The sequence below is a fragment of the Vigna angularis genome, chromosome 1, assembly GCF_016808095.1.
Source record: "Vigna angularis cultivar LongXiaoDou No.4 chromosome 1, ASM1680809v1, whole genome shotgun sequence".
NCBI lineage: Eukaryota > Viridiplantae > Streptophyta > Magnoliopsida > Fabales > Fabaceae > Vigna > Vigna angularis.
The window spans coordinates 29,548,288-29,619,928 of record NC_068970.1 but is presented as its reverse complement, the minus strand read 5'-3'; the positions used below and the strand labels follow the sequence as shown (position 1 = coordinate 29,619,928).

General features: G+C 33.2%; 6 protein-coding genes across 12 annotated transcripts; 1 reads left to right on the top strand and 5 right to left on the bottom strand.

Moving 5' to 3' along the window:
- Positions 1-7,626: 7,626 nt before the first annotated feature.
- Positions 7,627-21,753, bottom strand: LOC108346250 (uncharacterized). 2 transcript variants are annotated; one of them, XM_017585287.2, is made up of 7 exons: positions 21,735-21,753; positions 19,789-19,880; positions 19,202-19,426; positions 18,929-19,105; positions 18,605-18,829; positions 18,381-18,509; positions 7,627-8,039 (listed from the first exon to the last, which is right to left on the bottom strand). In XM_017585287.2, the coding sequence occupies exons 3-7, from the start codon at positions 19,412-19,414 to the stop codon at positions 7,806-7,808; spliced, it is 978 nt and encodes a 325-aa protein (XP_017440776.1). In that variant the 5' UTR covers positions 19,415-19,426; positions 19,789-19,880; positions 21,735-21,753; the 3' UTR covers positions 7,627-7,805. The 2 variants fall into 2 exon arrangements, with proteins under 2 accessions (XP_017440776.1, XP_017440783.1); XM_017585294.2 differs by lacking the exon at positions 21,735-21,753 and having other exon boundaries at positions 19,745-20,038.
- A 7,050-nt stretch (positions 21,754-28,803) lies between these two features.
- LOC108327722 (TMV resistance protein N) lies at positions 28,804-36,403 on the top strand. Of its 2 annotated transcripts, XR_008249024.1 has the most exons (5): positions 28,804-29,555; positions 29,925-31,017; positions 31,115-31,411; positions 31,489-33,697; positions 35,919-36,403. XR_008249024.1 is itself a non-coding variant. In XM_017561417.2 (4 exons), exons 1-4 carry the CDS (start codon positions 28,966-28,968, stop codon positions 33,541-33,543), a joined length of 4,035 nt encoding a protein of 1,344 aa, XP_017416906.2. In that variant the 5' UTR covers positions 28,804-28,965; the 3' UTR covers positions 33,544-33,956. The 2 variants fall into 2 exon arrangements, 1 of the variants encoding a protein (XP_017416906.2); XM_017561417.2 differs by lacking the exon at positions 35,919-36,403 and having other exon boundaries at positions 31,489-33,956.
- A 39-nt stretch (positions 36,404-36,442) lies between these two features.
- LOC108323810 (uncharacterized protein At4g19900) lies at positions 36,443-40,206 on the bottom strand. Its single transcript, XM_017556571.2, has 5 exons — positions 38,848-40,206; positions 38,610-38,759; positions 38,234-38,368; positions 37,063-37,257; positions 36,443-36,892 (listed from the first exon to the last, which is right to left on the bottom strand). The coding sequence occupies exons 1-5, from the start codon at positions 40,014-40,016 to the stop codon at positions 36,706-36,708; spliced, it is 1,836 nt and encodes a 611-aa protein (XP_017412060.1). The 5' UTR covers positions 40,017-40,206; the 3' UTR covers positions 36,443-36,705.
- A 4,779-nt stretch (positions 40,207-44,985) lies between these two features.
- Positions 44,986-49,678, bottom strand: LOC108323782 (uncharacterized). Its single transcript, XM_052869338.1, has 6 exons — positions 49,099-49,678; positions 48,832-49,027; positions 47,026-47,204; positions 46,583-46,830; positions 46,069-46,241; positions 44,986-45,562 (listed from the first exon to the last, which is right to left on the bottom strand). The coding sequence occupies exons 1-6, from the start codon at positions 49,614-49,616 to the stop codon at positions 45,395-45,397; spliced, it is 1,482 nt and encodes a 493-aa protein (XP_052725298.1). The 5' UTR covers positions 49,617-49,678; the 3' UTR covers positions 44,986-45,394.
- Positions 49,679-57,309: 7,631 nt separating this feature from the next.
- Positions 57,310-62,015, bottom strand: LOC108323353 (uncharacterized). 4 transcript variants are annotated; one of them, XM_017555791.2, is made up of 4 exons: positions 61,896-62,015; positions 61,003-61,341; positions 60,737-60,853; positions 57,310-60,653 (listed from the first exon to the last, which is right to left on the bottom strand). In XM_017555791.2, the coding sequence occupies exons 2-4, from the start codon at positions 61,285-61,287 to the stop codon at positions 57,753-57,755; spliced, it is 3,303 nt and encodes a 1,100-aa protein (XP_017411280.1). In that variant the 5' UTR covers positions 61,288-61,341; positions 61,896-62,015; the 3' UTR covers positions 57,310-57,752. The 4 variants fall into 4 exon arrangements, with proteins under 4 accessions (XP_017411280.1, XP_017411285.1, XP_017411273.1 ...); XM_017555796.2 differs by having other exon boundaries at positions 61,003-61,312; XM_017555784.2 differs by having other exon boundaries at positions 61,003-62,015.
- A 3,530-nt stretch (positions 62,016-65,545) lies between these two features.
- LOC108333309 (uncharacterized) lies at positions 65,546-68,511 on the bottom strand. 2 transcript variants are annotated; one of them, XM_017568719.2, is made up of 7 exons: positions 68,240-68,507; positions 68,096-68,156; positions 67,908-68,002; positions 67,791-67,824; positions 67,172-67,226; positions 67,044-67,086; positions 65,546-65,785 (listed from the first exon to the last, which is right to left on the bottom strand). In XM_017568719.2, exons 1-7 carry the CDS (start codon positions 68,381-68,383, stop codon positions 65,714-65,716), a joined length of 504 nt encoding a protein of 167 aa, XP_017424208.1. In that variant the 5' UTR covers positions 68,384-68,507; the 3' UTR covers positions 65,546-65,713. The 2 variants fall into 2 exon arrangements, with proteins under 2 accessions (XP_017424208.1, XP_052722748.1); XM_052866788.1 differs by having other exon boundaries at positions 65,546-67,086; positions 68,240-68,511.
- Between the last annotated feature and the right edge of the window lie 3,130 nt (positions 68,512-71,641).

Sequence of the window (71,641 nt, the reverse complement as noted above, 5' to 3'; positions counted from 1 at the left end):
CTGTTAGCATGAAAGGAACCAATTATAAGGTACCCTCTTAGGTGATGGAATCACTTTTTTCTCATGAATAGTGACAATAGAGATCTTCTGATATGCACCATAACCAATATGATTTAGTGAGCTTGTGAGAGCAACAAAACCACTTACACCTTGCAACTAAGACATTTCAAATTTCTACATCATAACAACACCTTTCTTTTGCTGAGAAGCCAAAGGTGCTTTCCCTTTTAACTTTTGTTCTTTTACTTTCAATTCCATTGTATAAGAAAGCCTTTAAGTGAAGTGAATTTGGAGAATTGTTAGTGTTCTTCCTTTCACTTACAACATATCCCTAAGTTGCTTTTTACTGTTGAAGTGTCATCACCTACTTGTTTTTGTAGAAAAAGATTGGCCAAGTTTCTCAACTAAGAGGGTGATGAATTGGTTTCCCTTATAGAAAAATTGTTCTTTAAAAATATTTTCAAAATATTTTGATCTTTCTTCGAATGCAATTAATAAAGGGAATAACAATGCAAGAGTAAAGGGAAAGAGAAATTAACACAATGATGTATATTGGTTCGGCCAAGCCTACATCTAGTGTTCTTTCAATCAACCTTAAATTGAAAGGAAATCCACTATAATGATTGAGTTCTTACAAGCAAGATACAAAGACAACTTTCTCAATGTACTCTCCTCACAACTCCAAATCACTTATAGCAAACACACCGAGAAAGAACAATTTGATTCTTCATCACAGTTATGCTTTCTTGAACTGTTCTTGCTAGTAGTCTTGAGGGTAATTGAATGTTTCTACTCACTTTCTTCTTCCTCCCTCAATCTTCTAGTTCAAGCTCATATTCCCTAAGCTTTCCAAACAGTGTGACCATTTTCCTTGTCATAAGATCCCTTGATTATGAAATTGCAGTAACCTTTGGCTGCCAACTTCTGTTCAAGCTTTGCAGAATCTTGATGTTTATTTCCTCCTTGTCAAATGTCTTACTAAGAGCCACAAGATGATTTACAATGTGCGTGTTCTGGACTTCATAGATGTTTTCTCCAGGATTTATCTGAAACATTTCATACTCTTAAACTAAGGAGTTCTTTCTGGTTCTTCTCACTTCATGTGTTCCTTCATGAGTAACCTCTAGGACATCCCACATTTCCTTTGCCGAAGTACAATTTGATATCTTGAAGAATTCATCCATGGTTAATGTTGATGAAATGACGTTCTTGACCTTCACCTCATAATGAGGTCTTCTACTCTCGTCCAGATTCCACTCTGTGAAGTGTTTTTTTACCAGTTTTCCCATCAACCACTTTCATAGTCTCATATGGACCATTTACAACTACATCCCATACACCTTTATCAGCTGATTCCAATAAAATTTTCATTCGAATTTTCCAAAAAGGATAATTTTCTCCTGCAAACAGAGGTGATCTATTTGTGGAAGCACCTTCACCACATGTTTCAGAAACAGAGGCCATCAAGATCAATTTAATCAATTATACTGAAAACCTAATCAATTAAAGTTCGAGTAACTTTCAAAAAACCAGCTCTGGTGCCAATTGTAGAAAAAGATTGACCAAGTTTCTCAACCAAGAGGGGGGATGAATTGGTTTCCCTTACAGAAAAAGTGTTCTTAAAATTCTTTTTCAAAATCTTTTGATCTTTCTTGGAATGCAATTAATAAAGAATGAATAACAATGCAAGAGTAAAGGGAAAGAGAAATTCATGCAATGATGTATACTGGTTTGGCCAAACCTACATGTAGTCTTCTTTCAATCAACCTTTGATTGAAAGGAAATCCATTATAATGATTGAGTTCTTACAAGCAAGATACAGAGACAACCTTGTCAATGTACTCTCCTCACAACTCCAAATCACTTATAGCAATCACACCCAGAAAGAACAATCCTTTTTCTGTACACCTATAGAGAATCCTCTCTCTAAGTCATAAGAACTCCTCTAAGTCATAAGAACTCCTCTAAGTTTTTCTTCCTGGCCAACAACAACAAGGAATCAACAATCACTCTTGATTGCAAATGAATCTGATCTGGTACAGATAATTTGATGTGCAGATGATCAATATGTGAAGCTCTATCACTTCTTCAAGAATCCTTGATGATTTCTTCCAAATGAAGTATTCTTGATTGTTGGAGAAACAAAACACTCATACAATAATAACTCAACAAACAATATCAGATATGAAAGTTATGAATCATTAAAGTTGTTGAAAACAAAAAGCAATGCATCTATTTATAGATATATCAGTACAGACGCATTTTAATCGATTAGCTAAATAATGTAATCGATTAAGCAATTCCTTTTGCTATAGCAGGTTTACATTTTTTAGCATTTAACATATTAAGCATAACACATAATCGATTAAGCAATTAATACAAGTCATAACATTTAAAAATATGACCGTTAAGACAATTATGGGTATTCTTGAAAGAGGTTTTCAAACAATACGCATTTTAACTAATTAAAGAAATAACCTAATCAGTTAAGTATCATACTTAAGCAAATATTGAAAACTTTTTCATTCAAATCACATCAATGCACTCAGTAAACATGTGTAGGCATAACCACGAGCTTAGATTATACTCATTATCTAATCAGTTAAAACTTGTTGTTTTGCCACACTTAAGCATGTACTGATATATGATGAATCTAACAAATTATGCAAACTGTGTAATCGATTAATTCATACAGATACATAATGTGTGAAGAGTTTTCAACATAAATTCATTTGAAAATAATGAATGCATGTCATAGATAATTCAAACACATATACAAATATAAACAATCAACAATTTTGCCATGTGCAAGAAACTATAAAACATTTATGTTGTCATCATAAAAAACTCATATATGAGATATGAGTTTAGCTTTCCATAGCTCCCCATATCAACAGTTTTGTAGGAAGCCTTAAAGCTTTGCATAAACGTTATTAAATAACCTTTATAGTGTTGTTGCATTGTAGTTTTCTACTAAGATTAACGTTGTTAAATAAACGTTAAAATGTTACCTCTTTCCTAGTTTCAGTTTATTGCCACAAAACGTTAATATGGACCGAAGTTTGATAAATTCTAAACGAACAACTGAAGAATATGAGAGATGAGTAGAACAATTTATTAAATTTGCTACGAGGAATGTTCCAGATAATAATGGAAGATTTTATTGTTCATGTGTTAATTGCTTGAATGAGCAGAGACTACGCATTGCAGTAATACGAGAGCATGTTTTATGTGATGAGTTCCTAAAGAGTTACACCAAGTGGACATGACATAATGAATTAGTAAAAGTGCCAATAGCCCATTGTCTGAAAATGTAGGACTTTCTAAGAAGACAAACATTATTACACCTTCACAACCACAATTGTCTCCTCTATAACAACTTGGTGCAGCGATAGTAACAATATGAAATAAAATTATTGAAATAGATATGTCTCGTGAACTCACATGCAAAGATTGTTACCACCACTTTATTTATATGTCATTAGTGTATATATATATATATATATATATATATATATATATATATATATATATATATATATATATATATATATATATATATATATATATATATATATATATATATATATATATATATATATATATATATATATCGTTAAAGTCAGAAATCTTTTAAATTGAGAAAAATAATAAAAAGATATAGAATAATTTGTTACATAATAAAGAGGAAGGATGTTGGAAAATGTTTTATCGGATCCCATGTTGAAGACCAATTGTTCATGTTTAAAGTGTAATGATTTCAAGTCAGAATTCAAATCCCATTTCTATGTCAGAATTGCATTGTATTTATAGAAAAATTCTAAAAACTCTTGAGACTAAAAATATGAAGTACTAGGAGAGAACTTTTTTAGGTTAAAAACTAGAGTACTATAACATAAATCCCTCACACTAAAAACTTAGAGTACTATAAAAGAAATTATTTTTTTACTCTAATAAATATTTAATCTTTTAATAAGTGAATATCTTTTAAAAAACAATTTGACGTTTCTACATTAGTATAAATTAACTCATACACAATGTATAATTTGATTACTAATAAGACATCTACATATTTATATTTACATTTACATGTTACAGAAATTATACATATAACCAAAAATTGGTGCTGAATTTTGTTGTGTACAGAGATTTATAGAATCAAGAGCATTATATTATTGTAAAATAAAATTAGTGTATAATTTATCCATCAGAAGAACTGAGGCTGTGAGGAATCCCATCATTTTCATCTTTCAGGTACCACACATTTATTAATGGTCATATTTGCACTATAAATTACCACATACGTGTTCAGACCAGAAGCCTTACACATATAGCTACCTAGTCAATCACTAATAATAGCCACAATGTTTCACATATTTTCTTCACCATTTTCTTCCATATGAATAAAAATTTACTCAAAAATACTTGTGTATATTATAGAGATGTGAAAATTGGTGTCACGTGATGGGCAAAATTAAGTTTAGTTAATCCAATATTTTTTCTAATTTAGATTAACACAATGCAACTTTTGTCTCTTGCATTTCCTTTTTATTATTAGTACTTTTGTCTAAATTTTAGTTGAAACTATATGAACGATCTCTTATTTTATTTTTTTAATTTTGATGTAGTTTCCTTTTTTATTGTTAAAAAGAGTCAATGTGGTTTTTCACATAAAATTAGTATTAACATAGAAAGTGATGTATATTACATATGATATTGTATAAATCTAACTATCAAATAGTCATTTGTTATTAGGTAAACGATGTCAACACTAATTTACCAGAAAATATCTTATTGATATTTTTAACAAAAATGAAAACTATATTAAAAAAAAAAGATAACAAAAAAAATGTTATTAATTTTTTTTTATTTCCTTCTTAAAAAGGTTGGAACACTTAAGTGTGTGCATGTTTAATATGTTGAAAGTTGAATTAAATATACCTTAAATGATTTTATCTCATTACATCTTAATTAGTGTTTGATTCTTTTCATAATAGGTTTTTCAATTTTCTATACTTAGAATTGTTTATTACATGAGTTTGGTTTGACTTCCCATATTTTTTTTTATCTTTCTTGCTTTATTATTAATAATTTTTTATGGATGTAGATGATTGTTGTGCTTAAATATGTTAGTTTAGTTGAGATGTCAAACTATAAAATAATGTTTAGCACGAACTTATATATATAAAAAAAATCTTTCATCTCACACCTGAATTTGTTTACCTTCCTTAACTAACCAATTTGACTTCTTCTATACGGTTGTTAGTTCTAGATACGTTAAGTTGAATTAAAATGTTTATAGGTGGAATAAAATGCATGAAACAAATGTATTATCTTCTTTGTAGAATGCCCCTTGTATTGCAAGTTGACTTCATTAATGATATTTAAGCTTAAATGTGTGTGAAATGCTTCTTAATCAGAACATTGATAAAAGGAGAAACAAGAGGAATTGCATTAAGTATGCTTTAATGAAAAAATCTATATGAAATTATCATAAAGAAATAGACTCAGAGATGCTATTAGATGAAAACTTTTATATGATTTATATGAAAATGTTGCTTAACATATACAACTATGTTTTTTATACAATGATAGTTAGATTCACTTCCTTTGTGTTTATGAAATGAAGATTTTCACAAGACAAATGATGTTCTCTAAACATAATAGAAAACTAATATTTATATGATATCATAAAAGAATATTTTCCTGAATTGATCTCACTGACATGAAATAAATACAATAATATTAAAAAACTAGTTAGATCACAAATAATAATATAAAGCATATATTTAGGAAACTAATTATAAACTAAATATATGCTTATCAAAAATACAACAACAAAATATATTTACATATATTTTAACAATTTATATCATTCAAAACTTTATTAGGATTTGATCAGGTTAAATCTAACAAATATTTATTTGTGTTTTATAGTTGTTGAAGACAACCCACAGAGTTATATTTTGATATTTCTATATCTAATAACCCAAATTGACATTCATAAACACTCATAATAATAAAAAAATTAATTAGAAAAAATATATATATTTAATTGACTATTATTAGTTTTTTATAATGAAATTATTGTAATTTAATAACATGAAAACGTTGGTTAATATTAAAAATGACTGGATTAACAATTTTTTCTAACAAATTATTGGAACCAACACAAATATGCATAACTAAAATATAAATCAATTTTAGTGTAGCACTTAAATATATGTCACTTTTTATTTCACTCCTTCATAAAGACACTACCTTTTGTTTTTAATATTTATAAGTAAGGTATTCATGTTTTTGTCCCAACAAAAGTTTTACTTTTCATTTTATTTTTTGAAAAGAAAGTCATTGTTTTAATCGCTAAATAATCACTTTTTTAAATATCTGGTGAGTTCTTACATATATTGGCATACACTTGCGATGATAGCAATAATATTGAGTTTATAACTATGTATAATAAAAAAAATTCATTCGTCAACGATGAATAATAATCGAAGACATTCCTTGAAGAATTGGAAAACTCTACTATCCAGTGAATTATGATAATAAGATTAATCCAATTGCTAAAAATGATGTTTCATCTTTCATATCATTTTCTTTATTTTTCTCCACATCTTCTTTTCGTGTTCCAGGACATCATTTATCACATATTTAAACTATTTTTTTTTTCTCTAAACAGGTTAAGAATTTTTATAAACCCTACCCCTTTTGGAACAACTTTATGGAGACTTCATTTAAGGGATTTATAATCACGCTTTACAATCTTGTAACAATAGCTTAATTCTCACTTTGCTGGCCTAAATATCTTTTACATAAAAGTGAAAATATTTTTTATTTTAATTTAGAGTTTAAGAAGTGAAGAATGAGATATTATGATATTTGATATTGTATTGTATTTTTGCTTTATATATATAATGTATATAAATAAAATAAATTACAAACTTCTTTATACAATATGTCTTTATATTTCGTGAAGCTAAAATTCCCATACTATCATGACTTTAGAGTCTATTAGATTTGAAGTATGCTAATACACTGTTACAAATTATGTCAGAACAGAGCAAACTCATAAACTACAAATTTTCACTCAGTAACAAAAAAATTATACAACTTTTTCAGTACAGAAAAGGACAGAAGAAAAATAAGACGAGCGATACAAGGAAGAGAGAAGAGAGTTCCTAACAGCTTAATGCCACTCTTTTCTCTCCCTCTTTCTATGTTTCCATCACATGACCCACATTTTCTCTATTCTCTGTTATCTCTATTATTTGTAAAAAACAAAATTGTACAATTTAATTGCAGATATATAATATCTGATGTCAGCTGATAATAATAACTAAAACAAGAACTAGTTGATCATATGATACTCTTTCCAGGTGAATTTCTGTTCTTCAAGTTCTTTCCTAAAGGTTTCTATCACTGTACCTTAGTTTCTCTCACTTTTATCATTTTCTTTTAGATCCAAAGCAGTCTGACCCTACATGAGATCCAACAAGCTAAGTTGTCGAGCTCAAATTTCAACACTAAATACAGGTGATCTTTCCAAGCCATTTAATAATAAGACAGTAATACGAATTGTGGGATGTGTCTGGCTACAATTCAAACAGTTTTGACACAAATCAATGAAGCTCGATCACAGAAGAATTCTAACATTAGAGGTATACTCACACACACAGACCTGTCTCAGTTTATTTTGAAATTACGTTTTTCAACAAAGCATCGTTGTTTCTGCACTTTTTCAACAAAGCTTGGAAAATACAGGAAAATTCTATAAAAATCTTACAATTATACAAAACAACCACCTATGCAGAAAACCTTTCTCTGTCATGAGGAGCAGAATAATCAATATTTGGCCCAACAGGAACAATACCAAATGGATTGATAGAAGGATGACTTCCATAGTAATGTAACTTGATATGTTGCATGTTCACAGTGCTACTAATGCCAGGAATTTGGAAAATGTCTTTAGTGTAATTGAAAAGATTTGGGTATTCGTGCAGCAGCTTCTTGTTGCACTTGAAGTGAACTGCATAAACCTACAATTATAAGAGAGTTCAATTACTTGAAGAGAGAAGTTTGTATTTTTCTCATCATCTATAGCCACTATAAAACAATGAACTAACTGAGATGATTTGTTTTCATTGGTCTGATTCAGAGTAAAGTACTACACAAAAAGCAGGAAAATCAGACTACTCTGAACTATAGAAAATTTATTTCTTCTCTTTATGTTTACATTTGGAAGACGACACTCAGCCACAACTATGTAACATTCCAAGCCCGGGTTAGAAAATTAAGTTTTTAATCTCACGATAGAAATGCAATAAGACTGAAAGGACAAACTCCATATTTATTCAAGAAAAATGGTCATGAAACACAGACTCGCTAACTTGGGCCTACCAGCGATTTGATTTAATTTTGAGTTCTAAAAGGAGGCTTTGCTCATTTGGACGCAAGCTAGGGGTGAAAATCTCAATATTGTCAAATGGCAAAAGCTTTATTTTGGAATATTAGGGGCATTGGGAATAAGAAGTCCTAAGTGGCTCTCAAAAAGATTTGTTCATCTCACTACCAAGTTTTCTGTTTCTTGCTGAACCCTTTGTCAGCACTGATAATTTGAGGTCAACTATTGGAGATATTTGAATTTTTCAGTTGTATACTCAAAATAATAGGGAAATTTCAAATATATGGCGTTTTACTAATAATGTTAAGTTGCTGAGCTGTTTTGGTCAATTTGTGTTGACCCTTTCTTTTGCAGTTAAAGTCACTTATCATATTGCTATCATCTATGCATCTACATATTAATCAAGCGTAGATCCTTGTGGCATGATTTATCTATTCTTATGAGTTCTAATCCTGGTCCTTGATCTTTTATCGGTGATTCAATGTGGTTCGAGGTAGTCATGAGCATAGAGGTTCCAATTTTGTGGCTAGGCTTCCTGTTAAAGAATTTGAAGCTTGGGTAGATGGGAATCATCTGCATCATTTTCCCAGAAGCGTTGGTTCTGCTAGGATTGGCAAACACCTTGATGGAGAGCCTGCTGCAATTCGGATTGGATTGCTTCCTGGAATAGTATTTCTTGTAATACTTTAACTAAATATTTTTCTGATCACTTTCCTATTCTTTTTCAGTCAGAATAAAACAAAAGGAATTCTTTGCCTCTTAAAGATTGATCTATGTGGCTGCTACAGCTGATTGTGAGTTGGTTTCTGATGCTTGGAATACTTCCTGGTTTGGCCGTCTCCCATATATGTGTTGAATCAAAAGATGATAAAAGTTAAGAGAAGGCTTCTTGATAGCAGAAATGTCTTTGGCAATGTGACTCACACAGTCACTAATGCTATGAATAATCTGGCTAGGTTTCAAACAAATTTGGATTCTCATGCTAAAAATGATGACTTAATTTTACAGAAAAAAAAAATGCTTTGATTGCTTTAGAAAGAGTTTGACATCCAACATGAAATGTGGAGGGAAAAGGCTAGATATACTTGGCATATCGAGGATGAAAAAAACACTACCCTTTTTCATCGGTCTGCCAAGATTAATCAAGCAATGAAACATACCTCTTCTTTGACAAAACGAGGATAGAGATATCAGTGACAACAACGACTTGGAGGATCATGTTGTTAGTTACTTTTTTGCTATCTTTTTTGGTGATAATGAATATAGTAATAATAATTCAATGAATTGCAAGTTTTAAGTTAAGTGAGATCGGAGAGGGAGAAAAAGATCACAGACTCGTAGGATCTTAGTGATTTTGACTACCATGCTTGATACACCTATGGTTGATTCTTTGAACATCCCTATTGTTCTGCATAACCAGTTGTCAGATAAGGTTTCTGATTTCATACATAATGGTCAGAGGTATGACTTGGATTTCATATGTTCTAGATATCCAGTTCCGGCTAGAGATATTGTCTTTCCAGTAGAGCGTACTCCAGATAGAAGGTATTGGAATGGTTCTTCTGATGTTATACTCACCATGAAGCATGCTTTTGAGCTGGTTTCTGGTCAATCCAATCCTTGGGTTCTGGCTATAAGCTTTGAGATCAGTTCATCCCTCCCTGAAAATCCTTTCTTATTCGGAGGCTTGCTACAAATTGTAACATACTTAAATGTAGTTTGTCTATAGTTTCACGATGCTATCATTGTTTTCATCACACTGAAACTGTTGCTGACTTTTTCTTTTAATGTTATTTCGCAGCGAAATTTCTCATTGGCTTAGTTCTTGCCAACAGTGTCAAATTGACCATCTCAGTCTTCATTCTGTGTAGCAAAGAATCGATGGCTCCTGGAGTAAAGCTGCTATCTTTTTTGTAATTGAATCCATTTGGTATAGCAGTAATTCCATTTGTTTGGATAACCATAAGGTCTTTTATTCAAGCCTGAAGAATCAAGTTTTTTCTAATGTGAACTGGGTTCGTGATCTATGCTCTTATTCTATGAGGTATAACATTAAAGAGTTCAATATTCTCAAGGCTTTTAGTATCTTTATTAAGTTGGGTATTGCTCCTTCTGTCATTCCTGCTTTTTATTTTTCTCCTCCTTGTCATTTGTTGAAGTTCAATATTGAAGGTGCTTCTGATGGGGTTTGTTCCGCGATAAATTTGTTACTTTTGTCGGATCTTTTACTGGTTATCTTGGTGTGAAAGCAGCTACATATGCAGAAATTTTTAGTGCTATTCGTGCTGCTGAAGTAGCAGTTGAGAACCAACAGGAAAGTGATTCTATGTTGGTGGTAAAAGTTTTCTTCAACCAACATAAAGTTACTTTGTATCTTCGTAACTGTTAGAAGAATATGTTGTATAAGCTTAAGAGTGAGATTCCTTTCTGTCTCAACATACAATTCCTTGGTCTCTCACATATATTGGGAGGTAGACTATTGAATTGATAAACTTGCTTCTTTTATGGTTAAACGTAGATGTACTAGGTGGTGGAATCGTTTTATTAAGCTTAATTTCTATAGGAACAAATGGAATCTACCTAGTTATAGTTTTGTTTTGTGAATGGGTTTTGGGAATCCCCCACTTGATTTGTATTTGTTATTATAAAATTTGAATATGCTGCAAATGATTGATATAACTTGGGTTGTCAACATAGTTGGGACTGCAAGTTATGTAAGGATGCTTTTTCATACCTTCTTTGCTTCAGAAAAGAATTGAAAATGCATTGCACACACGAGAAGAAAAGTTGAATGAAGAGAAAATAACAATCTGAAGGGTGCTCTCCAAGTTCGAACAGCAGGTTCAGGAAGAAGGAAGAGCAACAATAAGAAGAGTGACAAAGCTAACAATGACAAGAAAAACAAAAATAGGGACGAGATTTATCAATAATGACCATACTAAAGATGAACCGCTTATGAGTCAATATTTTATTGACTTCACTTAACTTATTGTATTACATTTAATTAGGGAATTGTGCTTGAATGTCTATTATTTCTCCAGTTTTGCTAATTGTGCTTAATTTGACCAGAAATTCTTATTTTAATTAATTTTGTTAGATGTGTGCGAGTCTTGTCAGTTAGGAAAGCATACTCGTAGTTCCTTTCCTCGTAGTGTCTCACAACGGGCATCGTCCCCTTTTTCATTGGTTCATTCTGACATTTGGGGACCTAGTCGTGTTAAGTCCAATTTAGGTTTTCAGTATTTTGTTACTTTTATTGATGACTACTCAAGATGTACTTGGTTGTTTTTAATGAAGAATCGTTCTGAGTTGTTTCCTATTTTCCAATTATTTTTCAATGAAATAAAAACACAGTTTGGGGTTTCTATTCGAACTCTACGTAGTGATAATGGTCGTGAATACCTTTCTCAATCGTTTACACATTTTATGGCTTCTCATGGTATTCTTCACCAAACCTCATGTGCTTATACCCCTCAACAAAATGGGGTGGCTGAGCGCAAGAATAGACACCTTATTGAGACAACTCGTACTCTTCTAATTCATGGTCAAGTACCCTCACGTTTTTGGGGTGACGCCGTTCTCACGGCATGTTATCTTATAAACCGCATGCCATCTTCCGTCTTAGATAACAAAATCCCTCATTCTATCTTGTTTCCTCAAGATCCTCTACATCCTTTACCTCTTAGAGTTTTTGGGTCTACTTGTTTTGTTCATGATTTTAGTCCTGGTCTTGATAAGTTATCTCCTAGGTCTCACAAATGTGTCTTCTTAGGATTTCCACGGTCACAAAAGGGCTATAAGTGTTTTTCCCCTTCCCTCAATCGTCATTTTATCTCTGCTGATGTTACTTTTGATGAATCTTCTTTCTACTTTTCACATCTATCTTCGAGTTTTGAACCTCCACCTGTTACTGTTGATATTCCTATTTTCTGTGATTCTCCTAGTGATGCTCCACCCATTTTGTCTCCTCCTTCTTTGGACTCTCATTCACCACAGGATCGTCCTTCACCACCACCCCTTCAGGTGTATAGTCGTCGCAATCGTCTCCCTCATGACTCACTTCCAGTGCCGGTTCCTGTGTCTCCTCCGGCTCCAGCAAATGAGTCTGACCTGCCCATTGCCCTTCGTAAAGGTATACGCTCTACCCGTAACACTTCTCCCCATTATACTGTTCTTAGTTACCACAGATTGTCACCATCTTTTTATACATGTCTCTCATCCATTTCTTCTGTGTCCATTCCCCACTCTGTGGGTGACGCCTTAACTCATCCTGGCTGGCGTCAAGCTATGCTGGATGAATTAAGTGCTTTACAGAAAAGTGGAACTTGGGAGCTTGTCCAATTACCATCTGGAAAGTCTGTTGTTGGTTGCAGGTGGGTGTATGCTATCAAGGTTGGTCCTGATGGCACTATTGATCGTCTCAAAGCTCGATTGGTTGCCAAAGGCTACACACAGATTTTTGGTTTGGATTATGGTGATACCTTTTCTCCAGTGGCAAAAATGACCTCTGTTCGCCTATTCATTGCCATGGCCGCTCTTCGCCAATGGCCTCTTCACCAACTTGATGTCAAAAATGCTTTCCTTAATGGTGATTTGCATGAAGAAATTTATATGGAGCAACCGCCTGGCTTTGTTGCTCAGGGGGAGTCATCTGGATTGGTATGTCGTCTTCGCAAATCCTTATATGGCTTAAAACAATCTCCTCGGGCCTGGTTTGGTAAATTTAGCTGTGTTGTTCAACAATTTGGTATGTCTCGCAGTGAAGCGGATCATTCAGTGTTCTATCGCCACTCAAATGCTGGATGTATCTACTTAATAGTGTATGTCGATGATATTGTTCTCACAGGAAGTGACTATCTTGGCATCTCTAAGATGAAACAACACCTTTGCCATCATTTTCAAACCAAAGATCTTGGCAAACTCCGGTATTTTTTGGGTATTGAAGTAGCACAATCCAACACCGGTATTGTCATATCTCAGAGGAAGTATGCGTTAGACATCTTGGAGGAAACAGGGTTAATGAACTCTAAATCTGTTGAGACACCTATGGATCCTAACATCAAACTCCTACCAAATCAGGGGGAGCCTTTCTCAGATCCTGAACGGTACAGAAGACTAGTTGGCAAATTAAACTATCTTACTGTTACACGTCCTGACATTTCCTTCGCAGTTAGCGTTGTGAGTCAATTCCTAAACTCCCCATGTGAAGACCATTGGGATGCGGTTGTTCGCATACTGAAGTATATTAAAGGATCACCTGGAAAAGGTTTGCTATATGGTCCTAACAACGATACAAAAATCGTTTGTTATTCAGATGCTGACTGGGCTGGTTCCCCGTCTGATAGGAGATCTACTTCTGGATATTGTGTCTCTGTTGGTGGCAACCTAATATCATGGAAAAGTAAGAAGCAAAGTGTTGTGGCAAGGTCCAGCGCAGAAGCAGAATATAGAGCTATGGCATCAGCTACTTGCGAGCTTGTGTGGCTTAAACAATTACTCAGTGAATTGAAATTTGGAGATGTCACTCAAATGACACTTATATGTGATAATCAAGCTGCTCTCCATATCAGCTCTAACCCTGTCTTTCATGAGAGAACCAAGCACATTGAAGTTGATTGTCACTTTATTCGAGAAAAGATCATATCCGGAGACATCAAGACTGAGTTTGTTAACTCAAGCAACCAGTTGGCAGACATATTCACTAAGTCCTTACGAGGACCTAGAATTGATTATCTTTGTAACAAGCTTGGAACATATGATTTATATACTCCAGCTTGAGGGGGAGTGTTAGATGTTAAGGATTTATTTTCTGTTAGTTGGGCTTAGCCCATTCTGTATTAAGGGCATTGGCCCTTATGTTTCACTATAAATAAAACTACCCTTAGTGTATTCAAAACACAAGGGGATATTTTCTCCTAATCCTCTCCATTTCTCACAAATTTAAATTATCTGAGGCTAACTATTTTTATTATTAATTGTAGGGAAATTTTTGGAAGTATATTTTGGGATATTAAAGGGTTGCCACATCATTCTCTACTCGCCACATCAGCATTTTATTTTAATTTAAATTGTAATTTTGTTTTTTAGGGCCTTTTGGACTGATTTGCACATTTTGGGCCATTTTTGACAATTTAGGAGAGGCCCAAAAGTGGGGGCGGATTTGGCATCCTAGGATTTAGTGCCTAGTAGCCCCCACACACACAAGAGAGCTCATTCATTTTGTAATTTTTGTCTTCCAAACTTGTGGACAGAGAAGAGAGCTCCAATGAGGTTTTTATTTCGTTTTTATGTATTTAACTCATTCTCTTTGCAATTTTAGAGTTCAATTTGTTTATGCACTTAAGTTTGTGTCTTTAATTTGCGTTTACTGTTTAGTTAATTTCAATAACAACTGTCCACATAACCCTCCACTATGTGTTTGATCTAATTCCTGAACCACATTTGGTCCTTGAGAGACAACCTAGGGGTCATTCTCCTAGTATATACTACATTTAATTGCGAATTAATTTGATTCGGGTGTGGCCTTGATCAAATTTGACCCCATTGCCGGGAACCAACAGTTCAATTTTGGGTCTGTGTTAGTGTGTGTTGTGTTTTATCTTGTGTTGTGAGTGTGCTGTTTTGTTTTGTTTATGTGTGTGTCTTGTGTTTTGTGGTTGTTTTAAGTCAATATTTGGAGAACTGGACATTGTTTGCTATGTTTTCACAGAAAACGTGATGATCACGATGAGCGCGTTAATAATGAATAGTGCGTGAATAGTGCCCGATTTCCCTATTATAATTGACGATTTTTGTTTTGGTAGCTAGGAATGTCATTTTTCTTTGAAATTCTTTTGTGCACTTCTTATGGTCCATATTTTGATGGAAAAATCATAGAAGCAGTTTTAGTATTCCCGGTTTGGAGTTACAATTTTTTGTGAAAACAGTAAGTGTCAAAACTTCAAACTGCGATAACTTTTGCGATAACTTTTGCTCACGAAGTTAGAATTGGATGAATTTTCTTTTGATTTTGCATAGAAAAAGTTTCTGGATCCATTGACGACCGCCTCGTTGACGGCCGATTCTCAGATTTTCAAAAAGCGGCCTTTTTCTATTTATTTTTGATATTTCAAGTTTATTTTTCCATCCTTCCAAACTTTCTTAAATTCGTAAAAATAGTTATCCTTTGAATTTTGCTTTGCCAACTGTTTTGCTATCATTTCATGGTTGTAGGGGGTTGCTCACAATATTTCAACTCATTCTGATAAGTTTTGCATATACTTGCAGTTCTACCCCCTATGTTTGCTTATGTTGACTAAGTTAACTTTTGCTAATAAAGTTGACTTAGTGTATGACTAGGGGCAATCCTGGCCAACTAATACTCTTTGATCCTGAAATTGATAGGACTTTTCATAGGTTAGCTAGGCATTCTAGGAATTTGTCTTTAGAGTCAGACCCACCATTTGAGTCCATACCATTAGAGTCTCAGCATTCTACTTCTGCATCTACTATTCCATACTTTGTGCATATTGCATCTGTTGCATCTAATTCTGATTTTGTTATTTTTCATAACGAGAACAATATGGCACAACCTCTACATCGCGAGAGGACTCTTAGGGAAATGGCTGCACCTAGTTTCACTAATGAAAGCTTGTGCATCCAATATCATGGTGAGGACGTGCCATATGTTCTCAAAACTGGACTGATCCATTTGTTGCCCAAGTTTCATGGCCTTGCAGGTGAATGCCCACATAAGCATCTTAAGGAGTTCCACATTGTTTGTTCAACGATGAAGCCTCATGATGTTCTTGAAGATTACACCTTCTTGAAGGCATTCCCTCCTTCATTAGAAGGCGTGACAAATGATTGATTGTATTATCTTACGCCTAGATCCATCACAAGCTGGGATAATCTTAAGCGACTGTTTTTGGAGAAATTTTTCCCAACATCCTGGACTACAGCTATAAGAAAAGACATTTATGGGATTAGGCCTCGGTGGAGAGAGCTTGTATGAGTACTAGGAAAGATTTAAAAAACTATGTGCAAGCTGCCTCACCATCAGATATCCGAGCAACTCCTTCTCTAGTATTTTTATGAAGGCTTGAACAACATGGAGAGAAGTATGATTGACGCTGCCAATGGTGGAGCACTTGGTGACATGACACCTGCTGAAACCAAACATTTGATTGAGAAGATGACTTCTAACTCCCAAGAGTTCAGTGCGAGAAATGATGTTCTTGTTGCTAGGGGAGTTCATGATGTAGCTACTCATTCTTCATCATCTACAGATAAGAATTAGGAGAGCAAGCTTGATGCTCTTGTGAGTTTGGTGACACAGCTGGTAAGCAATCAGAGACCAGCACCTCCATCTGCATCTATTGCACGACTGTGTGTTATATGTCCTTCGAGTGATCATTATACAGATGCATGTCCTTTGCAGCAACCTATTGGCCAAGATGCTCCTTAAGCCTATGCTGCAAACATTTACAACAACAGGCAGCCACAACAGCTGTTGCAATTACGGTTTTGCTCTTCATTTTTCGTCTCCATTGTTGTTCTCGTTTTGTCCCTTTGCATTCTCGTTTTCAATTTACGTTTTCGGGTGCCCCCATTAATTACGTTTTCTGTTTTTGTTTCTGGTGCGTTTTCTATTTGCAATTTGAAATACGTTTTGTAGCTGTTGTTTGAGTTACGTTTTAGTGGTGCATTCCCTGTTCCAGCATTAATTTAGTTTTGCATTGCTGTTTGAACTTAGTGTAATGGAAGCCTAGTTCTATTGGGTTGGCGATTAGGGAGATTGCATAGCTTCTATGAGGTTATTGCTGCATCATTGTTTCCGCTGTTATAGCCCTGCACATTGTTGAATCTATTTGTGCTGCAATTAAGACATGCTTAGTGCTCTAAATTATGCCTAATCTTCGCTTAGTTGATTAGGGTCATGGTTGCTTAATTGATTAGGGTCATGGTTGCTTAATTGATTAGGGTCATGGTTGCTTAATCCGTGATAGTGCATAGTTGATTGAATGTGTGTTTTATGAAAACTGTTTAATCCTCCACTTTGTTGGATTAATGAATGTTGGATTAGGAATGAGAAGAGTTGTTAATTATAGTTAACTTGGGATTGGACCTTTGCAATCAAACTAACACTAACTTGTCTTTAATCTATGTCTTTAATTTGTGTTTACTATTTAGTTAATTTCAATAACAACTGTCCACATAACCCCCCCTACATGTTCGATCTAATTCCTGAACCACATTTGGTCCTTGAGAGACGACCTAGGAGTCATTCTCTTAGTATATACTGCATTTAATTGCTCATTAATTTGATTCGGATACGGCCTCGATCAACCACACACAAAGAAATTGTTCGTGGAGGCTGAGTGTGGAAAATGTGGTAAACTTGGAAGCATAGAGCACTTAATAGTTCCAAGTGATTCATGGCTGATTTACATTTGCTGCACAAAACACATGACCAATAACCAGAAGCTCTTCACAGTGATAAGAAAACTATTGTTTCCAAACAGAAAATTGGAACTAGTATTTAATTTAATGCAAGGAAAAATGGACTCTGGCTGTAGAAAGCTTGACAATTTCGAAGGGTCATAGGTTAAATTAGACAAACTTAATACAAAGAAGAGTATGTAAGAGAAAATGATATAGAAATCAAGCAATTTGGATCATAAATGCTAGCAAATATAAATATGAAGCAAAATGAGCCAACACAGACTCATGCAGATAATAAGTTGCAACTGGAATAACAAATGATCCTGTTTTTCATGCAAATACTGCATTTCATGATCAATTTGTATCGCTTAAAAGAACAAAGGGTGTGGAAATTAAATTTTATTGCTAGACCGAGGACCAAGTTAATTTGCTTCTTTTCTCTAATTTGTATTTGCTCTAGTTCTTGTGTTATACTTTGCACAGTACAAGTAACAACAGGAAAACACATGATATTTCCAAATGTCTAAAATAAATATGCACACGTACACTTTACCTCATCAAATCTGATAAGAGTGACAAACAATCGAATGTCTGCTTCAGTGAGTGTGTAGCCACATATATAGCGTTGCTTACTTAATAGATTCTCACATTTGTCCAGAGCTTCAAACAATTGTCTTGAAGCCTGCAGAAAGAAAACACCAGATAAACATTGGCAGTAAGTGCAAACATTAAAGAACCAACAGTTGCTAGAAAAAAAGGTTAAAAATAGCTTCGTACCTCATTGTGTGGTTCTTGCTTCTTTGCAAAACCACACTTGTAAACACCATTATTTATACTATCGTATATCCACTCATTGGTTTCATCAATAAGGGCTTTTAAATCAGCGGGATACAAGTCAACAGAGGGGTTTTCTGCAATATTGTTGAATTCAGTATTAAACATGCGGATTATCTCTGAGCTCTCGTTGTTAACAATTGTCTTGAGTTTCTTATCCCACAACACCTATGCAGATCAAAATTCATCAGTTGGTAAAAAAAAAGTTTACCCAGCAAAGCAAATCATAAAAAACATGAAAGAAGACAGAGTATAGTATCTCCATACAGGAACTGTGTACTTTCCAGTGTAGTTAGCACTTGCAATTTCATAAAGCTCCCTAATACTCTTTGCTCCATTCAACCTATCAGGTTCAGCTCCAGGGACCTCTGTTTCTGAATCAGGAAAAACCCACCCCTTATACTCATCTGATTCTTTAGTTCTTTCAAATATGGGTTTGACTGACTGATCATTGAACACGCAGGAAATGAAATCGCATAATGAACTAAGAATGTATTCTTTCCAGTTGAAAAACACTCAGCACGAAGGCTACTAACTAACCGAGAAACTGATGGCTTTGTTAAGTCCTTTGATATTCAAGTAAGCAAGGCACCTGGAAGCCCAAGGGCAAGCATATGATACATAGAGATGATACCTCCCTGATTCCGGTGGAAATGGCGAATTCGGGTCACTTGAAATCCAGTTTCTGAAAGTGGAAGCAGATCTCACAAATGCTCCGGTGTCTGATATCTCATCCATCGAAGATTGTGCCATCCCAACAAGAAGCTAACAGAAGATATTTTACGAACCAATCACAAACAGCAATAAATCTCCAGTGAAGAATAGAGCAAAACAAAATTTAGTTCAACAAGAAATTCGTTGTAATCCATGCATCGAGCCACACAGAAATACGTAAAGGATTCGAAATTCACAAATAAGCATACACCGTAGTAGTAACGATTATCTTACAATTATAATTCTTCAACAAACTAATTTGGTAATCCTGTGTAAGAAAATTCTTGGCAGAGAAAAGAAAGAACAGATAGTTTTCATAAGAATCAACAGTTTAGACATAGAAGAATTCGCAGCATGGCTATTGCATACCTAAAATGAAGAGAGCAAACGAGAGATTGGTTGATGAAACGCACCTTGTAGTGGTAGTAGTTGTAACAAAAGTCAGAGAAGGGAAAGGCGCTTCTGAAGCGTGGCGGTGATCTTAGACAACTTTCAATAATAGCTACTGCATTGTAAAACTCATCTTAAAACATTGTATATTACTATTCTACACGAGTGCGCAGAAACTCAAAACAACATAAAAAAAATCAATTCAAATGATTAAACTATAAAAGTATCCACGAAGCAACGTTTTTTGTTTTTGTTTTTTCCTTTGGTTCAAAGCAACCTAGCACGCTGGACATTACACTGATACCTAAAGTTCAATAAGCTTTTTAAGCCAAACACACACACAATTTTACATTAAAAAAATGTCTGATGCAATTAAAAGTTAAATATGTAGAAGTAATAATGAAAAAAGAATTATATAATTAGAAAAGTTTTAATGTCTCCACTTTTAGCAACTTATAATCGATAAAATAAGATATTATAAAGTTGATTAAACAAATTAAATTATCTCAAAACAAATGATATTAATACTGTTATCTAAAAGAAATAATTATACTAATAAAATATATATAACTCCGTTGAAAATTACTCGTTGATTATGAAAAATATTATGTAGTATCATCATTCTTCATCATAGATGTTTCAACGGGTATCCTTCATATACTTACTCTAATAAGATGATCATGGTAAAATAAAAAACACAAAAAAAACATCAAAAGAAAACAAAAGAGTAAACTAATGTGCAAAAAGGATTTCCTAAGACAATTAAATTATATCATATATAAGTAAAAACATTTATAAAATACAATAACTCATATAAACACACAAAAACAGTTTAGATTCAATTATCTGGATACATGTTTTGATATATGACTTCAGTAGGTGTGCACTCGTAGTAGTATTTATACTCTACAGAGTCATAAACACAAAATTTATCACCCTACTACTCACGAGATTAATCTTTTCAAGCTAAGATCAAAAGTTGAGGCCAAAGACCTCCTACCATTCTCTCCCCCATCTCATTCATCTCTATATGAGTTGAATGACTAATAATATATCAAGATACATCGTTTCTAAATTTCCATATGTCAAAACATAACTAAACAACTTCATCACATCGAATTTCTCCTTGAAATTCTCTCAATAATCATACCACACATAAACATACCAAAGATCCTCATATACATACATTCAATTACTATAATAACAAGAAAAATCAATTATTATACAAATCAATACCAAACAACCAAAAAGAAGAAGCCAAAACAATTATATAAAATGTAAACAATTATATAAAATATAGCTCAAGGTGGTGCTCAACGCAAAACCTCTCGCACAAAGGTGGTGCTCAGCAATAGTTTTGACACCCAACACCAAACATTTAGCAAAACGTGCTTAGCGCTTAACATCATTCTTCTTGCAATATGTCGTGCTTAATGATATCATCTTGCCACTCAGCATATTGGAACTAAAATTGCTTCAGATTTGTAGTGCAAGATGGCGCTTAGTTCCTATCATCGCTCAACGCCAAAGCAATCACAAAAATGGTTGTTTAGTGGTGAAAAAGGGTGCTCAGCAGTCTAGAACAAAAATGCTTTTACACTCATACAACCAGGCTTGCACTTCACACAACATAAGTATTGCTCAATGTCATATCATATTTGAGCCAACTCCATCTATGATTTGGGGAACTAGAGACTTGTTCAAATGATCAAATTGGTATTCCTGACTTAGTGTCTGGTTCAAAATCAGTTTTCAATGTCACAGTGCATACCAACTTGCTCAAATGGTCAAATCCTCAACTTAAAACCAATTCAGACAAATATAAGCAACACACAACAATATGACACACACATATTACTCAAGAATTCAACCAATAATATCAGCAGTTCTATCAATCTCAGACAAAACAAATATGTAAACACAATCATAGCATCAAAAAATTAAAAATAAAGTAATTAGCTTCCCTTACCTAGAAGATGACCAAACAACTATAGAAATCCTACAACAACTCCAAAAGCAGAGGACATCAATCTGCTCATATACGAACACAGAACACAATCAGGGTATACTGTTAGAACCACTAATCAATGTAGTCTTATAAAAGACTCATACCCTATATGCAACCCAAGATAGTTTGCATGCGAAGAAAAATAAAGCAAGCCAAATGGAGGAGTAGAAAACCAACTTACTCTATTTGAGAAACTAATCGAATGGAAGTGGAGAGCTCACATCAAGGATTACTTAGGCGATTTTCGATCTTCAAATAGATGAATAGGCGGTTAAAAAACTTAGAGAAAGGATAAAGAACTCTAAATAAAGAAAGTTTTGAGAGATAATGTAATTTAAGATAATAGAACTCGTTTATAACAAAACTATTTATATTAAAACATTCTAATATTAAAATAATCGAATCACTGGTACGACTGTCGCGGTCATACAAATTTAATGTGCATAGAAAGAATGCAGTATAGCTAGGATGTGACTTCTAGGTCGTCTCACAAGGACCAAATTTGGTTCAGTTTCGGATCAAACACGAAGGGGGGGTGTTATGAAAATTTGGTTTTTGGTACGGAAAAATTAAATTAAAACTAGAAATAAAGCAGAAATAAAAACACTGAAATAAATTTTAAAGACTGTAAAAACTGAATGGTAAAAGACGGTAAAAATAGAAAACATAAAATTCATCAAGATTTGAAATTAAAACACGAGAAAATTAAACATATAGAAAACGTAAAACATTAAACGCAAAAATAAAAGCATCAGTAAAAACATACCATAAAAAATAAAACTAAAATGGTAAAAACGAAATTAAAATAGTAAAACAATTTTAAAACAGTAAAAACGAAATTGCTACAGTGAAAACGAAAATACAGTAACATAAAACAGTGAAATTAAATCTGGACAAAAAACTTAAAAATACAGAAAACGAAAATACAGAAAAACACAAAATACAGAGAATAGTAAAACAGTAAAAACAGTACAACAGTAAAAATAGTAAAACAGTAAAAATGAAAATACAGTAACATGAATTAGTAAAAATAAATCTGGAATAGTAAAAATGAAAATACAGAAAAACATAAAATACAGAAAAAGATAAATACAGAAAATAGTAAAAACAGTGAAACATTAAAAACAAAATATGAAATTACAGCAGTAAACAATAACAGTAAAAGCATTGAATACAGAATTTCCAAATCAGTAAAACAAAAAATACATAAAACAGTAAATACAGAAAAACAGTAAATTTCAAAAACAGTAAAAATAAAATTTAAATTACCACAGTAAAATACAGAGAAAATAAAATCACAGGAAAATGATCAACATGCAAAAGAAATAAAAACAACAACAAAGATTACAAGAATCCAAGTACAGCAGAAATAAAATTACAGCAGTAAATAGAAACAGTAAAACAGTTATGAAAATTTAACAACAAGAAATTAAATAAGTGCATTGGATTAAAATTATAGAAGAGTTTATTACAACAAAAGAAGAGTAAAACTAGATTAGAAATTCAACATTACAGCAAGGAAGAAGAATCATGCATCAACCGTAACCTTCCATTGTGCTAGTGCATCCCTTTGTTCCAGCCCCTACTGCAGCTTATTCTTCTGCTGAAAAACCTCTTCCACGGCCTCCTACTATCAGCTGCTAAACTTCTCTCTGACTTCTACTCTACACCACGACACCCTTGGTTCTTTGCACATCAAACCCTTTTATTTTGGTCGTAAGTGGAATGTGTTCCCCTCCTCTTTCTCGTGTGCACACTACTTCCAAAAATAATATTTCACTTGCTTGTTTCTAAGTGGAACTTCTTCCAGCCGTCCACCATGCACTCACTTAATGGAAATAATAACAACTCACGGGCCCTCATGCACACCAACTTACGTGACTTTCTTTTATTCCTATCTAACACCACTTCTTTTTGTCTTTTTCTCATTAACCAATTAGCTATTCTCTTCTGATACTGCAACTCTTAGCTTGCTGTCGTGAGTCCTCTCCATCCTGGATGTGTTTGTATAAGTGTGGAGGCTGCTGGCAAGCAACCAAGCTGTTGTACGTGCTCTCTGCTTGAAGCCAAGCTTGAACCAGATGCTGCCAACTCTGCTGGATGAAACCGAGAGCTCCATGTCCGTGTGAAGGTTTCCATGTGCTGCTGCTCCATTCACGTGAACTCCTCTCCATTTTCTATCCAGCTGCCAAGGGTTCTGGTGTTGCTGCAGCTGTCCGAGAACACCACTCCATCTTCCGCTGGTTGCTACTCCCAAGCTGCTGCCTCTGCTGATGCAGGCCGTGAGCTTCATCTCCTCTTGTGCACCTTCTTCTTTGTTGGACAATGGTGAAGCTAAGTGGGAGCTGTTGCTGGACACTTTGCTGCCATGTGCTCCTTGTGTAGGTATCTCATGGGTTGCACCTAAGCAAAGAAAGAAAATTAGTTCCCATGGAGAAAACCGTGAGCCAAAACCGTGAAGTGTGCACTTCTTTTCCACCAGTTCTTCAATCAAAACTATCAAGAGGGCCCTCCACTAAATGATGTTTCAGCCGTGAGTTTCCATTTCCTTTGGATGGTGCACTTTGTTGGACCAGTAAAAGCCATTCTCTCCAAGATCCTTATGTGTCAATTTCCAGTGGATAGTGGCCGTGAGCTTTCAAAAGAAAAATGCACATCAATAGTTTCTTAGATGAAGAAGTAAATAGGTGCAATCCGGGGAATGTTGGACCACGTGTTTAAAGAAAAATTAAGTGCATAAAATCTTGGGCTGCACATTAAAAATAAACCTCCACTTTTGATCTAATTTCCATTTAACCTTAAAATGTCCCAAATTGTATTTCCAAAATTTTCCTTGCAAAATAATTAGTTCAGATAATTCAAATTAGTTAAAATAAGAATTTCTGATCAATTTAAGCACAATTAGAAAAAACAGGAAAATACCGAACGTTTAAGTACAATTCCCCGACTAATTCTAGCACAATAAGCTAAGTGTAGTGAATAAAATATTGACTCATCAATCACACTATTTTTAAACTATTATCACTTTTAATATATGTAAATTTCTAAATCTTAAAAAAAAATTATCATCAATACATGACTTATGTGACATTTTTTCATCATTTTACTATTTTTATGGACATTTTTGCTTATGTTGGTAAGTGAAAAAAAAAACTTTCTCTAGTTTTGCAATAGATACTCACATTTCTTAAACTTTTAAGAGAAAAACAATTGTCATGCATGGCTTATGAGACATCTTTTCATCATTTTACTATTTTTATGGACATTTTTGCTTAGGTTGGCGAGTGAAAAAAAAAAACTCTCTAGTTTTGCAATAGATACTCACATTTCTTAAACTTTTAAGAAAACAACAATTGTATTTCTTATAATTTTTTTTAAAATATTTATCTTTCTTATAGATTTTTTTAAAATTATTTTATTTAAATATGAAATAATAATTAAAAACTTTAATAAAAGTTACGAAACTGGAATAATTAAAGTTTTGTAGAATAATGATTACATATTTTTTGTTATAAAAGATCAACACATTTAATTATTATATTAACAATATCTAAAATAATTGCATTGTCACTCAGTTATAAATTTGCGTATCAAAACTGTATTTGTGAGAAAATATTGTTAATATAAAAATAAATAAACACTTATTAAATATCGTATTAAAATTTTCAACTTCATGCAATATTGATGATTTTAATACATATATAAACATGTATACAAATATAAGTAAAACATAAATGCGATAAAAAATAAGAAATGTTAAACACTTAATCATTTTTCTAAGAGCATTTAGAAAAACTTTACAAACAAAAGCAATAAGACAAACTTATTTTTATATTGGTTTACTCTAAACTAAGTTATGTCTAGTTTTCCTTTAAGCACACTTAAGGGATTCCACCAATCTTTCAAAATATTATAATGAGTTTGATTACTTTTGATTTTACAAACTAACTCAACTAGTCAGACGAGTTTCACCACTTTTGATACTTCACTAGTTCAACTAACTAAGTCGTTTAACTCCATTGAGTTAAACAACAAATTCTTTTAATTCACTTTTGAATATACAAACACAACAAAGGTGTTTTTACAAAACAAGTACATATTATAACTCTCATAGAGAGGATAAATTTTCAATGCAAAGAAATTTGAAGATTTGTAATAAAATTTTACTTTTCAAAGAATATGTTAGACGATGAAGGTTTGAGAGAAAATGATACCGTAAATTCAAAGCATTATTCTTCTTATCTTCTCTTCAATCCTCTTTATATAGTCTTCTTCGAAAGTGATCTATTACTTATATGCATTGACTTTCTTGTAGGTAGGTAACCTTTGGTACGAAGTCAAGATGCTATGTGCTTTTGCATATAGCTTGTAAAGCACTTGAATAAACATTCGTACAATGTCTGTCTATCTCTTAACGTTCCTTTGATCCAATGTAAAACTTTTGAAAAAAACTTTGTACTTTTGTGATTAGCACAAATAAAGAGAACACAATACAACATACAAAAGAGTATTATTCGTAGATGCATTTGATACATTAAAAGTTATTAAGTGTTTAGACAAGGTAGTTAATTGTACTTATCGTTTAAACAATTTCTACTTTTAGAGTAATGTTGAGCGTTTAAGATAAAATTTATATAATTATAGCGTTTAGCAAACTTATCTTATACGATTCATTTTATTAGACGTTATTTCTTTAAACATGATTCATTAAACTTCAAAGCAGGAGTTGCTAAATAATCTTGTCTTATTAGAATCTTGTCTTAATACTTAAGACAAAGACTGGTTTAATCTTTAAGAATTATAATTTTTTATTCAAAATGGAAAAGTAAATATTTATTTTAAAATTAGAGATGAGATCATTTAGGAGAGTTAAGTTGCAAATTTTCTAGTATTATCAATTGATGACAAACCCATTTGTTCTTAAAATTTTCGATGTATAAAACAATGAAAATAAAATATCTTTTTATTAGACCGGTCATCATCTTTTTAACACTCAAGAACAAGAACATGGTTTAACATGTTTATCTTATACGGTTCATTTTATTAGACGTTATTTCTTTAAACATGGTTTATTAAACTTTAAACATGATTTATTAAACTTCAAAACACGAGTTGCTAGGCGGTCTTGTCTTATTAGATACTCTTGTTTTAATACTTAAGAAACAAAACTGGTTTAATCTTTAAGAATTATAATTTTTTTTTTACTCAAACACAGTGAAAAAAGTAAATATTTATTTTAAAATTTGAGATGAGATCGTTTAATATAACATAAAGAGAGAGAGTTAAGTTGCAAATTATCTATTTTATTATAGTTACCTTAAAAGTATTATCAATTATTGATTGATGACAAACTCATTTGTTCTCATGATTTCCTATGTATAGAACACTATTAATCTCGTTTTGTGAGGAAATAGTATGTAAATTCTAACAAATATTTGTGAAAAGTGATTCGGCGTATACGAATATGCTTACATAAAATTCAACATGTTTTCTTTAGAAAATCATATTTAATTAACAGTTGTGCATTATTTAGCATGTAAACTAACCCTAATCCAGTTTCATGTTGGAAGACTTCTAAAAGTCTAGTTGCGCGTTAGAGACTAACATCCTTCTCGTAAACGCGTTTTCTACGAGAAATTTGTATATAGTAAGACAGGGACGTGTTCATAATCTTAATTTGGATTTCATACAGAGCTCAATTAACTATTTTTTATAAATTGAAAAATATAAGTATACATCAAGTAAAAAATGACTGAAACTTCAAATATTGTTCTAAGGTCCACAATTAGAATCAATTACAAACTATGATCATCCCCAACCTCTTGACCCATAGACTGGGGTAAATCATATATCAGCCAATAATAATACTAATAATTCAAGATAATGAAACTAACAAAGTAAATATTTGAGAAACAAAACTCTATATCAAATTTCTAAATATAAAAATAAAAGTTTAGATTTAACCAAGTTTCAATTCTGTTTATAAATTTTTTAATTTTCAATTGAATCTATTATTTTTTTTTCTATTGAATATTCAAAAATTGTATAATTTTTAATGGAATATATGTCGTTTAGGTTTTTTTCGTTAAATTAGTGATGTGGTTTGTCATTCTTCTTATAATATTTACTTGTTTTCACATATAAATATATGTAAAATTTTATAATTAAATATAAAATGTTCACTGTAAAAACCACGACTTAACTTTTATTTCATTGGAAATGTATTGGATTACAAAATCATTAGGATCGGTAATGACTTCCATGTCATCGTATAAAACAACCAATAGACTATCTTAGTCACCACAATTAATGTGACAATCTTTGTTATCCAACATTTTCTCAATAAAGGTAATAAAAATCATTAGTAATTTTTCATTAACAGCAAAATCATTTTATATTAACCACAAAAACTCACATTTATTAATAAAGACAAATAAACAAAATGATAAAGTAACAAAAGTCATTCATTTTACATTAAGTAATTTGACGTAATATCATTTTATATTACTCACAAAATGTCAAATTTATTTTAACCCTTAAAGACAAATAAAATAACAACATTATACAACAATCGCGTCATCCAATTAGCTGAAAAATTAAATAGTAAGAATCAATTAAAAATATAAACATTTTAACTACTCAATAATTTAAAACATTAATAAAAAAATAATTAAGAATATGTAAATTTACAAAGAACTTAAAATTTAATTAAGCCAGATATTTATAACTGTAAGAAAAGTAGTTCAATGAAGTTACACGATAAGGCAAAAGACTTAAGAGAATAAATCAACTAAACAAAAAGACAAGTCAATGAAGTTTTTATAAATATTTTGTCTTTATACAATGTTTGAAGATTTTTTTTCAGATTTAATTAAATATAAATATTAGAGCGTTTCCAATAATAACAATACAACAGGCAGAGTGGAAAATTGGGACTCGGAAAGTGTAGTTTTGTTTCCAAATTGAAATGCTATGGTTGACCTTGACCTAATGGATCTCTTCCATTTTCTGTTAACTGTTTGTAATTTATCAAAATGATGTTTTCTTTTACCATGGACAATGCGGTTTCATAAAACAAAACTCATGCAAAGATCACAAAGACAAGAAGTTAATTGTTGGAAGATAACAACCACAAAACAAGTGCACATAGCAACCTTACCTTGTTCAAACAACGGTCAAAGTTAGTAGCAGTATGCTAGGTAGAGATAGCAAAAGTAGCAGCAGACTTAGACAATCATCATGCTCATGTCCACCCAGAATGGTTAAAATTTCAGCTGAGCCTTCATCATCTTCTTCTTCTTCTTCTTCTTCTTTCTCTTCTACAGCACGGCTTAAAAGACACGATGTTTTCATCAGTTTTAGAGGTGAGGACACGCGCAACAGCTTCACAAGCCATCTCTATGCAGCCTTTCAGCACAAGAACATCCAAGCCTTCATAGATAACAGGTTTCACAAAGGGGATATGATCTCTTCCTCTATTTTTGAAGCCATCAAACACTCCAACGTTTCTCTTGTTGTTCTCTCCAAGTACTATGCTTCCTCCACGTGGTGTTTGCGTGAACTCGCCAAAATACTTCAACTCAGGAAACGTGGAGAACACATTGTGATACCTGTTTTCTATAAGATTGACCCTTCCCATGTAAGGAAGCAGACAGGAACTTACGGAATGGCGTTTCAAAAATATAAAGAAGATGTCAAACAAAACATGGCCATGTTGCAGAAATGGAAAGCTGCTCTCACTGAAGTGGCAGATATAGTTGGGTGGGAATCAAAGAATTTTAGGTAACATATATACTTTTTCTTTTAGAAATCTCCCCTTTTGTTTTCTTTCTTGAAACACAGTGATTGATTAAGTTTATATTTAGAGTTACTATGCTAACCAGATAAATCAATAATGTAGGAGTTTGGACAAATAGTGGGGGAGAGTTTTTCAGTAACAGTAACACAGTCCTTCAATTTTTCAAACGGTAGTATAGAATTTCTCAGATCATAAGTCAAATCAATGTTATGTGAAGATGAATTACATTTTTTCAATTCTAAACATACTGTAAAGCACTTGTTTAACGTAAGTAACTATGTGATTACATTTTGTTTCATGTTGTGATGCACATTTCACCTTATATATGTAAATATTCTTTCTCTGCATATTAGGACGGAGAATGAACTCATTCAGGAAATTGTCAAAGACGTTATGCAAAAACTAAACCATATGTATCCCACTGAAGTAAAAACACTTGTTGGAATTGATCAAAATCTTGCTCCTATTGAATCATTATTAAGACTAAGGTCAAAAGAAGTTCGCATAATTGGAATTTGGGGAATGGGTGGACTAGGTAAGACAACCATTGCGAGAGCTTTATTTGACAAATTATCATCTCAATTTGAAGCTAGTTGCTTCTTGGCAAATGTAATGGCAGAACATGAAAAGCAAGGACTTGATTATTTGCGCAATAAACTTCTTTCTGAGATATTAGAAGATGTGAATCCCCGTATAAGCACTTCCAAAGTGAGATCTACGTTTGTTATGAAGAGGCTTAGACAGAAAAAGGTTTTGATAGTACTTGATGATGTGGACGATCCAAAGAAACTCGAAGATCTTGCTGCACAACATGATTGCTTGGGATCTGGGAGTAGGGTCATTGTCACTACAAGAGACAAGCATGTCCTTAGCAAAGGGGTAGATGCAATCTATGAGGTTAAGGGATTGTCCCTTGATCATGCTGTTAGGCTTTTTAGTTTAAAGGCCTTCGGGAAAACTTATCCTGAAAGGGGCTTTGAAATGCTGTCTAAACAGGCAGTTGATCATGCAAATGGAAATCCATTGGCTTTAAAAGTTTTAGGTTCAGTTCTCCATTCCAGAAATGAGCAGCAATGGGACAATGCTATGAGAAAATTCAAGAAGGTTCCTAATGCTGAAATTCAGAATGTCTTGAGATGGAGTTATGATGGATTAGATTATGAACAAAAGAACATGTTCCTGGACATTGCATGCTTTTTCCGAGGAGAAAATAAAGAAAATGTTATAAGGTTGCTCGACATTTGTGGTTTCTATGCATATATTGGTATAAAAATCCTTCTAGAAAAAGGTCTTATTACTTTTTCTGATGATGGTGACGTGTGTATGCATGAATTGATACAGGAAATGGGTTGGGAAATTGTTCATCAGGAATCTATCAAAGATCCTGGAAGTCGCAGCCGACTGTGGGATCTTAAAGAAGTCTATGATGTGTTGAAAAATAACAGGGTAAGAAAGATAAACTGACTTACCCTTTTGAAAATGATGCAGATCTGTTTAGGTGTGATACTTTTTATTACCTAACATTGTAACATTTGTTTATCAGGGAACTGAAGCAGTTGAAGGCATAATCTTAGATGTGTCTCAAATAAGAGTCCTGCTGCTGAGCTGTGAGACTTTCTCAAGGATGATAAATATGAGATTTCTCAAATTCTATATGGGGAAGGGTAGAAAATGCAATTTGCATCTTCCTTCAGGTCTCCAATCCTTGCCTAATAAATTAATGTACCTACAATGGGATGGATACCCTTCCAAGTCTCTGCCATCAACTTTTTGTCCTGAGAACCTTGTTGTGCTTTCCATGATGGAAAGCCACGTTGAGAAACTTTGGGATGGAACCAAGGTAATTTATTTCACTTTTCAACCGGTCAAGTTGCATGATTGTGCTACTAAAGAACTTTTTACTCTTTGCTGCTGCAGTGTCTTCCAAGCTTGAAAGAGATGAACCTCCATGCCAGCAAAAAGTTAACTAATCTCCCAGATTTATCTCAGGCACCAAATCTTGAAACTATAGATGTTTCTAATTGCACAAGTCTGCTTCATGTTCCCTTATCCATCCAATATGTCAAGAAGCTTCTTCTGTTTAACTTGGAATCCTGCAAGAGTCTCAAGAGTCTTCCAAGAAACATTCACTTAGCTTCTCTTGAAATGTTCATTCTCAGACGCTGTTCTAGTCTTGATGAGTTTTCATTGACTTCGGAGAACATGACACGCCTAGACTTGAGAGAAACAAAAATAGCAGATTTCCCAGAGTCTGTTTGGCAGCATCTGAACAAGCTTGTTTACTTGAATCTGGAATCCTGCAACAAACTCAAGAGTCTTACAAGCAAGATTCACTTAAAATCTCTTCAAAGACTCAATCTGAGAGATTGTTCAATTCTCGAAGAGTTTTCTGTGACTTCGGAGAGCATGGAATACTTGAATTTGAGAGGCACGTCAATAAGAGAATTGCCAACATCAGTTTGGCGCAATAACAAGCTTTATACTTTGGTTCTTCATTCCTGTAAAAAACTGGTGAACTTTCCTGAAAGACCAAAAGTTGAGGATTTACCTCTCGTATCCTCCTCTGAAAGGCCAAATATGGATGAACTATGGACTTTGTCATCCTTAGCAGATTTATCACTAAAAGGAAGCACTGTTGAGAATTTACCTGCAAGCATCAAAGATCTTCCTAGTCTAAAAAAACTTACCTTGACTGAGTGCAAGAAACTGCGGTCATTACCAAGCCTTCCACCATCCTTGGAAGACTTATCCTTAGATGAAAGTAATATTGTGTGCTTACCTGTAAGTATCAAAGATCTTTCTCATTTGAGAAAACTTGCCCTAATTAACCACAAGAAGCTTTTGACTCCACAGGATCTTCCACCATCTTTGAAAGCTCCATTACTCACTGAAAGTAAAGTTGATCCACACCTTGTGAGCATGAAAGGTCTTTCTCAACTACAGATGTTTCCTCAGGTTAAGTGGAAAATGTTTCATTCTCTACCAGAGCTTCCACCATTCTTGGAAGAATTTTCACTAAGTGAAAGCAATATTAAGTTCATACCTGAAAGCATTAAAAATCTTTCACATATGAGGAAACTAGCCTTCACAAAGTGCACGAGGCTGCAGTATTTACCAGAGCTTCCACCAAATTTGGAAGATTTGTTTGTAAGTGGATGTGACATTGAAAGCTTGCCAACAAGCATCAGAGATCTAGTTCACTTGCGAAAGATCACCTTAATTGAGTGCAAGAAGCTCAAGGCTCTACCAGAGCTTCCACAGTGCCTGCAATCATTGTGTGCAGCTGACTGCACATCACTTAAGATTATTCGAAGTACAAAGAATATCTTAATAGAAGATAGGTATACATTCTATTGGAATTGCATAAACTTAGACCAAAAGTCGCGCAACAACATCATTGCAGATGCACCCTTTGAGGCAGCTTTTACTTCTTTGAAAGAAAGAACACCTCTTGGTCCTCTTATTTCTATTTGTTTGCCAGGAACTGAAATCCCAGACTGGTTCAGCCACCAATCAACAAATTCTTCACTGGACATGGAAATTCCTCTTGAGTGGTTCGTTGACTCGATGTTCTTAGGATTTGCTCTGTGCCTTGTAATTGGTGGTTTCCAACGGAACAGTAATGAAGGGTATGATCCAGATATCAATTGTTATCACTTTGTAAAATCTGCCTCCTACTCTGACCCCAGTGTTCCCTTTCTTGGACATTGCACAACTGTAATGCAGGTCCCAAGAGGTTTTAATTCAGATCATATATTTATATGCTACTATCCCTCTTTTAATGCCTCCATATTACAAGATTTCAAGGATTTAAGCTTGTACTATGATGCCAATGACTTAAGACTCAGAGTAATCTTTAAATTCAAGGGTCCATCTCAAAGGTTGGACATTGTTAAGAAGTGCGGGGTCAGACCTCTTTTGATCGCAAATACTGAAAGGCTTCACATAGAAAGTGAACTGCAACCTGAATAGAAGGGAGTATCAAAGTGTAACTAGGATTGTCAAGAGATATATTAACTGAGATGAGAAAGAACCAGGGGAATAACCTGAAGCGAACCAAAGCAAAGGTTTTATTTAAATCCAGTGGTCGCTGAGCTGAGAAAAAGAGTACATCTTGAAACCATAGGTAGGTAACTCTAAAATCTGCTGGAAACCTTGTTTTTCATGCATCCATTAGTATCTTAAAGTTTCAATTTGATACCATTGCAGCTCCTGATATGAGGGAAAAAAAAAATAAAAAAGTACCACTTAAAACCTTTTTCTATTTGTTATCACCATTCATAATGTGTCACAAATGAATGAATGATATTGTGAATGATGATGGCCTGATAACTGTTAGGTTAAACTTAAATCTAATAAGATTAAATGAGTTATTCATTTGTTTAGGAGTTTTGTTATTTTAAAGTGCAAGAGTCGGATGTAATGGTTATTAGACAATAATAGAAAATAAATAGTGTCGTAGAGTTTATGATTTTGTAGATGAAAAGTCAATATGTGATTCTATACATTGTAAGCATATGATAAACACATAGTGTAGAAAAGCATCATAAGCATATTCATAAATATGTAAGTGTCATTTTCTAACAAATTGACATTAGAGCTGAGAGAGCTTAAGTGTAGGAGTGAGAAAAAGATAGTGAGAGATGGTCAACTTAGCAAATAGTGTGTATTTGCCTCAATTGACAAAGAAAGTCAACTTTGGCAATTTAAGTGTGAAGATGAGAGCTTTTCTAAGATCCCAAGACGTGTAGGCTGTTGTTGCGAATGACTACGAAGAGCTCACGGAAGATGTAGAGCAAACAGTGGCCCAAGTTGTCGCATTAAGAAAATCACGAGTAAATGATCAATCAGCCTTGTACATATTGTACCGAGTTATTGATGAATCTGGCTTTAAGAAGATAGTGAATGCTAAATCTTCAAGAGAAGCGTGACAGATTCTTGAGAAAGTTTACAAAGGTGATAATAGTGTAAAACAAGTTAGACTTCAAACTCTCATGGGCGAGTTTGAGAGTCTGAGAATGGAGAGTAGAGAAAGAGTGGTTGAGTATATATCTCGAGTGGAGGCGGTAGCGAATCAACTCGGAAGAAATAGGGAGGAGGTGTCTGTCAGTTGTATTATGGAGAAGATCCTAAGGTCATTGACTAAGGACTTCGAGAATATTGTGTGTTCAATTAAAGAGTCCAAGGACTTGACCATGCTCTCAGTTGAAGAGCTTGTTGGGTCTTTGGAGGCACACGAGCAGTAGAGGAGAACGTTGTTTGAGCCACTTGATCAGGTACTTCAGACAACACTTGATCTGAAGGGAGGAGCTCGGAACACTCGAGCTTGAGATGGTCCTGGAGGAAGAGGTCGTGGACAAGGAGGTTGTGGCCAAAGTGATGGTGGAAGTGATTATGAAGATGATAAGGAGCAAACCGGTAAGCAAAACTGGTGTGGCCGTGGAAAAAGGAGACACCGAGGAGGTTGTTCAAGTAAGTCTAATGTTGAATGCTATAAATGTGACAAGCATGACAAATGAGTGCAGATCGGTCAAATGTTATTGTTATGGTAAGATGGTCACATAGAAAAATATTGTCGAGATGAAAGAAAGGAGGAGACAAATCTCCTTACTGAGAAAGCTGATGAAAAAATTGGAATTCTCTGGATGCCAAGAAGCCCGAAGAGGTCGGCCAAGCAATTGGGGAGCCCGAAAATTGAAGGAAGGAGCCTAACAGCTGAAGGCATTAGCCTGGCAAGTGAGAAGAGGAGTTCGACAAATGTGATTAAGAGGTTGGCAAGAGAAAATAGGAGTTCAACAAGTGGAAACAAGAGTTCGTTAATCGGTGATGGAAGCACGAAATAGTGTCTACATAACTCGATGTTAGATGAGTTTAGCTCAATTGATCATAAGATAAAGGTCAATCGATGTTTAGAAGTTTTGTCAGTTTTAGAGAACAATGATCGATAGATTAATGTAATGGTTATTAGATAATAACAAAAAATAAAAAATGTCTTAATGGTAGAGTTTGACTTTGTAAATGAAAAATCAATATTTGAGTCTATAAATTATAGGTGTCTGATTGACATGGAGTGTAAAAAAACACCATAAACATATTCAGAAATATATATATATATATATATATATATATATATATATATATATATATATATATATATATATAAATAAGTGAATAGTTTTCTAACAATAACATGAAAAAAAAATAAAAGAACTACCCATTTTTGACTAGTTAATTATTTTAAAAAAATATATATTTTCTAACAAAAAAGCCCTTGGAAATGTCAAGTAATTATTATTTTAAGTTTCCATATGCCAAATGTAAAGCTGAATTAACAGGTAATTTTTCAGGAGAACTTTATCCACGTGTCTCAATTCTTGCAGAGGTCCAAAACAGTTAGTCTGTTACAAAGTAATGTCGTCAGATGTACAAGGATATTCTGGCGTTCCTAATGAGGAAAATACATTTTCTATTTCCTTTTATATGGATGAAATCTTCAGTGCGTTCTACGTTACAGCAATGAGTAATCTGACATTTTGAAGGTGCATAGATAAATATGAAGGACTATGCTGAACCCATAATCATCGTTTTGGCGCAAATTAACCTGTGATGAAATTTCAAACTTAAAGACCTAATAATTCATTCAAGTAACGTTAACCATTACTCGATCGATTTAATGACTCAATAGTGTTAAATAATGCTAATTGGACATTTTATTATCAAACAAATTTCACTATACTCTCGCTTAAAAAATTTGCCCATTCTCTTTTTTATGTAGAACTCACGTGAAATCACCTAATGATAGAGTTTCTCTTCAAACAAGTAATAGCTAAAGATAGTTCCAATGTCTTGAATCGTAAAGCGCAATATCACATCAAGAAATTAATAATTTATTAAAAAATTAAGAAATGATAAATAACATGTTCTCACAGCCTATAAACTCAGATACTAATACATTATCATTATATTTTGCTTTACAAAATTTTCTGTATATCTTACCTATCTTTTAGTCGTGGACTTCCCAGTGATTCACTAACATACAATAAAATTGTACAACTGCATGGACAAGACCCTGCCGATATTTTCTGGACTGTAATCTGAATGGAATCTCGAGACAAAATTGGTGGAAGTTGACAATCATAGTAATTCCAGGCATCGGATACATGCATGATTAAAAAGTCTAGACACAAGGCTATCTGGTTCAGGGACGAGAGAAAATGTCAGGCTGTTCCAGAAATGGAATGTCAATGAATTGTGCAGGATATTTTCAAGCAGCATATCTTGTTGAGCTTTATCAGTCTCTGTTGTCGGTGCAATGAAGTATCTGTTTACAGTTTAATTAGGGTAAGGTACTCAAGCACAAAAAGTAAACAAAAAATCAAGGCAGTATTACTCTCCAAATTAGACTCTAGCAAAAGAACTGGCTAGTGAAAAATGCAAACACGTGTATTTCTATTACTCGATACTAATCAATAGAGGCAAATGTCAATTTACCTTGATATGTTCTGAGAACCAACAGGGAAGAAAACATAAGAGGGTTCTACTTTCAACTTCAAGTCCTTGACAGATTTATTCTCCTCTATCAAATATTTCTGTGCAACCCTTGTCAACAGATCAGCACCATTCCCTCTCAGACTGGTATCATCGTACGTCATATAGAACTCTTCTAAGCACTCCTTTATGAACAAACTGCGTATCGAACGGTCAACCTTAAAGTTCAATATGATTACAAAGGGAAAGAGAAATACATTTAATTCAGAATGTCTATAGATTAATCTAAAAATTTAGTCATGACATTTGAAATGTATGCATATTTGTAATGAAATTTGTGGTAGTATCTAAAAGTTCAAGATATCCCGAATAAGGATTCGGAACACAAGACTTACACCTTCCATTCATCCCCGTATTTATGATAATAAACAGAATTCTACTTTAGGGAGCTAGTTAAAGGAGGTTAAATAGAAGTGGACTGCCAACTGCACGCACTTGCAGCATTGGTTGATTGGAATCAGTGAGCCCAAGTGAGCCTTTCCAAAGCCAGGAGCGAAGTTAAGACTTCAGCAACAAGATAACCTAATTCAATAAATAAGGGGAAACAAGGGTATAGAGGACATTAAGGGCATTGTATTTCATGTGAAGGGGAAACACTTCTGTTTCATTCTTCGGCTCATTTTCAGTAAAATAATCCTTGTATTCTCTATTTCGATAGGGAATTCCTACCCATGCTTATGTACTGAAGGAAACAGAAGTGTTCCAATCACAAAGAAAGGGCACTCAAAAATAAAAGAGGCGGCGAACAAAAGACAAAGTTGTGCTTCTCCAAATGACAGTTATGGTGGCATCAATAAAATTGAACAAGATAGAAACGTTCACATGTCATGATTTCTCATACTCAAGCATAATTGTCACATTCTCAAGAAATTCTCATTCGGAATAACCAACTAAACACATAAAAATATTACGGAAAGAGTATCCAACTACAACCAACTCTTATCCCGTTGAGACGCAAGAGAACAAACAACACCACAACTCTTGAATTAACGTAGGCAGTCCATGACAGAATAAGGACACTTATGAGATTACCCTCACTTCAGTAGCATCCTTGAAAATCATTTATATAGAAAATGAAAATATTCTGCAAATATAGAGAGCATGGAAACAATACCTGTGCCTTTGAAAAGCCATCACAGCACCATTCAAAGCACTTCCAGCACCACGATCCTCCATACCAACACAATTATTAAGAAGAGAAATTGGCTTCAAAACAATGATATCTGAGTCCAGATAGATCCCACCATACCTGATAAAACAATAAAAAAAAACAAAAAAGCATTGCCATCATTGATCCTTACTCTTATTTCCCACAAAAAAAAAAACATCCGAAACAGTCAGCTCACAGCCTAGTTCAAATATATATATATAGACACACATAGCAAAACTGAACTGAACACTCTCAGCAAGTCGAATACTTCACCAAATTATTATACAAATATAAGCATATAGCAAACCACCTAATAGCCAAGACAACCATGAAAACCTACTTGTACAGAGCAGCTAGGCGGATAAGCTCACTGTAATGAGTGGAATAGAACTCTGTCTTCTTCCATTCAAACCACACAGAAGCAAAAATGTGAGCAGGCGTATCCTTCAGCAACTCGTCGAGATTTGGCATAGCAACAGCAACTTTGTAACTGGTAAAAGTAAGTCCTTAAAATTAAAAAAACACGGTAACTTGCACGGCAAGGAAGCAAAAGCTAGACCAAGAGAGGCAACAATTACCCATCCTTAACAAAGCTCTCTTTGAAGAAATCAAGCTCAACCGTCTCAGAGAACACAACAACACAAGCAGCAGGGTGATGAAAGAGCAAACTCTCGAGGCCACGCTGGTGCCGGACAGTGTACGTCCAAGGAGGCGAATTCCACACCATAAACACCCTGGTAACACATTTCCCCACCCTGAAAAACGCATCCATGAAGTCGTTGAATGGCAATCGCAACCGCAACCCAGGATAGTACCCCCAAGTATCCCCATCCGCATATATATGATCCTTCCTAGGCTGAACCCCAGCACCAATGACATTTGCATCCTTCTGAATGCTTGATTCACCACCATTGGCACCTGAATTCATAACTTCCTGAATAATCCCATGTTCATTATTATTGTTGTTAGTGATGGTGTTATGGTTCAAAGTTTTGCGTTCTGCGCCAACTTTGGTGACTGGAGTGGGTAGCACATTGATGTTAAGTGGAACCTTCTTGTTACTAGGGAAGGGGACTTTCTTGAACTCGTGGATCCACCACTTTTGGACAGTGCGGTCGCCCCTGGTGAGCCCGGTGGTGCCGACAGCGTCGGGATCCTGAAGCAAGGGGTTGTTCAGGGGGTTCAACAAATCGAAGTTGGATCTGAACATTCTATCTTTCCTGAGAAACACGCTTTTCTTGTCGAACCAGTCGCCCCAGCCGTCCCTGAGGGGAGAGTTTTTTAGTAGCAGCGCGTCCTCGATTGTGGTGACGCGGGTGGCCATGTTCCTGACAGCGTCATCGACGGGGACGTCATCGGAGGCGAAGGCGGTCTTGGAGGGGTCGTGGTCAGAGAAGGATCGGAGGGGTAAGTCGTCGTCGGTGCGCGATTGGCGAAGGGAGGGAGGGGAGAGGAAGGACCGGCGAATGGAGGCAGTAAGGGGGTCGAAGTAGTAACGGGGAGAAGGGTTGAGGCGGAGAGAAGGAGGGTCTAGGGTTTCGTCCACGAAGTCGACCTCGTCGATGGGGTCATCGGCGGCGGAGAGGTCGGCGGAGTGGGAGAAGGAGGGGCGGGGGAGATGGTCGGAGTGAGGGTGGGAGCGGGATAGGCGGGAGTAGAGGAGGGAGACGGAGAGGAGGAGGAGCAGGGCGGAGATGACGGCGCAGAGGTAGGCGCCGTAAGGGGAGCGCCGCCGAGATCGTAGCATTTGACTCAATTCCACGATCTATGTGAAATGCGAAGGATAAAGCACATTGTTGTTTGAGTCTATTGCAGTCTAAATATCTTCACTCTCGTCTTTGAAAACGAGAAATCACGTTTAATTATTTGGACAGTCTTATACAGATTGACGATACCAATCTGGGTTTTTCACATACAGGGTTAATCACTTCATATTTTATTAGTTCAACGTCGTTTTTTGTTTTTTTCTAACTCATACTATGAACTTTTAAATTTTGTCTCAGGATTTTAATTTTTTTAATTTTATCTTACATTTTGATTATAAATTGGTTATAGTGTGACGCTATTTGATGTTAATGTTTCAATGTCTATCTTTTTTTTCTGTCAACAAGTTTAGTTGAAATGATAGAATGTCATTTATTATTTGCACCACATATTATTATAATAACAATTTTATCATTCGAAATAGTAATTATATTGACTGTTTTTTAACGAAAATAAAATATTAATAACATTCAAAAGTAGAATTTGAAAAAAAAAAGTATATTTTATTGTTTGACTTATAATATATCTAAACATTTGATTGCATAAAAAATCTCTATATATAAATCAAAATTCTATGTTTAATTTTTTTTTTTACTTTAGTTTTGCCTCACATTACTTTATTTAAATTGAGTTGAAGTCATGCCAAAATGATAAAATTTTTGTATATAAGCTCAAATCATTAGATAATTACATGACTTGGATTAAAAATTAATTATTGAACAAAGCAAAATTGGCCATGGCACAACTTTAATCATGCAGATGAAATGAATAAGTTGTAATATTATAACAAGATTTCACCATACAAATCAAATGAAAAATCCGTAGTATTATAAGACGATTTTAGTGTTAATAAGATTGTGCTTAAGTCGTGTTATATTGGTATGAGTTTTTTAATAGGAAGTCGTTTGGAATTACAACGGTTAAATAAAAATTAAATATTTTTGTAGTTATATAATTCAGTAAAAAAATAAATTATAGAAAGTAAATCTGAAATATAAATACTAAAACATGTTTATGATAATTTTTTCATTACAAAGTGATGAAAAAGGTATTTAAGAGATGACGTTATATGAATATATCTTTTTTATTGTCGTTTAGATTTTATTTAAGGAGACTGAAGTGGATCTTTGACATCATTATCTTCATGTTCTTTCTCTTTGGTTAATATCGTGTGGCATTTGTGGCCGCATTGTAAGTTGATAATATGACACGAAGGATGTGGGATGATATGCAAATGGAAGTGTTGATGATGAAGTTGCAAATAGATTTTGTGTAGAACTAGGAAAAATATATGATTAGGAAGGAAAAAATGTTGTATGTGTAGGGAACTTGTTGGAATGAAGTTTGTGAGAAGACATTTGTTGTTGGGCATCTATGTATGAGGGAAAAGGTGATTGTTGAAAACTAGACTGACCAGATGACTAGTAGTGAGGTTGTTGAGATTATGAAGAAGACCATACATGTTGATAAGTACTTTGTGGTGGAGGTTGGGTAGATTCCTCTAGTGTGTTATACTATAATAAGAAAAGGCAATTAAGATGAAAGAAAATACCAAAAAGTTGTTGAAGGTAGGTGACTAACATAATCGTTAAATGATTCTGGAGGTGAGATATAACAGATAACATGGTTAATATACCATTACATGTATGTTGTTGTGTTACACAAATGGGCATTGATATCCATGTGGCATGGTTAAAATACTTACAATTGAACTCTTTTGAGTTGAGGAATCTAGGAGCGGTAGTCTAGTACCAAGAGTGGTGTGATACTCAAAGGAAATCTCGACAGGGTGTCGAGTCCCACGAGTGGTGTTAATACTTAGAGGAAATCTCAGCGAGGTAACTAAGTACCAAGAGTGGTGTTAATACTCATTTGTAATCATGTGAAGATTATAGTGGAACCAACTGTGAAGGAGACTAGACGTAGCTTAGTTGGAGCGAACTAGTATAAAATCTCTTGTGTTATTTTCTCTTCTCTTTACTAAACGATCCTCTTCAAAAACCTGCAGTTGAGCTTTATATTTCAAAATACAAGAACTTCCAAGCTAAACGATCATTTGTCTTTAAAAGAAGTTCTTACAAAACATTATAGTAGAAACATTTTGAATAGCACGACAACCTTATCAAAGTATGTCAATATATTTCAAGTCGAGTGTCTATGTTTTCAAAAGAATAATTCACACGTTTGATAATGTGCTATATTATAATGGTTGCGAAAAACGTTTTCCGAAAACACTATTCAACCCTCTTCTGGTGTTTTTCAGGTACTTCAGACAAACACATTACATACGGATTTATCCGTAAGTAATTATCTACGAATAAATTTGTAAGTAATGTTACCTACAATCATTTTACCTATAGATTTTTGTACGTGAGTAAACTATAGATTATATTGTGTTACCTATAGAGATTTTACCTTACCTATGAATTTTTGTTGTAGGTAATGAGCTTTTTTTTAGTGAAAAATAAAAAGTGTTGTACACATTCATCTTATCGTACTCAAGTATAAAATTCTATATGTATTAATGTATTTAAAAAATATACAAAGATTTCATCTTTTTTACTATTGTGGTGAAATTCAAATTGAAAATTACGAAAGTGGTGCAATTTTAAAAGAAAATCCACCCAAGACAAGTCATGCAAAGTTGGGACAACTTATTGATCAAGAAGTCATGTCATTCATACACGACTTCAATTAAATTAAGTTGAAGTCGTGACATACTATGACAACTTTAATGTATAAGTAGATGTACTCAAAATTTCACACGATTTTGATTAAAGTTAATCATTCTACAAAGCAAAGTCGTGACAACATGGCACAACTTCAATAATTTTATTTATAATATAAAAGTCATAGTAATAATGACACGACTTCAGTGTATTGTTAATAATATAGAAGGCGTAGTATGTTTTCACAACTTCAATTTCATGGAGATTCGCAATGGTTGTCATTAAGATATTTGTATGTATGGTTGGATTATTCAATGTTGTACTGATTTGCTTTATTGGGAGACTTGGACGTATAGTAATTATTGACCTTCTTTTTACTAGATAATATAAGGGGAAAAAAGGAAAAATAAAAATTATCAACTAAACAATGAAGTCGTGTCATTATTTTACGACTTTTATATTATAGATAAAATTATTAAAGTTGTATAATATTGACATGACTTTGCTTCATATAATGTTTGATTTTAATCAAAATTGTGTGAAGTTTTGACGACTTCTACTTATATACCAAAGTCTGTGTCATGATTCCAATTCAATTTAATTGAAATCATGCTTTAATAACACAACTTCTTCGTCATGAAATCACCTTAACTTTGCATAACTTGCCTGTGGGATTTTTTAAAAGAATTACATCACTTTCATAATTTTCAAATTGCTAAAACAAAAACCAAAAATTTCACTAAACAACTTTAGAAGGTTATATCAAAAGGAAAACATGTTATACCAACTACTTTTAAACACATAATATTACTAAATGAGATTAACACACTGAGTGGCAAAATAAAATAAAATAAATAATTTATCACTAATATATAACTTAATAATTCAAAAGTAATATGTAAATCATATTTCAAATTTAAGGACTTGTAAAATTCATGAAATTAGTAATATTTATTTTTATGTGAAATTTTTTCTTTAACTTGTATGTTATCATTCTATTACTTTAATCTTGAGCTTAAACCATCTTAAAATTCTCCATTTCATCTGTCATGAATTCTTGATAAATAAATAAAAAAAAGTAAATCCAAAGTCATTTAGTGACGAACACATGAATACCTTTTAAGTGATATATTTTAAACATGTATATTTGACAACTTTTTTTCTCAAACAACAAATAAAATAATTATCAAACTAAAAGTCTATGTATACATGGTATTGTATATTAGGAAACCATGATTTTAGAAAGAAAAAAAAATTGAAGGAACTAGGATTTGGTAACCCATGACACTAGATTGTTCCTAGGTCGCATATCATACCGTAAAGAGGAGAAATATGGAGATAGAAGAATCAGTTAGCTATTGAGAAAACAATTTGATGGAACTTGAAGAGGAAGATGACAAGGAGCTCCAATTTCTTTCAACTCTATTTGTAGTAAGGAGCTCCAATTTCTCTCACCTATCTTTCACTCGAAATGAGAAAATAAAACAACTTTGGACTATTATACTTAACTTGCAATGCTTAATTTTTGGAGAAAATTCCAAATTAAGTCAATTGTTAAATCTCCTTTATCACCGCCTTCATTTCACTAACTGAATTTTAAAGGGTTAAATGAACTAAAAAAGTTCAAGAAAATTTGAGAGTTGGAGGAACTATGCAGAAAAACTTTCAAATTGATTTTCTTCATAATTTTTCTGAGCAAAAACGAAAAAAGACTAAGAAATTGTTTCTACTAAAACAATTTTGAATCTAAGTCTAAAAGAAACTAAGTTGTTTCTTTTTTTTCTACCTAATAGTGTAAATCACAGTTTAGGATTTATAACTAACATATCTCCTTTTCTTCATTGTTTTGTTTGAAAAAAAATATAATGTGGTGCAAATAGTGTTATTTCTCTTTAGTTATTTTTTACAGCAGCTCTTTCTTTCAATTTTCCATATTCAATGGTGAGACCATAATAAGATGTGAGTGGACTGCAGTCATTGTTTTGTTTAAAGGAAAAAAAAAAACAGTAAGATGCAAATAGTGTTGTTTACCCTTTACTAGGGTTTGAGTTTTTTTTTTTTTTAACATTCCTTATTTGATGATGAAATTCAAACAAGATAAAAGAAATTAGAAAAACATGAGTTATAACATGTGACTTAACCAATAGTTTATCGTTTAATGAATGCAATTAATAAAATTTTACAAAAACATACAAACAGTAAAGAAATTGTACTTTAGAGAATCATATTGAATAGCAGTTTTACATAGAATTCTCCAGAATTAGCATTAAAACACGATAAGAATAAACAAATAATTCGAGTATATTGCGAAACCAATCAACTCCAAGGAGCAGACCATATGTATCAATTGAATTGTTTTGTTCATTCATGTCTTTCGAGTAGTTCCAAGATACTACAAGAAACTATCAACTCAGGTGGAGGAAAACGTATTTCATTTCTATTCCTGTTTCTAGGATAAACCACTTTGTGACATGATACAATATAAGTATCGAACAGAGAAAAAAAAAACAATAAACAAAGTGAAATTACAAAAAAGAGAAAAAGAAAGGTGCATTAGTTCAATCGAAGCAACCTAGAGAAATCTAAAATGTATCAGCGATGCTTCATGGTGGGTAGTCATTCCTTTGTGCGTGGCATTGCATGAAATAGAAGACCAAAAGCTTTCATGGAGAACCATCTTCCATTCTTCTCATTAGGTAAAAGGATAGAAGTTTGAAAACAACAAACTACCAAGAAATATATATGCTATAGAGTATGCCCATATCACGTATCCCCATCTATAGTATTTTGTAGGATATGCCATTATGTACGCTGCAAACCAATAAAGAGGAGGGCTCGCTGACAAGAAACGAGTAGCCACCTGTTAAATCTCAATCACCAAACGTTCCCATTAGTAACAGAAAATGGAGGATGGAAAATGCAGGATGCCTGTAAATACTTTTCTTGTAGTCAAATACTATTTAAAAAACTTCCCCATAAGAACTTTTAAGAGAAAATAGAAAAAACAAAAGTTTATCTAAAGAATCAAATTAGTCTGTACATGAGCTAATTTGTAAAAGTTCATTCGTAATCTTTCTGAACCTTTATTTTTTTAACTCGTAAATAAACTAATTTTAACTTGCGGAAAAAATCATTTCATTTTTTTTTCTTTTTCTCTTCTATAAGTCCTTGTAGAGAGATGTATGTTGCAACAAGTTCATGTCGATTTTCGTTGCCCTATTTTCCCTGGTTACCAAGTTTAGAACATTTAAGAGGAGGACAAGGTCTTAAAATATGATCATTAGCTAAACTTCAAGTTTATACGGGTTAGTTCTCTTAATATGAAAGACAAAAGCATAATAAAAAAACATGATAGTTGACACTAACCTGTACATGCATGACAAGGAAAGCAGTACATGCCATGAATCCCAAGTGTAACACGAATGGGAGCACAGATGCAGACAAGTATCCTGGCCATGCTTCTGCTGACTCGGATTCTGTGGGAACAGTGGCAAAGTCTCCCTTGATCACATTCTTTCTTCTCCTAAGATTTAAGTGTTCTGTTGCAGGAGTGAGTAATGTTACGGTTGCGAAAGTAAGATATAAAGCCTGATTAAATATTCAAAGTCACATGATTATGTAGCATGCTTATATGCTGTACAGAGCAATGGATGAAACAATTAAGTATAGCTTGTAGTTCTGTACATATACAGCAGAAAGGAATGACCAGAACACCAGATAAACAACAAAATGGCCAAACCGCATGTGAGAGAATGAAAAGGATACACCACCATATAAAAACTGTCAAAGCAGATGATTAAATTGTTATACCCAATTTAGTGAATCACTTCAAAGTGTGCAAAGTAATTACGAAACACAATTGTAAATTTGAGAATCGTACCTTCTACCCTAACAGAGGAGGATTTCCCCACACTATCAGCTTCTTTGGACCTTGAGAGATCACCTGACGAAAAGACAACTCCACAGCTCTTTTCTTCCATTGGAGCTAAAAAACCCAATGAGAAAAAGTTCTGAGGCCTTGACTTGGCATAATGGACAATCGAGCACAGTGCCAGAGACAGTATTGGGGATGCAAGAAGAAAGTTAGGCAATTGTTTCAGCCGAAAATATCTCAAGAAACCTACACCCCTGGACAATCAGAACTTAACAATGATCAACTGGAAAACTGAATATTTAAACATCCAAATTCTAACATTATACACTACAAAGAAAATACATCATAATAGGTTGCATAGAGCCATAGAATAGAGTATAATATTCAGCCAATAGCATAGGATCAGCAAAATAAATCAACATAAATTTGGAACTTAATAGTGAACATACCAATAATGACTTTGAATGTAGCTGTAAAGTAACGGTATCCTTGCCTTGCACCAGGGCCTTATTTCATCATGAGAACGACCAACACACATATTGTAATAGCCATAAGCCTGGAAAGCTAAAAATGGAGCAAAAATACATGCAGTGCGTAAAGCTCCAACAAAAATAATCTGCAAAGCTAACTGGAAAAATGACCAAGAATCAATCCATTATTCCAGTTTATATTTCAAGCTAGCAATGATTGAAAACCTTTTTCTTTTCAGTTGAAATGGAAATCAATCCTAAAACACCCTAACTACTTGAGCAACGTCTATACCTCAGTTTACAAAGGTTTCTTTAGCACTGATAGAATGGTGGTGAAGGGTAGGGATCCAAAGCAATAGCACAGAAAGAAAACGGATTTCATTAAAGGATCCTTTATCCATATCAGGCAATAGAAAATTATGTGCAACTCGTGGCAATTCAAGACTGCCTAGAAACTCTCCCAGTAAAAACTACAAACAACTTCCCTTCCCTCTCCCTCTCAGACCAACGTCCAACTTATTCTAACACTGACAGAGAAGTTAACTATAGCTACTCGGACTTCTCTGAGCTAGAACTTTATTTGTATCCCAGTGAGTTATAACTACTTAACACTGTTAGTTACTATATTTATTTCTATTCTTCTGTCTTCGCACATGCATTTTCCTAATGAGGGTCCTTGCATCAAGGACATAGTTAAGAAACAAATTAAGTTAAGAAAATTATTAGTTCCGGTTACACACTTTTCTAGTTTATGACTTATCACATGAAATATCCACAACTACAAAATTCCCTCAATTTTTTTTTTGTAGCATACAATAGCACACCCCTACCACTTTTTATCCTCAATCTTCCACACCGAATACCATAACCATCTATAGTCATTTATTTAAATGACATTACACATATTGAAGAAACCATATATTTCTTCAGGCTAGCAGCCAAGTTCATTGAATTCACCTCTCTTTCTCCATCTAACATCAGCAACCACATTCCTAATTTTGCAAATTATTAACATGGTTGATTCAAATTCCCAGACATGGAAAACAGTTGCATCGTTAATCAATACAAAGACAGTCATGCGAGACTGAATGCAAAGACATTTTCCACTCAGACTCCCAAATCATTTATCAAGGTCCTATTTTTGGATAAACTTCCTGGCAAACAATTACAGAAAAAGAAAATAAAAAAGGTAAAATGAATGGAATCGCTCCTATGGGTTAAAATCAATTTACGCATATCAAGAAGTTATTATGACACAGATCTGACATGTGAATGAGATACAACGATACAGTTATTCTAAAAAATATGTAGGATAGAGTATTATTTAAAATACACATCTAAACAAGTATACAAACTTATAAAACATGATTGTAAAGAATTCTGCAAACCTAAATTAAGAAATACCTCTTAACATTACTGAAAACAAAATCATCACAAATTTCTTTCTACCATCTACAAGTAGGATTAACCATTGTGAACAACATTCCTTTCTTGACATCATCCATAAAGGGGGAAACAAAATCCATTTTTCGTTCATCAAAAGACAATGCTTCTACATTTCCAACTAAACATGTTTTCTATGTCTCAAGTTGTATTGGATTTTCATAAGAAAAATAAATAAATAAATAAATTCAAGGCCCCAATGCTACGCCTATACTAATGGTATAATTATCAGACAGCGGCAAGTGTAGTAAAACAAAGCATACAGATTTACGAAAAAAAGTTTATCCAAAAGAGTGGGAAGGAAAAGAGTAAAAGGAGAATGTAGGAGGGGGAGGAACTAACAAGAAGACGCTTCTGGCGAAACAGGGCGTGATAAGAGCGATGCATAGTATGAAAACAGAGATAGCCAGCATTAAGCACGCCATTGGACCTTGCACAACCGGAGAGCGCGAAGAAAAGAACGGCCAAATTGTTTCGGCCGCAGACGAAGTGATACATCCCTCCAAAACACAAAAGAGCGTACAAACTCTCGGAGTATCTGCCATCTCAGGAGAAATCAAACACAGAGGCAAGAAATCCATAAAGAGGTGCGAGAAAAAGAAGATTTACATGGAGGAGTAAAAGACAGAGGCGGGGTTGAAGCAGAACAAAAGAGTAGCCCTTAACGCAGTGTCGGGGTCCTTCAATAGGGTTAAGGAGAGTCTGTAGAAGTAGAGAGCGGCGAGAACGAAGGCGAGGTTGTTGATGAGGTAGGCGGAGATAACGAAGAGGGGTGTTTGGGTGGGGAGGAAGGAGACGAGGGAAAGAGAGAGAGGAAGGAGAGGGAGGAAGGCAAAGGATTGTTCGTACTCGTAGCCGCACTGAACGATGCGGAGGAAGTAGACGGAGTCCCAGACGACGGCGTTTTGGAGAGGGGAGGAGAGTGTGGCGTTGGGGGTGGAGAGGCACGGAGGGTTTAACGCTGCAGATGTGTCATAGGGTGAGAGAAGAGTGCGGAAGAAGACGATTAGGGCGAGGAGGAGGAGTCTGGAACATATTGCAGATTTTAGTACCAAGTGGTGGTGGTGACGGTGGCGGTGGTGCTCTGCTGTTGTTTCCGCCATTTTTGAATAGGGATCACCTCGCATTGCATACACCACTGTCCCTATTTTTAGAAATCTATGGTTTAGAAAGATGATTAATTAGACACTTCTATAATATAATCACTCACCCAACTTCCACTAAATACTGAGTAATAAAATAATATACTAAAATTAATACAGTTAACTATCTTTTAAATATTGTTTATTCTTTCGGTTTGTATATGTCCGTACTTTTAAAATATGACTTCACTTTCTAAAATTAAAAATTCAATTTAATTGTTTTATTTTATTATTTTAAAAATATTAAACTCGTGTTTATATTTTAACTTTCAAATGATGAAATGAAGTTATGTTTTAAAACATGATTTTGTTGAGCAATAAAATGTTGAAAATATAATTATCTATTTTTTTCTATACATTACAATATGTTTTCTCATGGGCTGGACTTTTATACATATTAACTTCATTAATTCGTTATAATAAACTTTAACTATCAACACAAAACTAACAAATTCTCTTTTTTTATATTTACATGCTAAAAAAATTAGTAGTAATTACATATTTAATTATTCTCAATTTTCTTTTAAGACTACTAGACAATTCTCATTTCAATGGTTTAGTCATAATGTCCGAATACTTATTCTAATTTTTGCAATTCACAAAATCAAGCATACCATTTTTACTAAGATCTCTTTCTAGAAAAAAATCTTACATACATACATATATATATATATATATATATATATATATATATATATATATATATATATATATATATATATATATATATATATAATATGATAATAAATATAGTCTTCTCATTAAGTTGTTTATATAGTTTAAAACGTTACAGTTGAAATATCAGTCTAAAACATTATTTAACATTTAAAAAATTAACAATTTTGGATTAAGATGAATATATCCATTCATATTTAAAATTTAAGAATCAAAATATATTAAAGTTTAAAACATTGATGAATTTTAATTTTACATCCAAGTTTAAAACTACAAATATATTTAACTTTCAAAAGTAATGATTCATGTAATAAATATCAAATATTTGATGAATATTAGTGAAGAAAAAGAAATAAAAGATGAGAAGTTTTAGAGAAAAATAAATAAAAAAGGAGGAGTTGGGAAAAAATAAATAAAAAGGAAGAGATGAGGGAAAAGAAATTCAAGAAAAAAAAATAGAAGGAAAGGAAAAAGAAAAAAGAATTGAAAAAAAAAAGTTACCAACGAACACGAAAAAAAATAATAATTTAGATGATATTTTTTTATGATTGTATATGTATTTTTATTTTGTTCCTTCAATGACATCATGAAGATTTTTTTAAACGATGAGGACTATTCTTAACTTTAATGAATTTTGGACTTAATTAGGATTCAAAGAAAATTCATAATACAAATGAAATTATATGAACAAACATACAAAAAAAATGAGATTTAAAAGATGATAATATCAATTATTGACCCTAAAAACTTACAAAATTAGGAAATATAAATTATGACCTACAAACCTTTAATTAGATAAACAAGACATAAAATAAAATTAGACGAACAAATAATGAGGTAAGTCTTGAATATCGCCACAAAACATAAAAAAAAATTATAAGATCAAAATGATTTAAGAAAAAAAATTTAGTAGAGAATTTGACTCATTTCAAATGATAACTAAATATTTTGTTTGTTTCCTATATTTCCAAATTATTTATACCCTTTTCTACAAAAGAGAAAAAAAATCAACCTAAATAAGTTTTTGGGTTTTTATTCTGAATCTAACAATTAGACCTTTTGTTCTTATTCGAGGCAAAGAATGTTCCCATGAGAAGTTGGTTTAGACGAGTCTAAGATTAAATAAGTTTTGATTATAACAAAATGTACGATGAAACAAACATAGATAAGTAAATATAAATGTTTTTTATAAGCTTAGACTAATTTATACAATATCTTAGATAAGGCTCTAGACAAAATAAGGGTCAGTTAAGTAATAGACTTATTATATATATATATATATATATATATATATATATATATATATATATATGATAACGGTTGAAACGATTGAAAATACTGTTATCTGTTACATAATTTTAATACTAAATGCAATCTTTTCTGTTTAAAAACTTGCTTGGAATCATGTTTTTCTGTTAAGTTGTGTGAATAAGAGAGTTGAGGTTGAATTTGATGGTTTTATGACTAATTTCCCTTGTTTTGGCAAGAAATGAGATAATATGGAAAGCAAAGATGAAGTGCCATGGAGATGAAGCTAAGAAAGGCCTGGAAAAGCACCAGAAGGGAGGAGTGCTCGAAGCTTGGGCGCCCTTTTTGGAGGCTTGAGCGCAGGAAACCACCGCTCACCGCCCGGGCGCCCCTCTTGGGGCGCTGGAGCGCTAGAAGCACCAAGTTTGGGCGTCCTTTCTGAGGTTTGAGTGCAAGAAACCACCGCTCACCGCCCGGGCGCCCCTTTTGGGGCGTTTGAGCGCCAGAAGCACGAAGCTTGGGCATCCTTTCTGAGGCTTGAGCGCAGGGAACCACCGCTCACCGCCCGGGCGCCCTAAGTGGGGTGCTTGAGCGCCAGTGACACGGGTCTGGGCTTTGTTTCTGTTTTGTCTTTGCTCTATTTAAAGGACCCAGACGTCCTATGTTTTGTATCTCTGGCTGGAGCAGCACAACAGCACACTCTTCCACTCTCTGAAGGCGGATTTGGATGCGAGAGCTTCCATCCTCTACTTTTAGGGTTTTGCTATCTCATGTTTTTCCATTATTCATCTAGTTTCACCATGTCTATGGTGAACTAAACTCTAATTGTTGTTGGGGGATGATGTAACCTTGTGAACTCTTATGTATTTGAATTGATTCTTAATAACATATGCTTTTTCATTAATTGTTAGAGTAATTCATCTGTGCTTATTACATTCTTTGTTTAATTCATTCATAGCATGATGTATGAATTGCATGAGTGTCGGGAGGTTCCTTACAATTCAGGTTCTTGTTGAATTACTCCAAGAGTAATATTTCTCAAGGATGAGGGCATGAGTCTTAGTCGTCTTAAAGATTTTGATCTTCACATTTAATTACTATGAATGCTAGGAATTGCATGAACTGGTGATTAAGGACAGGCTTATTTCGCCGAGGGAGTATAAGTGATTTAGTGAGTGACGTTAACATTAATGCATAAAGAAGAATTCTTACATACATGAGAGGGAACTTGGTGAAATCTAACCCCAACAACATACTCATCTCATATTAAACAACATAAGTTCATCACTGTGTTATTCTGTTACTGATCAAACTTCATTCATATTTAATTTTCTGTCTTTGCATCTGAAACCAATGATCTTGTTTTCTTTAAGTCTTAATTAATCGAGTTATCACACGACTGTCTAGTGTCGAGAGTCCTTTGAGATACGATACTTGGTCTTACCATTTTATATTACTTGTGTGATTCGGTACACTTGCCGATTCATCAAATATATACATAATCATTAGATAACCCAGGAATGCATACAATAAATGCTTGTGAATATGAATGTGTGTTTATGTGTTTTGTTAAGCTAATGTGTGTTTAATGGATTTAAGTCAAGCACAACACAACAAAAACATGTAAATATTTGAAAGAAAGAAGCAAACATATAAAATAACAAGACTTAGACGAGCTAAGTTGAAAGCACTAGTTAGACGAGTTGAAGGTTGGATCAGACGACCAAGTCATCCGACAACTCAGGCTCTACACAAGGGTCATATAACTTGAGGTAGTTGAACATGTTAGACAACTTAAGAATACAAGCCAAAATATAAAGACTAGACAACTTAAACAGTGCAAGAGTAGAATGAATGTATTAGACGAAGGTGTTGACGAAACGAGTCAACCTAAAGCAACAAAGCATTGGATTCAAAGGAGTAGAAGAGTCAAAGAAAGAAAACAAGCATACAAAAGAAGCATTAGACAAGTCAAAAGCACTATAAGTCAACATGATGCATTTGAAAAGTTAATGCAAAGGCACATAAAGATATTAGACGAGTCAAAGTCAACTCATGAAGCATAATGTTGAACACCTATTAGACGAGTACTTCCATTGAACGCCTTAATTGGAAGAATGACTATATGAATAAAGAGTGAGAACATGAAATAAGTATTAGATTGTTCAAACAAATCATGTTTAAAATGGCACGAAAGAAGTCTATCGAAACACAAGGTGATAAAGATCAATTGAAAATTGATCAATGAAATCTGAACATTGAAATTAATGATCAAAATGATTAACATAATTGAGTAAAATAAATAAAATAATATATATATATATATATATATATATATATATATATATATATATATATATATATATATATAAAGACCTAGATGAAGAAGACAAAAGACGAGAGAAAAATAAGATGTATTGAAATACTGCTAAATTCATTCTTGTAGAGAGAAGAGAATACTTTAAGAGCTTATATTGTCATATTCATCTTGTTAGAGAGTGATATTCGGTTGAGTGAAACCATTATAAATCCTTCACTATGTGAAGTAAATCATGTGAACATTATTGTAGCTCTCTGCGTGAGAGATCATTTAATTATTGTAATTGTGAGTTCTTGATCTTTGGGAAGATTATGATGTGATACCTTAAGAGGTTAAACTCGTAATCTAGAGACGTTAAACTCATTATAACCCACAAAAGTTTTCACTCGTGGTTTTATCTACATAGAGAAGAGTGACTCGTTATAACCTGAAGAGGTTGATACTCATTGCTAGTGAATTTTTTAAATACATAGCTTAAAACACTAAACGTATTCTAAGGTGGAGGTAAAGAAATATGAATCTTTGAATGCATTTTTTAGGATGACAAAATGGGTCAGACTCAATGGGCCAACTCATCAAAAAAATCGTGTTGGGACAAAAATATCAAATCGCCAACTCTCATCATTTTGTAAACCCTAATTTTGTGATGTTGTCTAATTGATGTCACGATTTTCCATTATTTTTGTAGTGATTAATTTGGGACGGATTGTTTTGAGGCATTTTGAGATTTTGTTTATTTGTAATTTTGTGTTCATCCAATCCCATATTGTTGATTGTGTTGTCCTGTTTTGGTGGTGTTTGGATTAAGGTTGCTTTACTCATGTACTCTGAATAACATTTTTTTTTGTAATTGTGTTGATCTCATGCATATTTGAGAATCACAATTTTTTCTAATTAACAGGAATATTATTTTGTTTGGTCTCTACTCTACCATCTATTTGCTTGTGCTTTTAAAAAGCTACACATGGCAAATTGGGCTTGCAGTTAACAAAAAATATTCAATATGAGTCCCGTTGATAGGAAAAAAAATATCAAAAGTGACATATCAGCTTGCCCACCAGTTACGGGACAGATTATGCATTTCAACCCGTTTCCATATTGTGGACCAATACGGCCTATTTTCAACAAGTCAGAGACGAGCTAATCAAAACTGATCAGATTAGCCTGTTTTGTAGAAGGATAATCCATATAGACAAGATTGAAGAACCAGTATAAAATAAGCTCAAAAACTTCATTATTGAACGTGTAATTTTTGTTTTCCTTACATATTTAAATATTTTCAAACTTTTAATTTATTATTTTGTTATACTATACAACTGTAGTTTCAAACTAAGTAGATTTTTACATATGTGAAGTTGAAATTGGAGTTATTGGCTGTGAGGATTCTTTTTTTTTTCTGGAATCAGAGCTTTTAACATAATTTTTAACTTAGTTTTTTTTTAGGTTTAAACCCTAATTTTGTCCTCATATTTGTTGGTCAATCTCAAGTGGGTATTTTTTCGGTCTCAATTGGGTTCATAAACTTGTAAATTATCTCAATTGGGTCCAAATATTTGAAAAATTGAGTCAATTAAGCCCTATGCGTTAAGTTTTCACAAACGGCGTTAAAATTGGCTGACGTGGTGTGAGGATGGTATAAATTTGGTCAGAAAAATTGCAGAAGCGACTATAAGTGATGGAGCATAACAAAGCATATTGTAATCAAAGAGAGACAATTCCGCAATATAGTTTGTCAAGCACTCAAGTTGTAGCGAAGAGAGATGATTTTTGGGCTAGTGGACGTCTCAGCGGCAATGTCTCTACAACGTTGACGGTTTTCGTCCTCCTGCGAGACTCTCAGTTTCGATTGGGAATTTTTGGAATTGTTCATCTGAGCTTCTCTGTAGGTTAGGGATATGATATTGAGTGGTCCGCGACGGTGGTTGAAGAGGATCTAGTCGTGATAGTGAAAATGGTGACCGTGACGGTGGCGGTGATGGTGGACCCTAATATGAAGATAATCCTTTGCTATGTCACAATGTCTTGAATTAAATAAAAATTCCACATAATCAAACACTTTGACATCAACGAGCAACACGTCAGCCAATTTTAAAGTCGTTTGTGAAAACTTAACTGACATGACTTAATTGACTCAATTTTTCAAATATTTGAACCCAATTGAGATAATTTACAAGTTTATGAACCCAATTAAGACAAAAAAAAACAAGTATTCCCTTGAGATTGACCAATAAATATAAAGACCAAATGAGGTTCACGTATATTCAAACTGTTTGAAGGTATAAAATATGATTTGGTATTTTAAAATTACTTAAGGATTTTAATAAAATAACTTCAAATATTACATTATCGGCACGGAATTTTTTGGTTTTCGGCAATTCTACGAAGGTTTAACGTAATTTGATTCATTGTGTTTATGTATTAATTATACTAACTGGTACTTTAAATAATTTTAACATTTCTAAAAATGCTAATTACCAAATAGATTTTTTTTATTGCTTTCTGCAATTAAATAATTTTAACAAAATTTCGAAATGTTAATTAACTAATAAATTTTGTAGTTTAAAATTATTTTAGGATTTTATAAAATAAGTTCAAATCATAATCATTATGTATTTTATTTTGAATTTGCAACCTGCGTTACTATAAATAATTTGAACATAATTTCATTTAAACTGTTTCTCTGTTAAAATATTGTTTACCGTTCATTTTCAGATTTCTTTTTCTTTTTCCTTCGGCATCGTAACTCAGCGACAGACGCACTTTCTTTCCCTTTATGACTGACGCACACCAGCGTAGGTTTCTGGTGACGACTTCACCTTTGTTTTTGTTGTTTTCCCCTTTTCTTCTTTTCTCCTTTACAATTACATTTCCAATTTTGTTTGTATCTAATTTTTAATTTTTAATTTCTCCTACTAAAATTTAAGTAATTATGAATAGAATGGTACTGGGCACTTAAGAGAGGAAATTTATGGCTGTATGACACAGGAATCTACAATTTGGGGCTATAGTCGGTCATGGAACTTTGCAATGATGAATGTTGTGGCCGTGATTGACGGTTAAATGAAGACGTAAACAATAAATAACCATTCTTGTTACAAAGATGAAGGGAAATAATTCTGAACATGAGGAATAGAATTTGAAAAGTAAACAAGAAAACACCCTCGCCATTAATTGAAAAACACATACATAATTATGATTTACATATAAAGAGGATAAAGATTAATACTATAATTACGAATCACCATTTCTTCATCATGCATGGCTATTATTACGTTTTAAACAGGTACAGCAAAATTTACCGCTCAACTTATTTAAGCGTAAACAAATGCTTAAATTTATAAAAGTGGTGTACAAACTTCTCTGTATTTTTTTAATTATTCCAGTTAGTTTTTGGATAAAGAAAAAAATCATTAAAAACCTTTGATTGAAGTTGAATTTAATCTATTTCAAGGTGAAAATCGAATCGTTTTCAACATTTGAACTTGTTCTAAAATCAGATTTTGATATTTCAGCATCTGATCAAAACACCAACAAGGCTTTTAGGCAACTCTTCAATTTTTCTAAATGCTGCCTTCCCAAAATAAGGTCTATATAGCAAGTCTCAGAACATCCTATAGATGTTTCAGAACTTACGAATAAGACGTGTGAACGACGACACTAAAGCCATCATTTGTTTGGTGAACGGAGATTGGAAAGAAAAGCTAAAAATCCATGGAAAAGAAATCCCCAACGATATCTCAGCTAACAAAACCAACTCTTCAATGTCGGGGAATTCAAACCATGATATGCAAAAAAGATCAGCAACTTGATTTACCCCTTGTAAACATGAGTACCACGGAAGCAAGGAGCCACACCTTAGAAATGAGGTTTCAATAGGCTCAAATCATCTTTTGCTTACAAGTATAGTCACAGTCCTGTGAACCGTCCGATCCATCTTTAACTTCAGTAATAACGGAGGATCTACAATCCTCAGTCTTAATAGGCCTGCCAGCACATCTACCCTTGTCAACATGACATTCTAGACATATAGAAGGCAGTGATTCTGAATCTGAGCATACTGACTTTTTACTCCCAGTCATAGATAAGACTTCCTTGAAAAAAGAAGGAACAATTGCACCACTTCCAATGTTGGAGTTCTGTAAACAGTCAAATACATCTTTAATTCCTGCATCGAAGGAGCTGCCATCTTTCGACAATTGTTCTCTAGAATCACTTCCTCTGCAAGAGGAAGTGATCTTACCAGTATCGTGCTCTTGACATATTGAACACATTGAGTCTGTACCTGCATGTACTTGCTTTAAAGTATCAATCCCATGTAAACTTTCATTTATAGGAGCAGAAGTTTCAATCAGAACCTTTTCAGAACCATCTTTAACTGCAATAGTTAAGCTGCACTCTTGGGGGATTTCTTTGTCAGCATTAGTACCTCTGCCGGCACATACGATCTTATGCACCTGATGGTCTTGACAAATTGAAAACGATGATTCCGAGTTCAGAGAAATTGATTTTATAATATCCATCGTACATAAACCTTTCTTGGTGTGACATCTATTGCCTCTGCAAGAAGCTGAAGAAAAAAGATTGTGGGTTACATTCTCCGGACATTTTGATTCATCACTAAATGCAGTAAGAGCACCACCGTTTGCTTTTTGTCCTCCTTCACCGCAGACATATCCCTTGGCTTGACTAGTTTCCTTATCTTCAGTATGTGTTCCACCATTAATGTTTTGAATATTAGTATCTGCTTTAATGCTATCCAGACATTCTGACTTATCATTAAATACAGCAAGAGCACTATAGGATGCTCTTTCTCCTCCATCACTGCTGGCATATCCCCTAGCACGACAACTATTCTTGTCATCAGCATGCATTTCACTAATAATGTCTCTTACTTCAGCACCTGCCTTAGTGTTAACCTCAGTTTGAACCAAAGCACAGCAGCTTTCATTAACATCCTCGACATTACAACTTCCACGTGGTAAGTTTTGAGAAGCATCGAGATCAATGACCTTATCATCAGAAGTTAAACTCTTGCTGAAATTTGGGCGGATCAACTTTCTTCTCTTTTGTTGCCCAACCACCGAATTCTCATTTCCAGCACTAGGTTTCCTGACTTTGCTACGCCGCTTGAAATCCACAAAACATGTGTCTTCGGCTGTTTTGTTAGTATTGCCCACAGTTGCAGTAGTTGAATCCATTATTTGATCATTCAAGGTGTTTTCAGAGAAATCACCCTCCTTCGTCCTCAAGCCACTTCTTTTAGTATAATCCTTCAAACTTTCAGCTTTGCTGCGCTTGGGCTTGAGCTTTCTTTTTGTCATCCACTTGTTGTGACTCTGCCGAACCCTTTTTATCACTTCATCAACTGAAGTATGGAAATCATTGTGTCCATCTTGTTCGTTGATATCCTGCATAAAAGATAGTCGAGAAAAAACACTACTTTTTTGCTTTGCATAACAAGAATTATTATTTTGAGTGCCACCATAACATCCAATATCATATTCATAGATTATTGGATCATCCTCTTTGAAATGACCCTCATTTGCCCATGAAATATCATGAGTAAATGTTTCGTTGCTTTTCTGTAGTGTTATCTCATGACTTGGGTTTTCTTGCAAAGTCGTGGAATGAAATTTGTTGCCTAACCACGGTTGGTGATTATGGAACAAGGAAGAAAAGGGCTCATGTAGACTGCGGCTACTCTTTCCAATATCTGGAGGGATAGGGGATGACAAAGACTTTAAGGACGGAACATCATCACAAGCCTCAGAAACAACAGATTCTGCTGCCAACTGGTCAGAATTTTGAACCGTGTTTAAAGGTATGAAATCCCTGTTGCTACTATACAAAATAGAATTTTGAAAGTCAACAGGGTGCCACCTGCTCGTATCTCTCAGCTCATTATTATGGATGAGATATGGTTGACTGTTCAGGGAATTCCTTCCGAAGTTGTTTACAGGGGTAATCCTTTCTATTACTGGCTTAGAACCATCAATAACTTCAAAAGATGATGCCTGAGTAAAATTTAAACCAGGAACATCTGGATCATATAGAAGGGATTCCCTCTTAGAATTAGCACTTCCTTGTTTTGCACATGTATTACTTAAGAGCTGTACCTGCATTGGTTGAATCATGGTTGAAGTTGGCCTAAGCTGATTTTGAGCCAAAGAACTATGCTCCAAAATAGGATTGCTGTAAAAGCCAGATGAGTTGATATGGGAATTATGTTGATCAGGAATATCATTTGAAAATACCATCCTCTGATCCGTCTCTGGAAGGGAATTACCCATGAGCCTATCATTAATTGATAAGCTTGCCTCACCATGAATTCTAATTTTATCACATAGACTTTTGGGGTACCCACCATTTGTGTTTGGCCTGTGACAGGTATCCATATAATCCTCATTCTCATATGCAATAAACCTACTTTCATCTTTTAATCCTGAATAGTCACAAACATACTCACTTGCATTATCCACCGCAGCAAACTGAGCAGCCCTTCCTCGCTTAATATCACTTGCATTTAATCCAGTATATTCAACTGTACCATTGTAATCAAAAGAATCGCCTTGGTGTTTATGCATTATGACAGGTGATATGTTATCACCCAAACCTTGCCCACTTTGACCTCTTTCAATTTGCATTCCATGATCGACAGATCTTCTAAAATTGCCTAAAGGGTACCTTTCTGATTTCAAGTATTCGGTTCTGGACAATGGTCTCCCAGGGAGCTCTGGTTCCAGCTTTCTCTTGCTGAACAAATATATAAGTTTATAGACCTGCACAGCAAATTGATTAAAAATCTTTAAGCAAATCATCCTCATTATTTTTGAAAACCAATCATGTTTAACCAAGAGCAGACCTGATTTTCAGATAGCCCAAAGTTAAACTTGTTAGCTGAAAAGTAATTTTCTCTGATTGCATCACGGAATAATTTTTCTGGGAGTGGCTTACAGAACCAAATTATATCAAACTTAACCTACATCAGATCATTCAGAAACTGTGGTCACCATATCAATCATTAATCAAAGTAAGAAAAAATTAACTCTCGCACTCAAAATCAGAACAAGGAATTGTTCATTCCCGGTGGAAGGGGAAATTTATAAAATGAGGTTATTGAATGGTTACCTGAGCAGGAAATTGCTTCCCCAGTTTCGCAAATGCACCAGGCACAATATTGATACCTCCATCACAGGAAGCGTTGAACACACCATGAAGTTGTCTCTTCTCATATTCATATAAGAATAGAATCATTCCAGCTTTAACCTGCTCTACAAACTGGATTTCAGTTGATGGGAGGCCAAATAGTCCCCTTTCGAAGCATTCTCTTTTAGTCTCACTATTTGACATAAAGATTGCTCCAAAATCCGGGTCTTTCCCATCAGCATTGTTTTGCTTATCGTTCAACCCCATGACGATATATATTTACTATACTACGCTGTCACATTAGAAAATAAACAGCAGTGTCTGCGTTGTGTAAATATAGTCAAACGTAACAAAAGCGTTTAAAACTTCATACATCAACCAGTATTTGGAAAGCTCAAATGATAACCATTACTGTCAACCTCTACAGTTGAAATCACAATGATCGACACACAATAAACTCGTCCTTAAGAACTAAGCAGCAATCTATATGATAATGCTCAAAAGAAGAACAAAGCACATGCACATTCGCTTCCATCACGACAAAATATAGTATGCAACATGATCATCCAGTTCAAACCAGCCAGACCTAAATTATTTTTTCTCTAATTTTTCGTTTCTAAACAAAAATAAATAAAATAAAATCTTGTTAAACAAACAAACAACAACAACTCTATTGTCTGATCGGAACACAAAGAACTGCGGAAGAACATCCACAAACGCAAAATAGAATGATACGATAAAAAAATATGAAATAAAGAACAACAGATGAAACGACGCAATGACGAAAAAGATAACAAATGATTGAAAATGTTACGAATAAAGAACAATGCAACAAGGAAGCGATGATGAGAGAGAAGCGAAGAGAAAAAGCGTACCGATGTAGAAGAAAAAGAGAAGAAGAAGGGTTTGAGAGTGAAAGAAAAAAAGAAGCGCAAGAGACGCGACTGTGTGTAGAGCAATCGACTAACCGTTCTTATAAGATGGAACCGCATGAATATAAGTGGGTCATTTTGATAAAATTATTTGAAAAAATATATATATGCAGGGGTAGTTTTCAATGATTTTCTGTTATGAGTGGCTCCTGAAAACACGTGGCGCGCTTGTGTGTTCCACGGGGCTCTGGTTTGGGCTTGGAATACGACACTTGACAAAAAAAAAATACCCAATAAATATTTCAGTATTATTACAATTTTTTTCTAATGTTCTAATATAAATTAGTATAACAATCATGCTTGAAGATTAAATAGTTAGTCCATAAACAAAAATAATTAATTCATGTTTGATATATGAAATAATAAAATAACTGATTTTAATTATATTGATATAATGGTGATTACTGAAATCAACACCACTTATATATTTGTCATGAAAGTAGAATAAAAAAATTATATCTTATAAGATTTATTAATTTAATTAAATATACATTAGTATGATAATTTCTTGCTAGCATCGTTCAAGATGTGAAAAAAAAAAAACTTGACTAAATAAGTTGTTTATTATTTATTGTCCTTAAAAAGGTAGAGATGTTCTCACAAATCAGAGATAGACTTTATACTTGTCTCTCTTCCAAACTAATTTAAGATGAAAATGTCGGTTGTGCTTCGGTTTCAAGTTAGTAATAAAAAATAAACATGTCTTTTATGAATAATGCATATATATTATTTTAGTAAGTTTTAAATAGGATAGACAAAACTGCATTGTTAGAAAGCTGTAATGAACGTTAAAATCTATAATAAATTGAAAAGTAATTTGTTTTAACTAGAAATTAATTTAAACGAATTAAATTCAAATTTTTTTATCAAACCATATTGCATTAACCTAAATTAAAATTTGTTTTATACTTTGACACAACATAACTTTTTAAAGTTAAAAAAGGTCAAAAATACTAGTCGGTTGTATTAAAGGTTGAAATAGATTAACCTAAGTCAAATTTAAAACAGGTCATGACAAAGGTTAAAATGGATCATATCAAAGTAAAAATGAGTCAGATTATGACAAATATTTATACGGATCAGACTGGATCCAAGATTTAGATAAGTCGGATAAGATTGAAGGTCAAGACAAATCGACCTAGGTCAAAGTTTGAGACAAACCAGATCGGGTTAAAGATTGAGATGATTCATATCGGGCTAAAAGTTAAGACGACCGGGGTCGAACCAAAGGTTGAGGCAAACTAGGTTTTCCAAAATCTTAGGACGGGCCTAGGTCAAAATTTAGTGGGGAGGTCCACTATTGAAACTCGATTGAGTCTGTTATGACCGAAATTTGGCTATGTAGACAAATTGATGTCGACCATGAATTCAGTCAGGACGACCATGACCAAAACTCGATAAAATCGGTCCAAATAAAATTTGGTGAAATTCGACCAAGTCGACCTCGACAGAGACGAACATAGTCAAAATTTGGCCGAATCAGTCTTGACTAAAAGTTGGCTATGGTAGAAAATTGGCCGAACTTGGTTAGGAGGACCACAGCTGAAACTCTATTGAGTTAATCCCGATTGAGATTTCATTGAGTTGATCCCGATAAAAAATCGACCGAGTTCACTTAGGACGATCACGGTCGAAATTCGATAAAGTCAATTCTAACCAAAATTCTGTCAACTTTGGTTGAGTCGATCCCGACCAAAAATGAGCCGAATTCGACTGAAACTAAGTCATGTTTGTCCTACCAAAATTTAATCGAATTGACTTTGACCAAAAATCTATATATTTGATTAAGTCAACCCTAACCAATCTTTAGTAAAGTCATAATAACCATGCAATTTTAAAGACTCTCAAATAAATAAAAAAGTACAAAACGAATTAGTTTTAAATTAATGAATATTTTTTATATTTTAAATTTGAAAAGGTATTGAATGGAAATTATTTTAAGTAACGTAGTTTTAAGTATAAGTTATGAAGAATAAAGGTAAAGATTATCTTATAGATATTTGTTAGCTTTAATAACTAGAATATCAATCACTCAAAAATAAGTTATGTATTAAATTCAAATTATTGTATAGAATTATTTTCAATTTGTACCGTTGAAAATTATTTTCAATTTATCATCATATTTTAAATTTTTTATTTATTATATTTCTTTATCATTTATGTTCTTATATTATTAACTATATTAATTTAATTACTTATTTTGTAATTTTATATAGTGTCATTATTTATTTAGTTCATTTTTTCTCATAAACTACCCGGGCATTAATCTACTATTATATAATCATGTTTACTTTACTTAAAATATCTTACGAATTAGAATGAATAAATATTAATATTATAAAACACTTTCATAATTATAAAAATACTCCATAAAATGTAATAAATTAAAATTAAAATAATAGTATATAAAGCTGGAATGATTTATTTGATTTATTTAACTAAAATATATATTGATGACAATTACCTTCACTATTATTCCATGTAAAAAAAATTAAAAAAACTACTATAATATTATCACGTGATATTTCTTATATGATAGTTTTTTACTCTTTTGTATTGTTTAAATTATCAATTAGACATTTGCATATGTACTGATATTGCATATTAAATTAAACTGTTATTATTATTGATATAAAAAAATAGGTTATATTTTGATAAATAAAATAATTTAACATTATCCATTCACAATTTATCATGTGATACTAGCAAATACATACTCTCTCTAATGTCAAATATATACATAAAAATTCATATTAATTACTATAATAAATAAATAAATAAATTTAAATATTAATATTAATTCAAATAACTTCTATTCATATATATTTCACATAAGTTTGGTTAATAGACATTCTTTTAAAAATATTACCTCTACCAATATTTTTCTAGTTGTATATAACTTTGTTTTATACATAGTTTTAATAAAAAAAATCATAATATTAAATATTTTAACATAAACTTCGTATTTATTTATTTTTTATTTAAAAATAGCTAGTTATTTGATATCTAACTGTAAAATCGTTTGTGCAATTAGTTTGCGATATATAATTTTATTTTATTTTTCAAAACAAAATTATTTTTGAATAAAAAATAATTTTTTCTATGTTTTTTCGATACCAAAGTTATTTTAAATTAATTTATACTTGATATTGTAACATTGATTTACGGAATACTTTGAAACAATCACTTATTTTGTGATATCAAGTACGAGACACTATTAGTATATTTTATATAATATATCTTAATTACATTAAATTTTAGTATTTTTTAAATAAATTTGTTCAAATATAGATCACACATATATGCATTTTCACATGTAACAGTCCTATCCAAACATTTATATAAATTAAAAGATATGCGCAATCATATTTTATAATAACTATCTACCTATTAAAATTCATTTTTATTGGTTAACAAAACTGTGAGAAATACAAATATAATAAAACAACAATCAATCTAATATTACTAGAATAAATTATGTTGTTATATAAATTGAAGAAGGCTTGTGTGAGATTAAAAATAAGGATATCATGTGCATGTGCAACTTCGCCAAAATATTAAGAGGGTGTTAGCGTGATTTTCACTAATAATAATTATTTAGAATACGTCTTTGCATTAAAAGATCATATCATAATGCTGTTCCAAGTTGAGAACATATTCAAATTACATTAGCTAAAAATGGTAGATGTGAAACAGACATCCTGCTGTAAATTACAAAAAGAGTTTACGACAGAGAGGTAAAGAGCACAGATCTTAAAACCTCATATTCCATTAAGAGTGACAACGACTCTTCGAGAGGTAGGATGATCTCGATGCTCGCATAGCCATATACCCTTAAACATAAAAGAAGAAATACGTTATTAATTTGGATATTACATTAACCAAATCGAGGTGTGTGTGTTTTCAATATTTGCAAATATTAACTAGTTATTCGTGTCAACCAAACCAACTCCAATAGCACAGATCCTACCATAAAACATTCTAACCATCATCATCTATAGATAGCTATAGATATTAAACACTTCCATATTAAATGGGATTTATCTATATGCTGAGATCTGGTCAATTTCTGGGATGTCCCTCCCTTTTTTACCTCTATAATATCCTTCTTCCTTTACAAACATTAACCTAAAACAAACTACATTGACAGTCTGTATTACCCAAAAAGCAAAATACAATTTGCACCCCTGTAATGGTTGTTGTTGTAAATGTATAAGAAGCAAGGGAAGTCACATGCAATCTCAAGAACTTCTAAGAGTGTTTGTATAGTATTTCAATTGCGTTTCTCAAATTATAAAGATTAACTTCTTTAAGAAAACCCTAATGCACAACAATAGTATATGAAATTTCTTACTTCTTAGCATACATGTTCACAAACAAATTAAAATAATCAGTTTCCATTATTTATATTGTTCACAATCCAGCCCGAAGAAAATCAGTTTTTCATTTGCTCTCACAGGAGATAAACTACTCAGTCAAAATTTATATCATTGTCTTTGTCCTTACGGAATTTTACAAAATGATCTCTGCTTTCATCCATGAACTTAATCTCCAGTTCAGGGCATCGAATAGGAATACGCTTCCAAGTAAAAAATGGATTGAGAAACCTTCGAATAGACAGTGTGAGAACTATCGATCTCGAAGGAGAGCATTATGGAATTTGAAATTTGCTAGTCAAATAATAGAAGGGTTTTCCTAATCAAAGTTAGGGTATTATGTATCAACCATTATGAAATATATTCCGTCAGGGTATGGCATCAATGGTGAATTACCGGAGGTAACAGCTTTTGAAATATTATCCACAATGAAAGAATTGTTTTAATATGCACATGCATATGATAAACTTAGATAGTCATTGATTTTCTAGTCAGCGCCCTGATTTGTATGAGAATTGGACAGCAATTGAATTGTTCATGAACGAGTTCCAAAATATTCCAAAAGTGATGAAAAAAAGCTTGGTTATCCAAGTGTACTTTCGCTCTGCACTTTAAAGTTGTACTCCCTGCCTCTCTCCCTCACACACTCTATATATAGAACCAACATAAATTTGAATGATTTTGGAAAGATCATTGCACAAATGAATTTTATTACCTGCCACGTCCCCATGTTAAGCTTCCCATTTGTAATTGGTATCCTAAAAATAAAAGAAATCAGTAGATGATGTTAGCACAGTCATTTCAGTATAATGAATCAAACTGAAACACGGTAGTATTTCTCACGTCAGTGCACAACCAAACATCGACGATTTAATATGAGCCGGCATGTCATCTGGCCCTGAAAAATTTCAATATAAATAAGATTCCCCGTTGTCACATAAGCAAAATATAATACATCACTACAGAAAATATACCCATATTATAAAAAGAAAAGCAACAGCTCCAAAGGACCTTATTTGTATAAACTTCTCCACTTGAAATATATATATATATATATATATATATATATATATATATATATATAAGTTTCTCCACAAATTAAAATTAAAATTAGTTTATACACAAATTATGCATGAGTTAATTTTAAGTTACGGAAATGCTCATTCATTTTTTTCTTATCTTTCTCTTCTAAAAGTGCTAATGGAGTGAAACTTGTCCAACGATAAGTAATAACCGACTTATGCTACGAAGTTATGACAAATACAGGCAGGCAAACATCTTAGCACACAATCTTCAATCAGAATTTCCACATCTTATGCGAAACGCAAGGATAATAAGTGTATCCAATCAGAGAAGCTTTATGGAGGATATATAAAGTAGAACAAGGACTTAAAATACTGAAGCTGTATCCATGGACATCAGAGTCGTAGTTATTTAAAGAAAACGAGAAAATAATACCAACCCTCAAGAGTATGCTTCCACGGAGCAGATGATCCCTGCAGCAGAAATTAACTAACGCGTTAAAATTTGATATAAAGAAATTACGTGACTAGAAAAAATTAATGGAGGAGAAAGAAACCTCAGGAACTATCCGATTGAGGAAGGTTTCGGTATCATGGCGAACATCAGAGTCGTAATTCTCGTTGATGGTGAGAGAAGCACTGGTGTGCTGCACTGTCGTTTGGTTTGCCATCAGAAATTCCAAGTTCAGTGAAGAGAAAACAAATCATGCAATAGCTAGGTGTGTGTGCGTATGAGGATACTCACAGAAGAGATGAGCGAGGCCGCACTTGAATCCGGAGAGGTCTGGTTCGATTTCTTTGACTATCTGAATTGGAGCGAAAAGAAAATGAAGGGTTAGGGTTTTGAAAAAAGGAAAAAGGAAGGGAGAAAAGGAATAGGAAAAGGGACCTTGGAAGTAACTAGATGGCAGCCGCGCCTAAGCGGGGGCAAGCTAACGGTTTTCTGGGCCCACTTAGGGACGGTAGACTCGGCCATGGAATCCTTATTAACGGTTGGGATTTGCGCGCGTACACTGAACGATGAGGCTTGCATCGTCGTTTTGATGTTTCTCAGTTTTAAACCCACGGACAGAAGCAGGTGGGTTATGCAGCAGCAGGTTACAAGGATACATACCCCGTTTCCCCATCTTCTTCTCACCCGTGGCCCAGCCCTGTGGTCCATACCTTACCACACATTTCTTTAATATTTTAAAGCTTAATTAATTTTTAATTTTATCATAAAGTTAAATTTTTATTAAAATTTCTAAAAATTAGAATATTAAAATAATTTTTAATTTATCAGTCAATTTTATGTTACTTCTTAATATATTATATAAGTTTATTTTATCAATTAAAATAGTTGCAACTAATATTTTTCAATTAAATTAAGATGGAGTAAATCTATTTTTCAATAATTTAATTATTTTAATATTTAAAATTGGTTTCAAAATGTTTTTTAATTAATTAACATGTATATAGTAAAATGTTTAGTTTTCAAAATCTTTACAATTATCAAGATAATAAAAGATGTTGAAAGGAAAAATAAGAAACATCAAGTTTTATACTCGTTGAGTAATTTAAGCATTTACTTCCAGTTTCTAGTAACCTCAGCTAGAATTCCACTAAAATATCAAGAATTGGATTATAAGATTTGTCTATGCAGAACTTACACTCTAGATATACCCTAATTATGCAACTTAGGCATCAAAGGTTAAAGTTTAGCTTAAAAGTCAGGGTTATGTTGATCATATTACTCAAAACGTGACAACTATTAATTCCCCTACAGTTACCCGTTGGTTGAAAATTGATGCTCAGTTATACACTCTTCTCAAGGCCCTTCACTTTTCTTTAAAACAAATTTTTCATTCCTACGAATGTTTAGAAATATGGGAACATGCCAAATTATTATAACTCAACGTTTTATGGTGTTTGTCATGATCTTTTCAATGTTGTTGCTCCTCGGCATCAGGACTCTATGACTTATTATATGAGTAAAATTCATGCTCTTTATCATGAATTTAATGAATTATTGCCTTTTGCCTCAACTCTTGCCCAAGAAATAGAGTAATGGTTAAAGTTCTTCATGTTATTGACGTTGCACGACCATGCTGATGAATATTATAATTAGATTTTGGGTTCACCTATTGTTCCCACTTTGACTTTTACTTGTTTCACTATTTTGCTTATACCTAGTAAAAAAATCAATGATACACTTGTTTCCTTTATGTTGGCATCTCAATGTCATGGTCTGAATCACTCTTGCAAGCCAGTTTTGTGGGGTTGAGTTAGGCTCAAAGTCAACTTCTTAACATGGTATCAAAGCCAGGTTAGAGCCTATCCTAACAAAATTTGTTGGGTATATCATTCTACTCGTTATTGAGTCGGTTTTGTGGGGTTGAATTAGACTTAAAGTTCACTTCTTAACATGGTATCTAGAGCCATGTTCTTTTGAGAAAACAACTTTTCTCGCCTCTACCACTACACTTGTCAGCGGCTACGCTGACGTTGTCGACCATCGTCGTCATCTACCACTATCGGTGGCAGTGCCGTCATCTGTCATTATCATTAGAGTTCCAATTTCTTCTGACAACCACACAGTTTTGATTGTCTTAGCTAGGCAACCATTGTGCCTTAGCCGACACCTTCATCAAAGATTATACGCGCTTTCAACGCCATTTGTATTTATGGATGTGCTCCACTTTTTGTCATATGTGGTGATGTGTCTTGTCTCCTCTCAAGAAACGGTCTATAGCGTCGAGGTCGCTATTTTTACCTTTTTAATTCCATTGTACGTGGTCACACGTTTCGTCTCCTCTTAGGCAACGATTTAGAGTGTTGAGGTCACTCCTTTTCCTCTTTCAGGTTCATCGTGTGTGGTCGCACGTTCCATCTCCCCTTAGACAACTATTTAAACCATCAATATTGCTCTTTTTTTCTTTTTTAGGTGCCTTGATTGGAGAATATTTGATTTTTAAGGTTTCTCTCTCCTGTTCATCAATGACTTATTCTGTTGTTGTATCTTTTGACATCTCTTTTGTCACCATTGCGTTTGACCCATCAATATATGTTTTTTCTCCCATGACAAAGATGATTTTTTTTAGTTTATTTGTAACCATGGTGGTTTTTCAACAATGACAATTTTATCCAATGGATGTCAAGAATACATTCCTCAATGACGATTTGTAAGAAGAAATTTGTATGGAGCAACCTCCCATATTTGTTGCTCAGGGGGAGTCTTTTGGGTTGATATTTCGTCTTTTATGTCGTCTTCGCAAATCATTAACAATTTGGTGTCAGTTTAGAAGTAGATATTTCACCAAGTCTTTACTAATTATATTAATAATAAGTTTGGTATATACAATTTGTATGCACCGACTTGAGATTGAGTGTTAAATATATTATCTTTAGTTAGTTTATTATTATTTCTTTTTTGTATTTGGGTTTAACACATATTTCTTTTATTATAAATAAAAGACCCTATATGTATATTCAACACAAGAGATATTAATCTTATACATAGTTTTCACTATATTCAACACACTTTAAGATTTTCAACCAAGGTAATGCTACACACAATTACCCTAACCAATCACTTACATAGTGAAGAAAATATAGAAGAACAATAATCAAAATATATTAAATGAATACACTTGTATGATGTGCAAATTTTACATCAATCTTAGGCCAAACAAGAAAACCTTTGAACCAACTCAATCTTCTATGATTCTTGATTTCTTGATGTAAACTTGAAAAATCATCTTAATCTCTCCAATAGCTCTCAAATATTTCTTTCTCTTATTTTTTTTTTTCAAAAATCATAGTTAAGAATGAAAAGAAAATTGATTTTTAAAGACAAATTTGTTTATTGATGATATAATAGATTTTGAAAATAACGTAATCGGTAAATGTTTTTCAGCTTTGAAAACTTGTAAATGTGTTTTGTTTTAATCAATTAAATTAATAAGCTAAATGATTAATAAAAAACAATGACAGATATATAATTTGAAATGAATTATTTTCGTGTGAAAACCAATCTTAATTAATTATATTGTGATTAATTTAACTTTAAAAACATTCTAACTTGACTTACAACATTTCTAGACTCAACGAGCAACTGATATACACTACCAACTATTCTATCAATCAAACGTGACTTAACATTAAGTAAGAGTAATTCACATTTTATACATTTGTTTTTGCATTAGGAATTAGACATAAACTTACTTCTTAATACAAAATTTGTATGTATTTGAATTAAGTTGTGTGGTTTAATTTTGTAATCTCATATAGAATACCAAAAGCTTAAATAATA

Bases quoted from the DNA above. Each gene is read 5' to 3' on its own strand.
- LOC108346250 (XM_017585287.2), bottom strand. From the start codon at position 19,414: ATGGCACAATCTTCGATGGATGAGATATCAGACACCGGAGCATTTGTG. The intron at 18,510-18,604 runs GTACGAAGCTAT...TTCTTTCTGCAG, and splicing joins AGCAAGAACCACACAATGAG to GCTTCAAGACAATTGTTTGA. The intron at 8,040-18,380 runs GTAAAGTGTACG...TTATAATTGTAG, and splicing joins CTCTTATCAGATTTGATGAG to GTTTATGCAGTTCACTTCAA.
- LOC108327722 (XM_017561417.2), top strand. From the start codon at position 28,966: ATGCTAGGTAGAGATAGCAAAAGTAGCAGCAGACTTAGACAATCATCA. The intron at 29,556-29,924 runs GTAACATATATA...TCTGCATATTAG, and splicing joins TGGGAATCAAAGAATTTTAG to GACGGAGAATGAACTCATTC. The intron at 31,412-31,488 runs GTAATTTATTTC...TTGCTGCTGCAG, and splicing joins AACTTTGGGATGGAACCAAG to TGTCTTCCAAGCTTGAAAGA.
- LOC108323810 (XM_017556571.2), bottom strand. From the start codon at position 40,016: ATGCTACGATCTCGGCGGCGCTCCCCTTACGGCGCCTACCTCTGCGCC. The intron at 38,369-38,609 runs GTAGGTTTTCAT...TTGTTTTATCAG, and splicing joins CGCCTAGCTGCTCTGTACAA to GTATGGTGGGATCTATCTGG. The intron at 36,893-37,062 runs GTAAATTGACAT...AACTGTAAACAG, and splicing joins GGTTCTCAGAACATATCAAG to ATACTTCATTGCACCGACAA.
- LOC108323782 (XM_052869338.1), bottom strand. From the start codon at position 49,616: ATGCGAGGTGATCCCTATTCAAAAATGGCGGAAACAACAGCAGAGCAC. The intron at 47,205-48,831 runs GTTAGTTCCTCC...TCATTTTTCCAG, and splicing joins TTCGCCAGAAGCGTCTTCTT to TTAGCTTTGCAGATTATTTT. The intron at 46,242-46,582 runs GTACGATTCTCA...CTCCTGCAACAG, and splicing joins CTCCTCTGTTAGGGTAGAAG to AACACTTAAATCTTAGGAGA.
- LOC108323353 (XM_017555784.2), bottom strand. From the start codon at position 61,287: ATGGGGTTGAACGATAAGCAAAACAATGCTGATGGGAAAGACCCGGAT. The intron at 60,854-61,002 runs GTAACCATTCAA...GATCTGATGTAG, and splicing joins GGAAGCAATTTCCTGCTCAG to GTTAAGTTTGATATAATTTG. The intron at 60,654-60,736 runs GTCTGCTCTTGG...TTTGCTGTGCAG, and splicing joins TTGGGCTATCTGAAAATCAG to GTCTATAAACTTATATATTT.
- LOC108333309 (XM_052866788.1), bottom strand. From the start codon at position 68,383: ATGCAAGCCTCATCGTTCAGTGTACGCGCGCAAATCCCAACCGTTAAT. The intron at 68,003-68,095 runs GTGAGTATCCTC...ACCAAACGACAG, and splicing joins CGGCCTCGCTCATCTCTTCT to TGCAGCACACCAGTGCTTCT. The intron at 67,227-67,790 runs GTTGGTATTATT...GAAATTTTTCAG, and splicing joins GTGGAAGCATACTCTTGAGG to GGCCAGATGACATGCCGGCT.